At 39.1% G+C, this 72,089-nt stretch overlaps 1 protein-coding gene and 4 long non-coding RNA genes across 10 annotated transcripts; 3 read left to right on the forward strand and 2 right to left on the reverse strand.

The window, feature by feature from the left end:
- Positions 1–2,006: 2,006 nt before the first annotated feature.
- On the reverse strand, positions 2,007–8,117 carry LOC136794786 (uncharacterized). Its single transcript, XR_010841995.1, has 3 exons — positions 8,017–8,117; positions 7,814–7,908; positions 2,007–2,150 (listed from the first exon to the last, which is right to left on the reverse strand). It is a non-coding gene; the product is annotated as an uncharacterized lncRNA (long non-coding RNA).
- Positions 8,118–11,952: 3,835 nt separating this feature from the next.
- On the forward strand, positions 11,953–29,590 carry LOC136794849 (uncharacterized). Of its 2 annotated transcripts, XR_010842205.1 has the most exons (6): positions 11,953–12,057; positions 17,874–18,055; positions 24,378–24,601; positions 25,077–25,174; positions 27,199–28,101; positions 29,391–29,590. It is a non-coding gene; the product is annotated as an uncharacterized lncRNA (long non-coding RNA). The 2 variants fall into 2 exon arrangements; XR_010842206.1 differs by lacking the exon at positions 17,874–18,055.
- LOC136794850 (uncharacterized) lies at positions 20,907–30,035 on the reverse strand. 2 transcript variants are annotated; one of them, XR_010842208.1, is made up of 3 exons: positions 29,931–30,035; positions 26,902–26,938; positions 20,907–22,616 (listed from the first exon to the last, which is right to left on the reverse strand). It is a non-coding gene; the product is annotated as an uncharacterized lncRNA (long non-coding RNA). The 2 variants fall into 2 exon arrangements; XR_010842207.1 differs by lacking the exon at positions 29,931–30,035 and adding an exon at positions 29,297–29,419 and having other exon boundaries at positions 20,908–22,616.
- LOC136794851 (uncharacterized) lies at positions 22,405–23,080 on the forward strand. The gene is made up of 2 exons (XR_010842209.1): positions 22,405–22,633; positions 22,866–23,080. It is a non-coding gene; the product is annotated as an uncharacterized lncRNA (long non-coding RNA).
- A 72-nt stretch (positions 30,036–30,107) lies between the features above and the next one.
- Positions 30,108–32,926, forward strand: CYCS (cytochrome c, somatic). 4 transcript variants are annotated; one of them, XM_067042453.1, is made up of 4 exons: positions 30,108–30,229; positions 30,439–30,687; positions 31,600–31,776; positions 31,889–32,926. In XM_067042453.1, the coding sequence occupies exons 3-4, from the start codon at positions 31,608–31,610 to the stop codon at positions 32,035–32,037; spliced, it is 318 nt and encodes a 105-aa protein (XP_066898554.1). In that variant the 5' UTR covers positions 30,108–30,229; positions 30,439–30,687; positions 31,600–31,607; the 3' UTR covers positions 32,038–32,926. The 4 variants fall into 4 exon arrangements, with proteins under 4 accessions (XP_066898554.1, XP_066898556.1, XP_066898555.1 ...); XM_067042455.1 differs by lacking the exon at positions 30,439–30,687 and adding an exon at positions 31,054–31,112; XM_067042454.1 differs by lacking the exon at positions 30,439–30,687 and having other exon boundaries at positions 30,108–30,258.
- The last annotated feature ends 39,163 nt before the right edge of the window (positions 32,927–72,089 follow it).

Below are 72,089 nucleotides of genomic sequence, written 5' to 3' on the forward strand. Positions count from 1 at the left end.
ACTTTCCCCTGTAGAGGGAAAATTATTATTGTAGAACCAGTGTTCTACAATAATGTTATAAGCCCTGGCAAAGTACAGATTATGTAAACAACCAAAATGGGGAGATCAGGGAAAGGAAACAGAAGCGAGTGAAACTGGGTTTATCATCTTATCCTTCATGCCTGAGAGTCAATATTATCTAAAAAATGATAATGATTCCAAAATCCTAAATGTTTCAAAAAGTTTTTCTTAAATTTATAAAATATCTGTATAAAATTATATCTATGTAATAAAGAGATATTTTATCTATAGTTCAGGAATTCCTTCAGGTTTACCTTTTCATCTGTTAGATGCTAATAAAATTTAAAAGTTTTAGGGAATTCCCTGGTTGTCCAGTGGTTAGGACTCCATGCTGTCACTGCTGAGGGCCCAGGTTCAATCCCTGTTGGGGAACTAATATCTCGTAATCCGCATGGCACAGCCAGAAAACAAACAAAAAATAATAATTTTCTTTTAGAAAGTGCATGAACTTTGATCCAGTTCTTGAAACTTTAGTTCTGACTAGAGCTGTCCATCTCTCCATTCTTTACTTCTTTACATCTATTTTTTAGAGAGATATCTAGAATCATGTTCTACATGAGGTTACTTGTGCTTTTTTTGTACTTACTGCATGTTTATAATAAGGATGTGCCACTTCCATAAAAATAAGAAAATATCTTTTTTAAACAGCAGCATTAATCAAGAACTTTTATATACCACACATTGTGCTAAGTGTTTTATAGACGTTATCTCATTTAGACCAAATTACATTTGCTTTTTTTAAAGTTCATGTTTCTAATAAAACTACTTTTGTTCTTTTTTTAAAAATATTTTTTTCTGCCCCTTTCTCTCACTCCTCTCTTTTTTTTAATGAATTTTAAAATTTTATTTATTTATTTTTGGCTGCGTTGGGTGTTCATTGCTGCTCGTGGGCTTTCTCTAGAGGCGAGCGGGGGCTACTCCTTGTTGCGGTGCACAGGCTTCTCATTTTGGTGACTTCTCTTGTTGCAGAGCACGAGCTCTAGGCGTGCGGGCTTCAGTAGTTGTGGCACGTGGGCTCAGTAGTTGTGGCTCGCGGGCTCTAGAGTGCAGGCTCAGTAGTTGTGGCGCACAGGCTTGGTTGATCCGCGGCATGTGGGATCTTCCCAGACCAGGGCTCGAACCCGTGCCCCCTGCATTGGCAGGCAGATTCTTAACCACTGCACCACCAGGGAAGTCCCTTTTTTAAATTAAATTTTAATTGTACAACTTACTCATTTGTATGCATTAGGATTTTTAGTTGCAAATAACAGAATCCATTCTGGCTCATTTAACAAGAGGTTATTAGAGGATAATAGGTTAACTCACAAAACTGTAGGAGGGCTAGAGAAATAGGCTAATTGCTAAGCTTCCAGAAATAATAGCCAGACTCATTCCCAGGACTGGCCTCATCCAAGGAAGTGCCTCTGCTAAAAGTGGACACCTCTGATTCTACCTTATGAGCAATATGGATGCCCCACTTGAAGCCTGTGTTCTGAGGCTACTCACATTCAAATCAAAGTCTAGTGCAGATGTGGATGACAGCAGAACTTAGGGTATACATTTGCACCCTGGTTGCTAGGGAGGCTGGGAAGTGGATTTTCTGGATGCTACCTAGGGAAGTGGGGTGTTCAAAATGTGGGAAGCTAGCAAAATGTACAGAGGATATGGTAAAGATGTTAGATAGCCATCAGTGCCAGCTGACTGTCACTTTAAGCAATAGCAGCAACAACAGTAACATGCTTTTCTATTGAACAAGTGGTCCGTGGACCAGCAGCATTAGCATCACCTAGAAAATGGTGAATGCAAAATCTTGGACCCCACCCCAGATTTACTGAAACAGAATATGCATTTTAATAAAATCCCTCAGGTAATTCTAACATGCAGCAAAGTTTGAGAATTGCTGCTCCAGTGTAAGAAAATGCAACATTTTTCATACAAATGAAAATGCACTCACCTCCCCAAAAGGGGAGATCCAAAGTCTCATCAGTTCCTGCATCCAGCTCCAAGTCCGGGATCACTTGGTGATGGTCACTCCTCTCTATTTCAGTCATAATATTGTCCTGATAGTCCACATTTAGGCATTAAATAAAGTAAACCATCGCCAACACACCCTGTATGAAATAATAAGGAAAAGGGAGAGGAAATAAAGAAAAGTTTTATATATATATGTATGTATACAGGACATAGCAAGGAAGGAAATATGGGAAGTGACTGCAGTCTACAGCTGGTCATGAGGATATTATTGGTGTTACAATTTCCTTCCTCCACTACCCATTTCAAGTTCCCTTGCCCTTAGCTAGTAGGAATTCATTACCTTGTAGGGCAGCCCCAAATTTGTTCCTGAGAGATCTAAGCTCTTAGTGGTTCTGCCTGTGTGCAGTAATAGAATACTACAGTATTCTATTAATTTTATGCCACTGGAAGCTATGCTAGGAGGTGTCCAAAAGATGCTTTAGGTTCTAGAAATACTCCTTTCCCCCAGCATGGTATAGCAGCAATCCTCTTACCCTTGATATTTAGGATCAATCATCCCAGCCTACTTGGAATAATTCTTTCTTGGCTGTTTTCTCCAGAATCATAAGGAGCCCCAGATTACAACCTCATCAGTTCAGCTTCCAGTTCAATGGGACCATTGTTGTGTCGTCTGATGGAAGCATTTCTCCCTTAACCTCTAAACCAGCAAAACCCAAGGTGGCTGGGGAGGAAGTAAAGATTTCCTCAAGTGTAATAATAAGAGTGAGAGGCATCACGCCCACTTCCCCCCATTGCTTTTTAGACCATGCATTCTGGCTATGGGGGAAACTATTTATTGGTCACTGCTTCACAACATGTGCAACACTTCAGGATAACATTCAGCCATAGCTGAATTGTCAGTAGGCTATGCTACCATTCTGTAAATATGACAAGGCCAGTGAACCCTTAAATTCAACCAATGCCTTATTTTTTGTGTAATAAATTGACTACCTTAGTCAAGTGTAATATTGTTTAAGATGGCATGCAGTGAATAAGGCATTCAATTACATTCCACTGGTGATGTAACTGGCAGAAGTGAAATGAGAAGGAAAGGGAAATCCATAATTAGAAGTGTCCTGTGAGGATAAATCATCTTTCAAGATGGAAGGGGTTCAGTGTAATCAGCCTCCCACCAGTTGGCTGACCAGTACACCCAGAGAGACTTTTCTCTATGAACTACTTAGGGTTGGTAACTTCTGCTGGTAAACTCACATGTGGCCAGGTCAGTTTTGATGAGGTCATGTTGCTGAGTCCATAAATAAGAACTTCTGCCCCTGCCCCCATGATAATTTAGTTTATGAAGCCACTGAGCAAGCACCAGGGTGACTGGAGAAAGCCTGGCAGATGCCCACAGACTTGATCGTATTATCTACCTAATTACGAACATCCTCAGTGTGGGGTTCTGTTGGTGAGCGTTCTTGTGGGGGTATGAATAACCCTCATACTTTAGGGCCAATCTCAAAAGCTGAGAAAGCAAGTTTTTTGGAATCTACATTGGGCAGATGAGATACAGGGTGGCTGTTCAAAAGATATTGAGCAGCGAGGAATAGTTCAGCACTGCAATATATATTAAAACATCACAAGCGCCAAGAGTGAAGGCTAATGTAAACTATGGACTTCAGGTGATAAGGATGTGTCAGTGGAGGTTCATCAGTCCTAGCAAAGGTACCACTCTGGTGGGAGATGTTGATAATGGGGGAGGATAAGCATGTGCAGGGTAAAGGGTGCTCGGGAATCTCTCTACCTTCCTCTCAACTTTGTTGTGAACCTAAAACTACAATCTAAAGATTGTAAATACAATCTATCTCATTCTTTTTAATTTCTCACAGTGTTCCACAATATGGATGCATCAGATTATTTAGCCATTCTTGTATTTTCTTTTTCTTTTTTTCTTTTGTATTAACTGAATGTAATAAATATCTTTGTACAGGCCTCCTTGAGCTCAATACACAAATGAATGTTTCTCTAGGGAAAATCCTAAGTCGAAGTTATGGGTCACAATATATGAATATTTTTAATTTTAGTAGATATAGCCCAAATACTTTATATTCTCATGATAGTGTCTAAAAGTATCCATTTCACCATACTATTGGCCAATTGTATTATATTATCAAACTGTATAATTTTTGCCTATCTAATGAATAAAAATGTTATCATGGTTATCAGAATGCATTTCTCTGATTAGGTTAAGTACTTTTTTCTTACGTTTATGTTTTCTTATGTTATGACTGTTTATATTTCCTTTTCTGTTATTATTCTTTGCCCATTTTTATTGCTTGTCTTTTAGTTATAGATTCTTATTGGTTCTTTGTGTTCTGGATATTAAGCCCTTATGTATCTTTATTGTAAACATTTCTTCCAATCTTTGTTTTATTTGAGCTTTTTTATGCTGTCTTGTCTTCAGAAGTTTTTCACTTGATGTTATCAAACTTCCTTTTGATTTTTGACTTTTTAAAAATCCTATTTAAAATGTTTTCCCTACCACTAAGAAAAAAACATATTCTTGTATATTTTCTTTTAATATTTATATGCTTTTCCCTAATTCTTTAGATTTTTAATCCATCTGAAATTATCTCTGTGAGTAATATGAAATAAAAATCTTTTTTTCCAAATGGCTAGTGAATTTTTCCTGCATTGTTTATTGAAAAGTAAACTCTTTCCACTGATTTAAAATGCCACCTTTTCATATACTGAATTACCATATATACATCGTTGTATTAGTCTATTTTTATCTCTTACTATCTCACCATTACACTGTGTTATTAAAAAGATGTTCAATTTAATCTTTTCTTTCTTTTCAGAAAGCTTCCTCTTGAACAATTTTATTATTTGTCACAGAACAAAAAAAAGTGACGTCTATGGAAATGATTCTTTGTAAGTTTGAGGTTTCTTTTCCTTATATGAGATCAAATAACATTTTCAAGTGGAAATGAGTTATATGCAAAATAAAAATTTCCAAAGTGGGAACTTAAAGAAAAACAAGTGTTCCTTTTTTTTCAATAGAGATAATTGATTATAGAAACCAAGACCAAAACAACAAAATTAAAACAAATAGACTAAAATCCACTTACAGTTTGTTGCATTTAAACAAAGAAAAAAGTAGGAAATATGGAATAGTAATGTTTGAAAAGATTCATACAGATCATCTTGGCCCATTTCCCTGCCTTTGACCTAGTTATTCAATCTAATAAGAATCTGTTACGTTTCTTAAAAGGTTCATAGAAAATGCCCCAGTGCCCTCAACAAAATTTTTAATCAGAATTTTATGAGAGAGGTTAGTTATGACAATCTACAAATAACTCTTAATAAAATTACTCCCTATGTCTCTTTTTGGGATAAGGAATATTTAATTTACCCTTGGCTTAGAGGAATTATTTTCTACTATATTGTTTTTTGCTCTTTGAAATAGTTTGTTGTATATATTACAAAGGCATGCTTTTAAACTTTCAGATAAAAATAAAACACCAACAGCACTGAAGTAAAAACATTAATGAAAACATTAGTTTTTACCTTTGTTAGAATTGTTAGGAATCTGATTTATAGGTAAGAAGTTAATATAGAGTTCAGCCACAAGAGGGAGCCAAAAAGACATGAAATTTGTGGTTGCTGGGCCTTGTATAACCCTTTGGGATTAGTAAACTGAAAAGTATTAGAGTGGCAGTAAAATCATGGATAGATTCAGGTCAAGGAATTGCTGTCTCTGAGCATTTTTAATTTTCATTTTATCCTTTCAAACTTTGAATTTTTAAGAAAGCTTTTCTTTTTAAATTTTTATTATTATTTTTCCATTTTTAAAAATTATAGTTCATTTACAATGTTGTATTAGTTTCAAGTGTACAGCAAAGTGATTCAGTTATACATATATATGTGTATATATGTATAATTTTATACATGTTGAATCAAGTCAATTTTAGGCATGTACTTGTCATTATTAGCTAAATTTGTCACATGAGAAAAAATGCAGATGCTGATTTAATGTTTCATATGTAATAGCCAATCTGGTAACTCTAGATCTCATAGATTCTTATAGTCATTGCTTCCCATTCCCCTACTCAACCAGAAATATAACTGGAAAACATGCTTTTTTTTTTTTTTTTTTAGTTCCAACAAACTTAGAGTCCAAATAAAGAAAGATATAAACCTTTTAAGGTTCACATGAATTGTCTGTTTATAATACATTATGGACTAATAAAATTTCATGGCTTATGTACCGCTTTCTAAATAGAGAAACATATTAAAAAAGCAAACAGTATATTCAGTTTTACTGCCTTTACTATTAACTGTTAAGTCAGTTCATTTTTCATAACAAATATTTCAGAAATATTTGCATAGGCTGAAACTAATTGCTGAAATCCAATGAAAGCAGATGACAGTCCTTCTCTAGTGTAAACTTTGTCCCTGGGCTGCATTGTTATTTCTTTTTTGTTTGTTTGTTTGTTTTTTAACATCTTTATTTGAGTATAACTGTTTTACAATAGTGTGTTAGTTTCTCCTTTACAACAAAGTGAATCAGTTATACATATACATATGTTCCCATAACTCTTCCCTCTTGTGTCACCCTCCCTCCCACCCTCCCTATCCCACCCCTCTAGGTGGTCACAAAGCACAGAGGTGAACTCCCTGTGCTATACTGCAGCTTCCCACTAGCTATCTAATTTTGGTAGTGTGTATATGTCCCTGCCACTCTCTCACATCGTCACAGCTTACCCTTCCCCTCCCCATATCCTCAAGTCCATGCTCTAGTAGGTCTGTGTTTTATTCCCATCCTACCACCAATCTCTTCATGACATTTTTTTTTTTAGATTCCATATATATGTGTTAGCATACGGTATTTGTTTTTATCCTTCTGACTTACTTCACTCTGTATGACAGACTCCAGGTCTATCCACCTCATTACAAATAACTCAGTTTCATTTCTTTTTATGGCTGAGTAATATTCCACTGTATATATGTGCCACATCTTCCTTATCCATTCATCTGTTGATGGACACTTAGGTTGCTTCCATGTCCTGGCTATCGTAAATAGAGCTGCAATAAACATTTTGGTACATGACTCTTTTTGAATTATGGTTTTCTCAGGGTATATGCCCAGTAGTGGGATTGCTGGGTCATATGGTAGTTCTATTTGTAGTTTTTTAAGGAACCTCCATACTTGTGGCGAGCATTGCCCTCTGAGGAAGGCGCCATTAAGACCCTCATAAGCCTCAGGGCCCGATTGTACTCTCCTTGGTATGCATCCTGGACTTTATGGTATGAACGTAAAAAAGGAGATGGCCTTTAGCCAAATCGCTCCAGGGACCTGCTCAGTTACTGGGAGTCCCTGGTTGTTCCCTAAAGCTAGGAAAAGCAACCCTGGAGGGGAAATTGGTGCTTTTGAGGGAGAAGCCGAGAAGCCAATCAACCAGCTGATGCCAATAAGATGGTGACTAAGCAAATTCCCTGCTTTAGGGGTATATATACGGCTATGCTTTGTTATTAAACTTGCCTTGCAACCATCAGTTGCTTGTGCCCTTCTGATCCCATAACTTGGTGCGTTCAGTTCCCTACCCCCTCTCGTCGATCGTTGCTACACTTTGAGGACCCGCCGCGGCTGGCGGCAAGTGGTGCCCAAACAGGGACTTGACAAGAGGGACATCTGAATCTCGGTAGGTGAATCCCCGGGGTGAAGAGTGAAAGTGTGGCCACATAGTAAAGTTGATAGTAACTCGGGGCGATAGTCAGAAGTAAAAAAATATGGGACACAAAGTATCCAAGAACCGACCTGAGATCACTGATCAAGAGAAGGAGTTGTCCACCAGTGCTTTCCAGGCTTTCACAGCTGGAAATTATGATGTCTGTCTGCAACATCTTGCCTGCCTACAAGATATAAACAAAGACGATTATAAAATAATTTTGAATACGGCAGTAGCTGAGTTTTTCAAAAGTAACCAGATAACAACAGATAGTTTAAGACAGACACTTAACCAATTGAAGAATCAGGTGCACTCGGCTGTTGAAGAAATGGATGGACTAGATGATCTTGAAAACAGTATGTTGTATTACAATCAAGCAGTCATCCTGTATCATGTCCGACAGTATACAGAAGCCATATCTGTTGGTGAAAAACTTTATCAGTTCATAGAACCTTCTGAAGAAAAATTTGCCCAAGCAGTGTGTTTTTTGTTGGTAGACCTGTATATATTAACCTACCAAGCTGAGAAAGCTTTACATCTTCTTGCTGTTCTAGAAAAAATGATTTCACAGGGCAACAATAACAAAAATGGAAAGAATGAGACTGGTAATTACAGCAACAAAGATGGGTCTAATCATAAAGCTGAAAGTGGAGCTCTAATAGAAGCTGCAAAGTCAAAGATACTATTTTTGTTTTGAAGTATATGTAGGAGGACAAGGGACTTTACTGGCCGGCCATAGTTTAAAGGTAGTTAAAGCTGTTACAAGTTTGAAGTTTCCCTCATTTTTTCCTTTTGATTTTCCCCAATCTGATTTTGAATTCTCAAATCTGGTGCACCTTAAATTATAATAATGGTACCATTCTAATTTCTTCAGTTTCTGTTACTAATAATAGTTTGGTTTTTTATAAGCATTGGGATTTTTGGAAGTTTGCATTGTCTTAACCGGTTATTACTTGTGTTACACCCTCATATGCCTTGCTAATAGGAGATTTACAGATTGAGTTTACTTCTGGTTCCTTAGGATATAATATAACTTGTCAGAATTGTATTTTTAGTACTTGCATTCTGCCTATGAAAGGAACTTTTTCTGTTATGATGTTAAAACAACCTTCCTATGTAATGCTGCCTGTAAATATTTCTGAACCATGGTATCATAGTACTAGCATGCAAGCTTGGCTAGAATTATCTGAAGCTTTAAAAAGACCTAAACGATTCATTGGAATATTAATATGTAGCATATTAGCCTTAGCCGCTTTAACAGCCACAGCCACTACTGCCAGTTTAGCATTAAGTAAAACTGTACAACAAGCACATTATGTTAATCAATTGTCTAAAAATACCAGTATTGCATTAGCATTACAAAGTCATATTGATACTCGACTAAAAACTGAGGTTGATGAGTTAAAAAATGCTCTCATAGGTTTAGGAGACCAAATTATGGCATTAAAATTGAAAATGCGTTTGATTTGCCATGCTAAATATACTTGGATTTGTGTGACTCAACACGCTTATAATGAAACTGACTGGGATTGGAACAAAGTAAAAATGCACTTTTTAAGTGTATGGACTGATGGACACATTAGTTTGGACATACAAAAAAATTAATGCGGAAATACAAGCAATTCAAGAAGCTCATCTACAAGAAGACGGGCCCCAACAATTAATTCAAGGACTCTTGGATCAGCTTCAATGGTTAAACCCAATGCATTGGTTTCAAAATGGACTCACAGGATTGATTACCGTGGGGTCATGTGTATTGTTGATGTTAATTGCCTTACCTTGTTTATTACGCTTTATTGTTGGCCGTCTCGCTGCTCTTCGTCAGGAGGTGTATGGGTTGAAATTGCATTATCAAGCTTTAAAAAATAAAAGAGGGGGAAATGTGGCGAGCATTGCCCTCTGAGGAAGGCGCCATTAAGACCCTCATAAGCCTCAGGGTCCGATTGTACTCTCCTTGGTATGCATCCTGGACTTTATGGTATGAACGTAAAAAAGGAGATGGCCTTTAGCCAAATTGCTCCAGGGACCTGCTCAGTTACTGGGAGTCCCTGGTTGTTCCCTAAAGCTAGGAAAAGCAACCCTGGAGGGGAAATTGGTGCTTTTGGGGGAGAAGCCGAGAAGCCAATCAACCAGCTGATGCCGATAAGGCGTGACTAAGCCGAGAAGCCAATTAACCAGCTGATGCCGATAAGATGGTGACTAAGCAAATTCCCTGCTTTAGGGGTATATATACGGCTATGCTTTGTTATTAAACTTGCCTTGCAACCATCAGTTGCTTGTGCCCTTCTGATCCCATAACTTGGTGCGTTCAGTTCCCTACCCCCTCTCATCGATCGTTGCTACACTTTGAGGACCCGCCGCGGTTGGCGGCACATACTGTTCTCCATAGTGGCTGTATCATTTTACATTCCCACCAACAGTGCAAGAGGGTTCCCTTTTCTCCACACCCTCTCCAGCATTTATTGTTTCTAGAGTTTTTGATGATGGCCAATCTGACCGGTGTGAGATGATATCTCATTGTAGTTTTGATTTGCATTTCTCTAATGATTAATGAGGTTGAGCATTCTTTCATGTGTTTGTTAGCAATCTGTATATCTTCTTTGGAGAAATGTCTATTTAGTTCTTCTGCCCATTTTTGGATTGGGTTGTTTGTTTTTTTGTTATTGAGCTGCCTGAGTTGCTTATAAATTTTGGATATTAATCCTTTGTCAGTTGCTTCATTTGCAACTATTTTCTCCCATTCTGAGGGTTGTCTTTTGGTCTTGTTTATGGTATCCTTTGCTGTGCAAAAGCTTTTAAGTTTCATTAGATCCCATTTGTTTATTTTTGTTTTTATTTCCATTTCTCTAGGAGATGGGTCAAAAAGGATCTTGTGATGTATGTCATAGAGTGTTCTGCCTATGTTTTCCTCTAAGAGTTTGATAGTGTCTGGCCTTACATTTAGGTCTTTAACCCATTTTGAGTTTATTTTTGTGTATGGTGTTAGGGAGTGTTCTAATTTCATACTTCTACAGGTAGCTGTCCAGTTTTCCCAGCACCACTTATTGAAGAGGCTGTCTTTTCTCCACTGTGTTTCCTTCCCTCCTTTATCAAAGATAAGGTGACCATATGTGTGTGGGTTTATCTCTGGGCTTTCTATCCTGTTCCATTGATCTATATTTCTGTTTTTGTGCCAGTACCATACTGTCTTGATTACTGTGGCCTTGTAGTATAGTCTGAAGTCAGGGAGCCTGATTCCTCTAGCTCCATTTTTCGTTCTCAAGATTGCTTTAGCTATTCGGGGTCTTTTGTGTTTCCATACAAATTGTGAAATTCTTTGTTCTAGTTCTGTAAAAAATGCCAGTGGTAATTTGATAGGGATTGCATTGAATCTGTAGATTGCTTTGGGTAATAGAGTCATTTTCACAATGTTGATTCTTCCAATCCAAGAACATGGTATATTTCTCCACCTATTTGTATCATCTTTAATTTCTTTCATCAGTGTCTTATAGTTTTCTGCATACAAGTCTTTTGTCTCCTTAGGTAGGTTTATTCCTAGATATTTTATTCTTTTTGTTGCAATGGTAAATGGGAGTGTTTTCTTAATTTCCCTCTCAGATTTTTCATCATTCATATATAAGAATGCCAGAGATTTCTGTGCATTCATTTTGTATCCTGCTACTTTACCAAATTCATTGATTAGTTCTAGTAGTTTTCTGGTAGCATCCTTAGGATTCTCTATGTATAGTATCATGTCATCTGCAAACAGTGACAGCTTTACTTCTTCTTTTCCTATTTGGATTCCTTTTATTTCTTTATTTTCTCTGATTGCTGTGGCTAGAACTTCCAAAACTAGGTTGAATAAGAGTGGTGAGAGTGGGCAACCTTGTCTTGTTCCTGATCTTAGTGGAAATGGTTTCAGTTTTTCACCATTGAGAACAATGCTGGCTGTGCATTGTTATTTCTTGGCAAGTAGGGCTCAGAGTAATTAGTAAGTATACAACCTTCGAATGAAGTGATTCAGAAAAGGCATGCCTCTGGGAACTTGTTCAGTTTTGTCCTAGCCTCTCTGCAACTGGGCAACATTTACTATCATGAGAGATGAGCAATCCTGGGCAAAGGGACAAAGCACACACCGTACTTATATATTTTCTCCAACCAGGCCACACTGAGATCACTTAAGGTAATGTAATTGTACCCCATGCATGGTGTCAGGCTACCTCAGAACACTTTGGTGCTCTGCCTATGAGAGTGAACGTCAGTAAGAACCAGAGCTCTATTATCCTTAATATAAATTAGGGTTTGTTTCCTGTTTTTATTCTACGATGCCCACACCATCTAATTCAACAGTAGGGTAAGTAGACAACTATATTTTCCTTCCCTGTTATAATCAAGAAAAAAATATTAGCCATCTGTATATCTCAGACAGTGTGAGGACAAGTGAGACTTTTCACAGAAGTTTTTTTTTTGTTTTTTTTTTTAAAACAAGCAGAAGAGGCTGGTACAAGTCCAAAGTAACAGTATTACTGATTTCCGCCAATTATATTCCCTGCTAATCTTTTTTTTAATAAACTTTTAAAGTTAGTACTATTTTCGATTTACAAAATTACTGGGAAAATAGTACAGAGTTCCTATTTACCTCATATCCAGTTTCCCCTATTATTAACATCTTACATTAGTATGGCACCTTTGTCACATTAATGAGCCAATACTCATGCATCAGTATTATTCAGATTTCCTCAGGTTTTCCCTCATATCCTTTTTCTGTTCTGGGATCCCATCCAGGACACCACATTACATTTAGTAGTCATGTCTCCTTAGGCTCCTTTTGGCTGTGACAGTTTACCAGACTTTCCTTTCCTTTTTTTTTTTTTCTTAATGACCTCAATTGTCTGAGGATTATCTGTCAGATATTTTGTAGAATGTTCTCCAGTTAGGATTTGTCTGGTGTTTTTCTCATGATTAGATTGGAGTAGTGTGTTTTGGGGATGAAGACCGCACAAGTCAACTACCATTTTCATCACATCCTATCAAAAGTATACATGCTATCAACATAACACCACTGTTGACACTAACCTTGATTACCTAGCTGAGGTAGTGTTTACCAGTTTCCCCCAGTGTGCAGTTAACCGTTTTTTCTCCTTTTTCCATCCTGTACTCTTTAGAAGAAAGTCACTGTGTGCAGCCCACACTTAAAAGTCTGGAATTATACTCCACCTTCTTGAGGGCAGAGTGCCAACATAAATTATTTGGTATTCTTTTGTAAGGGAAATGTGTGTGTTCTCCCTCATTTATGTATTTAATCACTTATTTATATCAGTATGGACTCATGGATTTTATTTCGTACTTTGATACTTTAGTAGTAGTCCTGAACTACTTTGTTAATTTTGTCACCGAAATTGGCCATTGAGAGCTCTTTCATTTGGCTCCTATATCCACACCCCTATCATTGTGGGGTTTTCTGTATAAGGGATTTTTGGGGTTTTTTTATTTGTTTGTTTTTGAGTACTTCATCACTTATCACTGTGGGGTTTCTTTCTTTCTTTCTTTTTTTCCTTTTAGCACTTCCTTACTTTCTGGCACTACAAGATACTCCAGGGTCATCTTATATGTCCTGCCCCAGCCCTAGAACCAGCCATTTTTCCAAGGAGCACAGCTCCTTCCACTGGAGAATGGTATGAGAATCCACCATCTGAGTACTAGGTGTGCCTGATAATACTGGAGTCCCTGTCAATCTTAACCAGAAATAACTAAGCTGGCATTTAAAAACTGTGTTTCAGTTAAAGCAAAGATCTGCTCAAAAGGCTATTAAAATTACAGTCTAGGTTGTTTGGGGTTTTCTTTTTTAAAAAGCAACTATGTGAAGACCTTTGTTTTGGACTTTTCAAATTCTCTTTGTAGCGACATGAAAAGTAAAGCCCTTTTTGTTGTTGTTGTTGTTTTTCTCGGATCACCTTTCTGCTTGTAGCCTGATAAGTTCCAAAGTCTCTTCCTTTGACCTCAACTCCTCAAACATCCCCTTGGAAGAGCTGTGTAAGATTTTGATAGAAATTCTGGTAGACCTGCTCAACAGGGAAGATTGAGTTCAGAGACAGCCCATGCCTCTAACTGAATGATTCAAAGAGAAACTGAATTCCTTTCAAATGTGTATGTAGTCAAGTGAGTGTTTGATATTCTACCTTTTCCTTATTATTTCTTCTCTATTTAGGGACTCAAAATGAAAAGTAATATTTATAAATCATTTAATATAACAGGAATAGAATATAATTATTTTCTATACAGTCTTAATTTAAAGGAATATACATTCTGGTCCTTGTACTCAAAACTTGAATGGTTTACAACTTGAAAATTTAGTTGAAGGTATAATTTGCAATTTTTTTAACAAACAAAAATAACCTTTGCAATATATACAGGATATTAAATTAAATTTCATAATGTAATAGACACAAGACACACGGAGTCCATAGCTTTCAGGTCTTAAAAGTAAAAACCATTTTCCTAAATCATTACCAGCTATAACTTAATGCTGTTTGCTAGGAAATATACATTTCTAGAATCTGAGGGGAAGAAAATTTTGGCCTCAATCCCAAGTGATAAGAATTAATTGGGGCCTCTCCCTACCTTCCTAACTCCCACCTTTACCCGTTCTACACAAAGCGAAAATCCAGGACACAGACAAAACCAGAAGATCCCAAGAATTACCGATATACATTTTGCAGATTTACTTCCTATCAAGGAGACCAATCCCCAAAAAGAAATAGCTTATCGAATCCTCATGGTTCTTTTTTTTGTGATTTAACATGCTCTTTGCCTTTAGAACTTATTTTCTAAATTAACAAATTAATCTCTACTTTTTGGTGTCTCTGTAACAAAATCAAGATATAATGAAAACAAATGTAATGGCTTTTGTTCAGGAAGTTCTTACCAACATCAAATTAGTAAAACATGGGGTCACCTTGCCCTGGACTGTGGCCTGGGGCTAAATGCATATCAGCAGGTTATTCTCTGTAGGTAAAGCAGTTAGCACAGGGCCTGGCACATAAGTGCTTTATTAGCACCATAGTTACTGTTGTAGTTAACAACATTTAAAGGCAGTGTCCTCTGAGTATAATTCCTGCCCATGCAGCAGTTACAATGTCTGAGGACCTTCCCAGATTACCTACTGAGATATTTTCTAGGGACAGTGGGCAGACATGACCGTTTTGTGAAGTACTCATACCACATTTCCTTAAACCGCATCAAGTCCATGGGAAAAGGTATCAGAAGTTCAAAATTTAATCCCACTGATTCCACATAACTACTGATTCTTACACCTTAGCTCAACCTGGCACATACTGGGAAGAAGAATCAAAATGAATTTTCTGCCCAGAAAAAGTTAATTAGCACTAAGACAATCTATGCATTCGATTTACTCCATTAGCCATTCTTTCTAGTGTGTTTTATGACTCGGTATCTCCTGGCTATTGGACAATATTGGAAGCCCAGCCTTTCTCATTCATTTCTCACTGCCCCTAGGGTTTCCTTCTTCCCTGCTTCCTGACTGCTCTACCTGAAGGTGAATGAGGCAAGCCTCCGAGGCTTTGCATGTTCAAGACCTCCCTTAGAACATGGGTTTTACTAGACCACAGGAAACTCCATCCTTTCCTGAATCAAGTAGACTGGACACTCTCCATGAGCAGAGACATGTTCGTTCCTGCTCTATTCACACAAACAGTTTGCTCAAACTATTAAAATGCTCACTTATTTTCAGATTATTAAGAGGAAAGAATTTCCTCTCACAAAGGGGGGTTAGTTCACCATAGAATACATTGAATTGGACACTGGAAATATTTATTTAGAACAAATGAAAATCATTGTATAGCAAATAAAATGAAGTACAGCCAGTGTTGCTTCAATGAAAGAGCAGTCACTACACCAGTGTTTTCATGACTCCCAGGGACATCAGTCAGTTGGAATTCAGGAATGCCCTGATTCTGTGTTCTCTTGTCATCACAGAGTTGACAACCTTATATTCAATACCTTGTACGAAGCTGTCTAGTAGTTGATGTGGCACTTTTTAAGCAAAGTAAATGAACTGTAAAAGTGTTTAGTGACTAGCGGTAAAATAATGCTATACCCAATTCAAAAATGTGTTCAAGGTACAAGAGCAAGAATACCGAATCATTTTACACAAAAAGAGCTGACTGGCCTTAGAAATGACTCTTGCCTACAGCCCAGGCTTTTTCTCTAACAAATCAATCTTAACTTCTTGTGGCATCTGTAAGAGACCAGGAACTTGCTAAGAATCTTGAACTGCAAGGTATTTCAGAGAGCCCACCAAGATGCCAAGGCTGCTAAATTCAGTACAGATTTGCATCAGCGTCATGAGAACACATGGCCAAACCAACCAAAAATGACTGGGATTGAAAAATATCATATGATGGAAAAGCAATGAGACATTTAAAAATATGTTTCTTATAGAAATTATTCTCATTATTTCATAGTCACACCATCCATAGTGACTTGCAGAAGCTATTATATAAACTCTGCCCATACTTAGATGGGTAATAGTGAAAGACAAATTTCTGTAACAGGACACTATTATTCTCATTATTTCGTAGTCACACCATCCATAGTGACTTGCAGAAGCTATTATATAAACTCTGCCCATACTTAAGATGGGTAATAGTGAAAGACAAATTTCTGTAACAAGACACTAACATGAACATTTACGGCATAACCTGTACATTTATTTTGGCCTGGTAAATACAGATATTACACAGCTTTCCCATAGCTTCTGTGGGTTCTCATTGTGAGCATTAGGAATGCAGTTCATCTTTGAAACCCTTTCTCTAGCTCTTCTCCTTTAAGGGCCCAGAACGCCTGTACTCCTGGTGTGTGTTTCCTGTTCACTGCTTGCATGTGCTCTGTTGGACGTCTGAATTCTCTCTGGTTGTATTTGCTAGGGGAAAAAAAACAACACAGAAATTTACTGTCTCACAGTTCTGGAGACTAGAAATTCAAGATGAAGGTTTCAGCCAAGTTGGTTCGTTCTGAGAGCTGTGAGACACCCTGTTTCATGCCTCTCCCCTGACTTCTAGCAGTTTGCTGGTATTCTTGGGTGTTCCTTGGCTCACAGATGCATCACCCTGATCTACCTTCATCTTCACATGGCATCCTCCCTGTGTGCATGTCTGTGTCCAAATTTCTCTTTCTTATAAGGATACCAGTCATATTGGATTAGGGGTTCACCTTATTCCAGTATGACCTCATCCTAACTAATGACATCTGCCAATCACCCTCTTTCCACATAAGGTCACATTTTGAGGTACTGTATGTTACAACTTCAACATACACATTTTTTTAGTGGAGGTACATAATTCACCCACTAAAACTGGTCTTGGATTTTTTACTTTATTTTCTAATTATATGTAACATTTCTCTATTCTATGGACTTCCTAATCTTGATTCTCTTCTAATTTAGACAGCTCTCACACAGTTTTTTTTAAAACCTCTCCTAGTTCTTTTTGAGAACTCTGCTAGTTCTTCAAATGATAGGAAAATTGTATCCCCATGGCCTTTGAAAATTGTTGGTTTTTTTTTCCTTTCAGTATATAAGCTATTTTTGGCTTTTTGATTTCTAAACAGTACTTTGTACATAAACAGGTGGCATATTTTGTTGATTGAGTGCTTAAAGAAACAGATGGCCTGGTTGAAAGGTCAGTCTAAGATGGTAAGGGATCATTTTGCACATTGAAATTCAATGCCTAAAAGGATTCCATTAAATAAAGTACTGGGATCCTCTAAAAACAAAGGGCAGGAACGGAAAGCAATGAGAAATTCTTCCTGTAATGTTCCCAAAACTACAAAATTCATATATCTTCCACTTCATATTTTTATATCAGTTGCAAAAGTTATGTACTGATAAAGAATTCAGTATGATTTATTTAAAAAATAAAACTCATTTTTTATTTATCTAGAAAAATTAAGAAAATTTCATAAGTTTTATGGTATATATGCCACCAGAATGCTAATTCCATGAGTATAGGGACTTTGACTCACTGTCATATCCCAGGGATTAGAACAGTACCAGCCACAAAGAAAGGGTCCCAATAAATATTTGATGATTAAGTTGTTTCAATTGTACTTCTTTGTATTCTGTTTTGTTTTGTTGACTCAACTAAATCTCAGAGAAATCTGCTGCCCGTACCCACCTGAACACCTCTACCACACACACAGCTCTAGCAGAGCCACGTTCCCGATGTCTCCATCACCTGAGGGTCTCTACACTGGCGTTAAGGCCCAAAGCCAACAGCCACTTCCTCCCACTGTGCCAGCAAGGCCTTACGATGCAGCAGTTTTGAAGACAAGAGGTAAAATGTGATTTGAAATCAGAACAGCTTTAATTCTTTTTATATTTGGAGTTTATTCAATAATAAAATTAAAGAAAGGACCCCATCACAGACCAATGAAATCAGATTCTCTGCAGATGCCCTGTCCTTCTTTAGACAGAGCTTCCCATGATAGAACCAGAAACCAAATGTTGTAGAATTAGTTGTTTTTATTCTACTTGTATTTTCTTTTTTTTTTTTTTTTTTTTTTTTTTTGCTGTATGTGGGCCTCTCACTGTTGTGGCCTCTCCCGTTGCGGAGCACAGGCTCCGGACGCGCAGGCCCAGCGGCCATGGCTCACGGGCTTAGTTGCTCCGCGGCATGTGGGATCTTCCCGGACCAGGGCACGAACCCGTGTCTCCTGCATCGGCAGGCGGATTCTCAACCACTGCGCCACCAGGGAAGCCCAATCTACTTGTATTTTCAATTTTTATTTCCTTACCATTCTCTCTATGGTTTAGCTTTTAAAAATTCCATCCTAGCTCAAGTGATCAGCACAAAGGTCAATGTTTGGTTCAGAGCATCAGAGTCTACACATGGGTATAGCTGTTGTGATAAAAATGAAAAAATCATCATTGAACTAAGACTCAGGAAGTAATGAGAACAATTTGATCAATTCCTCTTAACACCTTGGAGTGTCTTTTCGTGGATGCGAACCTTGGGGTCTTCCCATATGTTTCATTAGAGAGGATGGTAAGCTCATACACTAGCCATCAATTCCATCCCACACTAGACACCTCAAAACAGAGAAGAAACCTATGGAGAAAGACAAGATACTAGAGGGAAGATAACTGAAGGTGACAGAAGAGGTACATGGTAGACAGAGATAAACATTTGTTGAATGAATTTAGGCTGTGAGGTAGGTAAGACACAAGAACTGTGCTATATAATGCAGCTCCTCTGTACATGAATATTTGGACCCAAATATAGGAACACAATACTGCCATCATCAATATCAACATCAGAATCCTATTAGGAGGCAATAACTTTTGAGAGATATTATGGTGGAGTGTTTAAGAGCATGGACTAGAGAGTCCAACTGCATGGGTAGCATTCTGGCTCTGCCACTTACTCACCATGGACCATGGGAAACTTCCTTAACTTCTCTGCCTCTACTTCCCAATCTGTAAAATGGGAATATTTGTACCTACTTCACAGATAACAGAGATTAAGTGTTAGCAGCTACTATTTTTATTATATACTCTGCTACCATATAATGATTCTGTATGTGTACAGCATGCTGAACCTTTCTATTGATAAAAGATAGTGAAAGTTGTATCAAATATATGTATATATAGATACATACATATATAGGTATGACACTAAATGATACATACATATATATACATGTATGTATATATGTATAGGATGTATACAAGATAGGATATCTAAGCAGTTGAAATTTTTATGATCTTATTAGGTATATCATCAAAGTAAACTAATATTTTTCAATCCCTAAATTAGATAATTCTGAAATTACATGAAGTTCATACAGTTAGGAAGAAATCACAGAAATATGTGTTGAGTTTATAAAAACACTTTTCAGTGCAGTTGTAGACCAGGGACTGAAGAAGTAAGTTACCACCTTAGTCTTCTGTTTCAGGCAACTACCTGTCCTTGACCAGTTAGTCACCTTCAGGGGATTTTAAAAAGATGAGTATATTCTAATAAGCCTTATAAAGGAGCTTTCCAGGAACTAGTACAACATTGAATTTTCTACTCTTCCACTTCTTTTAACTCTTTATTAGAAATAAGTAGCATACAGGTTAACAGTGCAGGCTCTAGAACCAGATTGCCTGAGTTTGAATTATTCCACTTATTAGTTGTGTGACCTTGGGTAAATTGCTTATTTTCTTTGTGCCTCAGTTTCCTCATTTGTTAAGTGGATATAATGTAGCTTCCTCATAGTAATGTTACAGAAAAATGCATGTGATGATATATATAAAGCACTTAGTACAATACTGGCTCATAGTAAATGTTCAATAAATGCCAGCCTTTATTCTTATTACATATGGGGATGGGTGTTCAGAGCATACTTTAATGTGGAACTTATCATGGCACCAGAGGAAGACAGGCTGTGTTTGGTAAAGTTTATCCAACTACTACCCAGCAGGAAACAGACCTCAGAGGATTTCACTGAGGGGAGTTTAGCGAAAGGACTCTTTACAAGATGTGGGCAGAGCTAAGGGAGCCTCCAATGAGGTGCCCAGGAACTAGCGATTGCAAGACCACTCCCATCCCTTCAGGAAAAGGGAAGGGCCCACTGTTACAGTGCCTCCCACTAGCCAAATCCAACCAGAAGTCAGAGAGCAAGGGGACCCAGGTGATGCAGTCCTTAGATAACAATGTCCTAAGGCAAAGAAGGGGGAAATGGATCTATAGAGGCAAAAAGAGGACAACCAGCACAGTGACTCCTGAGGGCTGAGAGGTACAGCTCCCTTCCCTGCTAGGCTACCAGAAAATTGACAGACATCAACTCTCCAGCAGAAAGAGTTCCCAGCTAAGGTTGAACAAGGCAATGCTCTCCCTGCTTGTCTCAGCTCTCATATTGTAAACGTGTCCTTTTTGAAGTCTACTTCATGCCACATTTTTCACATTTTGTGCCCTTTGTTGGTGGTTTTGCTGTGTAAAATGGCCCAAGATAGTGCATGCACACTGTTCCTAAGTGCAGGAAGTCTGTGATGTACCTTACCGAGAAAATATGTCTGTCTGTGCTTCATTCAGGCTTGAGTTTTAGACTTGACACAAAAAACATGATTGATAAAAGAAAAAACTGACAAATTGAACTTCATCAAAATTTAAAACTTTGGCTGGTGAAAGGATGAAAAGATATGCTATAGACTGGGAGAATATATTTTGCAAGCCATATATATAACAAAGGACTAATATCTGCAATTTATAAAGAACTCTAAACATTCAACAGTAAAATAACAAACAATTCCACTAGAAAATGGGCAAAAGACATAAAGAAACATTTCACCAAAGAGGATACAAATGGCAAATAATCATTTGAGAAGAGATTCAACATCATTCATTAACCATTAGAGAAATGCAAATTAAACCACAATGAGATATCATGACACATCTATCAAAATGGCTAAAATAAATAGTGAAAACACCAAGGGCTGGTGAGTATATGGAGAAACTGAATCATTCAAACATTGCTAGCAAGTGCTGGAAAATAGTTTGCCAATTTCTAAAAACTAAACATGCAACTTCCATATGATCCATAAATTGTACTGATGGACATTTATCCCAAAGAAATGAAGACTATGTTCACACCAAAACCTGTACATGAATATTCATAGTAGCTTGATTTGTAATAGTCCCAACTGGAAACAACCCAGATATCATTTAATGGATAAATGGATAAATAAATTGTGGTATATCAATACAATGGAATATTATTTGGCCATAAAAAGGAATGAAGTTCTAATATATGCTACCACATGAAGGAACCTTGAAAACATACTAAGTGAAAGAAGCCACAAAAGACCACATACTACATGATTCCATTGATACAAAAATCAAGGATTTAGTAAGCTTTAGAGACAGAAAATAGATTAATGCTTGCTTAGGGCTAGGGGATTGGGGTAATATGAATGGGGGGATAGAGGGGCAGAGGAGTAATAATTAAATATATGGGGTTTTCTCCTTGATGTGATAAAAATGTTCTGAAATTGACTGTTGTGGTGATTACTCATATCTCTGAGTATATTAAAAATCACTGAATTATAATATTTTAAATTGTATGGAATGTGAATTACAGCTCAATAAATTAAGGTTAAAAAATAAATCTGTGAAGGGATTACAAACTTCTTTGAAACACAATGAAGTATCTGTTAACTGAAGGGAGAATACTGAATTGAAATGGGTTCCCTGATTTTAAAGGGGATAATAGAATCCCTGGTTAGCAAAAGCCAAGCTTACCACTCACTTTCAGAGGCAAAATGGGAATGGTTACTGTAATAGGCAGCAGGATGGGAGGGTAATCAGAGCAGTTTGATACAGAAGGATGTTGGGCACTGGTCAATTGCTCTTGTTACTCAGGATTGAAACAGACACACACACACTAAGGTCTATGTGCTGTGTGTAACAAAAAAACATTAAAACTAAAAAGGATCCAACTTGAGTCACCAAAACAGAGTCATAATCCCTTGCCAAAACTCAGGTCAGAATTAGTTCACAATTCCTGAGCATGATTAATGAGGGTGAAACTGATTAATGAGGTAAGGAAAGACCCAGCAAATAACAAGTATCTATTCTAAATCTTCAACCTAACCTTTCACAAAGAAATCCAAGGGATAACTGTGCACTGCAAAAAAGGAAATACTTATTCATTTCAAGATTATTAAGCAATGGCTCTTATTAATCCCTTTAGACCCAGAGACCACTGTGAGCCACCAGTCAGAGGAGGGAGGCCGAGTTTACTTCCTGATGGAGCTGATAAGAACCAAACTGTAGTTATTTCCCCAGTTCTTGCGTGTGTCTTTGGAAGAGATAAACTCAGCAGCTGGCAGAATCCCTTCTTTGGCTCTCTAATCTATAAAGAAAGAAAAGGTCAGTGGAAGTATCACTGTAATAAGGAAGAACAAATCTGACTCCATATTGGATCTGTTTCTTTTACTTTAAGCTTTGAATTCTATTGCCATTGCTACAAGTTAATCACAAAAGGGATGTTGCCTATAAGCTTAAATTATACATGATGGCATACCTCTGAGAATCCTGCCTCCCATGTAATAAGCCTTAAGCTAAAATTTGTTAGTTTAACAACAAATTGTTTTGCTCACAGGAAACATCCTGACCAGGCCTATCTGTGAATGGCTGCAGGCAGGAAGAAATTAACACATCCCCTCCGAGTCTGACCAGAACCAGGACTTTACCCCCTGCCCTATTAGTATAAAAGAAGCCTGAATTCTAACTAAGGGAAGATGGTTCTTTGGGATACTAGTCCACCATTTTCTCTGTCTGCTGACTTTCCAAATAAAGTCGCTATTTCTTGCCTCAGCGACTCGTCTCATGATTTATTGGCCTATCATGCAGTGAGCAGTATGAACTTGGACTCAGAAACATATTGAGCACCCTCTCTCCCCAAAATAAAGTTAATGTCAAATCTTGCAGAAGGGGGTGAGGAAGGCACACTAGTATCAGGGCCACAATCCAAGACTTTCATTCTTAAGAGAAATGTTTGCCAGATAAAGAATTTAACTTGACAAGTTATTTTCTTTCAGTACGTTGAAGCTATCCATATACTGTCTTCTGGCTTCTATTGTTGCTGTAGAAAACTTAACTGTCTAAAAGGTCTTCAAATGTGTTTTTCTCATTTTGCTTTAAGTTATTATCTTTGTCTTTGGTTTTTTACAGATTTGGGAATCACAGGGTTTCTTGAATCTCTGGACTTATATCTTTCAAATATTGCTTCTACCCCATTCTCTCTTCTCTCCTTCTGGGACCCCACGAAAAGTACATTATACATTATCCCTGTATCCTCTTCAAATTTTTTTCTTTTTTTTTGTATTATTTTTTTAATCTTGTATTCTCTTTTGTTTTTTATCAGTTCCAAAATTTCTATTTGATTCTTTTTCACATTTGTTATGTCATATAATATACTTTCCAGTTCCCTTCTAAAATTTTCAAGCCTGGCTTTTATCTCTAGAACATAATAAACAAATGTTTTATAGTCTGTCTGATAATTCCAAAATCTGGAGTCCTTGCTTCTGCTGGTTCTAACTCATATTGTGTATCTAGTTATCTTTCTTTCTTTGCTGAGCACTTTATCTTAAAACTTTATTATAGAAATAATTTGATATCTAGTCTGATTTTATCTTCTTCCAGAGAATTTTCATTTGGTTTTTGCCACGTGGCTGAAGGCAACAGAATTCCTTATTCCATATTCAAAATTTTAGGTTTCCCTTGGCCAACCAGAAAAGAAGTCAGGCTACAGACCTCTTAAGAACTGTTTTCCTTCCAGTTCACCCTCACACCCAGGGTGTGGCCCTTTGAAATGCTAACCTAATGCAAGAGTTGTTTACCAGGTACCAGGTTCCACAACCTCTGCAAGAGCTGAACTGATATTATAGAGATATAGGTAGATATCTAGATATCTATAGATAAATAAGCATGTGGCTATTATCACCCAGTGTGCCCAGTGATCTCTGTATCATAGTATTTACACACTTGGGAAGGCCCCTCCTGCATTGTACCAGCGTTAGTCTCTGTGACCAATGGTAGAAGTGATGGTATATCATAAGATTATAAAAGGTTATGAAAGACTGGCCACTGTCTTGGGTTCTCTATCTCTCAGTCTGGGGGAAGCAAGCTTCTACAGTGTAACCAGTCCCATCCAGAGGCCTTCAGCCAAGAGCCAACAAGGAACTGAAGCCTGACAACCATACAAATGAGCTTGGAATTGGATTCTCCAGTCCTATTTGAGCTCTGTTCAACAATTTGTGACTACAAACTCCTGAGACCCTGAGCCAGAATCACAACACAGCTGAGCTGCTTCCAGATTCCTGACCCACAGAAATTGTAAGATGATAAATATGTTTGTGTTTTAAGCTGCTGAGTTTTAGGGTGACTTGTTATGCAGTAGATAACTAAAACACCCAGCTTTTCTTCTTCAGCAAAGAGTTCATTTGCATTAACTACTCTGTTGTTCCTGGAAGCAGAACTTTTGACATTCTGTTTTTCTCCTTCCCTAACATCTTCAGGATTGGGTAAATTTTTAAATTTCATTTTACTTTTAAGTGTTTCAGAAGTTATACACTCTATTCCTATCCATTTAGTGGTTATGCTTAAAGTTTTAACATGACTACTTCAAGAACAATATACTGAACTTAAAACTAAACTCTGATCATACTCTCCCATCTTAAATGTTATAGTGAATATTTTAACTACTTTGGCTTTTACTTTCCAAATTAGACATTTTTATTTTTTATACAGTTAATGTTTTCATTAGATTTATCCATGTATTTACTTTTTTACCCTTCCTTTTGAATTTCAGGCTTCCTTTGGGATAATTTTCTACCTTTTCTGAAGTATATTCTTTAGAGGTTTTTCTAGTAAGAATCTGTTGGTGAAAAACTCTCACTTTGCTTTTCTGTAAGTATTTTTTGCCTTCATTCTTGAATAAAAGTTTAGCTAGATACATAATTCTGGCTTTACACCTATTTTTTCAATCAGTTGAGATGTTAAGGACTTCTATTTTTTACTCTACTGTTTTACTTTACTGTTCAGCTACTCTACTGACTTCTGGTTTTCATTGTTGCTATTGAGAAACCTGTTATACATTTATTTGCGATTTTTTAAGTAGATAATATTTTACATCTGATTTTTTTTTTTAATTTTTTGGTCGTACCACGTGTGGGATCTTAATTCCCTGACCAGGGATCAAACCTGTGCCCCCTGCTGTGTAAGCACAGAGTCTTAACCATTGGACCTCCAGGGAAGTCTCTATACCTGATTATTTTAAACACTTCTCTTTGTCTTGAGGGTTCTGATGTTCCACCATCATGTGTCTTAATGTTGATTTTGTTTATCTGGCTTGCATTCATGTGCTTCCTGAATCTGAGACTCATGTCTTACATCAGTTTTGGAAAATTCTCAGACACTATATTGTCAAACATAGGCCTCTCCCCAATTTTTGCCATTTTATTGTTCTGGAACTCTAAATAGACCTCCTTTTTCTATCTTTCCTATGTCTTAACTTCTCTAATTTCTCTATTCTATAGTCTACCATTTGTTTTCTATATTACCTTTAGTAATTTCTTTATATCTACCTTCCAGTTCATTATTTCTTTCATTTGTGTCTTTTTTTAAACTGTTTTAAAATGTGCTTTGTGGCTCATTCTTTTGAGTTTTTAATGTGGGATGGGTGGCCATATTTATTTATTTTATATTTTTTAAAAACCAATTAATCTATAATCCAATCACTCAAATATTATCAAAAACCTCTATCTACCTATATGCTCCTCCTCATTCCATTCCCTGGCCTGCCCTCTCAGAATTACAGTACGTATTTGTGTTTATCATTTCCTTTAGTTGTAGCTATGGCTTAGATTTGCTTGTCCTTGAATTTTCTATAAAGCTTATCATACTATATTAAGTTTATTTCAATGATTATAACTTTCATTTATCGAAATTAACTTTGGCTCTTTTTAAAATCTGCCACATTATTTTTTATTTTATTTTTTTGTGTGGTGCGCGGGCATCTCACTGTTGTGGCCTCTCCCGTTGCGGAGCACATGCTCCGGACGCGCAGGCTCAGCGGCCATGGCTCACGGGCCCAGCCGCTCCACGGCATGTGGGATCTTCCCGGACCGGGGCACGAACCCGTGTCCCCTGCATCGGCAGGCGGATTCTCAACCACTGCGCCACCAGGGAAGCCCTGCCACATTATTTTTGATAGTACCTTGTTTGTTGCACGTTTTTGTTTCCTTCTTTTGTTTATCTAAATGTTTTCAATGTCTTTCATTGTAAAGATAAATAAAAATTATTTTTTCTGTTTATAAAGGAAAAAGAAACCATTTCCGCTCTCTCCCTCCTTCTAAGAGTGTTTCCTAGGAAAATCTAAAGAGCCTAAATTCTCACTCTAACCTTTTGGAATGTAAAAAAGTCTCTCTGAAGGCCTGGGCTTCAACTGTTTTGAAATGTAAACACCTAGGAAGATACAGCTTCACCTTGGGAGCTTAATGTAGGTGGTAACCATTTGTTTCTCAGGAAGATAAACGTTTTATTTTTCTTTTGGATGAGGACAACTAATTAAACAATGGCTACCACAAATCCCAAGTGAACTTAGGGTGAAGGAATGTGAAAAAATAAAAACTTACCTAAGAAGGATCTGGCCACAAACTGTGATGTCAAATCCTATGGAAAACAAGTTACTATTAATCCAAATAATAAGTGATAGTCGTGCTGCCAAATGGAAAATAGGGTACCACTGATCCCAAAGCCTCATGTTATAAGCTAGCTAAAAAATAGCGTGAGAGAAAAGGATTATAATTAGTTTAGCTGTATAAATTGTGTGAGGTCTTATTCTGATTTGGTAGTTTCTTGTGGATTACCTATATACAGCTATTTTATAATGTGCTTATTCAACAATAAATGTGTTTGCTTTCTTTCCACAGTGATGTGACGAGGTCTCTGTTGGTAAGGTTTTTACTTCCCCAACAATATCTAATAATTCCAACACCTATGGACTGTAATTTTTCTCTTTGTTGTTTCTCATCATCATCTCATGCTTGGCATTTCTTAAGAGTGTGGGAATTCAAGGGGCCTGAGTTGAGACATTCCTCTGGAAATTGGAGCTTGTTTTTGCCAGACACCAGAATACACTGCCCATACACAACTACTTTGCTCATTTTTCTGCTAGAGGTTCCTCAGACCATGCAGGTAAAATAAAATCAAACCCTAAACCTGCATGAGGGCAGACCTGCGGTTATGAATTATCAGGGGATACTTTTTCCTCCCACCCAGTACCTAAGGCCAAGCCAGACAAGACTAACTTGGTTCTTCCCTTTGCCAGTAAGCAGAATATATTTTATCCTTTAGATTCAAGTGTTCCAGCGTTATGCAGGGGTCTCAGCCAACCTTCCCCTCCCCTCTCCCCCACTCCTCCCTTGTATAAGCTTTATTTCTATTCCACAGAGCTGCTCTTAAAGCCTAAGGCTATTTCATTTCAGCAAACGTCCATAAGGTGGCTCTAGAAATCAGCTTATGCTTATCAGTTTTCAGTTCTTATTCCCTGCCTCACCCCTGCCCCCAACCAGATTTCCCTCACTTTCCTGCAACCTCATTATATTTTCATTTGAGGGGGTGGTATTTTACTCGATTTTTTTCATCACGAAGGTTTTAAAAATATGTCACCCATTGTGTTGCTGGAAGGAGAAATCTAAGGCATTTGTTTTATAATGGTTATACCTCTTACCGGCCACTACTCTAGGAAAAGATGGAGATGAGAGAACAGATATATGAACATGAAACAGAGCAACCTGCAGAATATTACTGTTCTCCTCAACTAATTCTCTCAGGTATCTTGAATACACTGTAAGCACTATGAATCTCTTTAGAACCTGAATACACGCATATTAAGCACAAATTTTATGGTATCTGCTTTACTACAGGAATGTGCCAAGTGTTCATTTTTGCTCTTGTTTTCTTTCTCCTCATTTTCCCATTACTTTCAATAACAAGACTCTTAATCCACAACTTCCTTAGTTAAAAGTATTAAGAACTTCTGGTTTTCTATTCTCCCCCTCATAGGAATAAACTTGAAATGTCAATCTATTCACTAGGCCAGTTGATTTATTGCTACTTCTACATGGCCTGCAGTACCAGCACTATGCTGTTATTCCCCATCAGTCCATTGAACAAAGACTAGTAACTTCTGATACCACAAACACAGAAGATTTTAATAGGACAATTATTTAAGGACCAAGTATTCCTTGAAGGGATATGGGCGGCAATATCAGGACTTGGCTTCAGAAGTATAGGTTGAATCTGCAAAGTGTTGCTAAGCTTGGTCTTTCAAAAACTTGGGTACCTAGCCAAATGAGCCTACTTCAGTAGTACACTTAAACACTATCTTGGTCCCCTCCAAAAGGCACAAAATGTCTTGAATATTCAAGTTGTGATTTCTGCTCTGTTTTATAGCACATTTCTGTGGCAACAGTGTGTGAAATTAAGAGAGAGGGAAATGGGAAATCGGGACACAGTTAGAAAACAATAAAAATAATCTAGTCATATGGGGAAATAAATGGTCTGGAGCAAAAATTATAGGAACGGTGTTTTAAGAGGGATCTGAGGCAATGTAGGTTAACCTCCTAGTATCTATTGCTTAATCTGGAGGCGAGAGGAAGATGGTAGAATGTTAGCTCCACCAGGGAAGAAGTCCCCACTGATTTACTCCACGTTTCTAGAGTGCCTGGCACATAATATGCATTCAATACACACTTGACTGAATTAATACGGCAGCGTTAGATGTAATATGGGAAAGGAGGAAAAATGCATTCGAACTCGGGGGCTTAATTTGAGGGAGAAGGGAGTCGAGAAATTTCCCACTGACAAAACGGGGCATGTCAGGAAGGGGAGCTAGTTCTGGAGGAAAAGTATGATTACTGGAAGTTGTAAGAATCAAAACTGCATTTCTAATATTAGAATTAGAATTTCTAATATTAGTTACTCAACCAGGGATTATTTATCTAAAGGCCAACCACATTAGCTTACTTGAACATGACCTTCGCCTAGGTTAGCTGGGATGCAAATTCTCTCTAGATTTCCAAGAATTCTCTAACCACGTTAAAAATCTTTCTTCCTGGAGGCTGTTCGCACACACTCCTCGCTCTTTCTGCACACAAACGAGAGGATCAGGTGTTGGCAGAAAAGAAGCCTGCAGCTTAAGGACCAGAGCTATAATCCAGTCTCTGCCTCAACTGCCCCACCTGCCCCAGTCTTCTGGGCTCCATCAAGGGAAGATTTGGAAGAAAATGACTTAAAGACACAGGGTGGAAGCAAAACAAGAACAAGGTCAGGAGCTCGTGTCCAACTCTTTAACTCCTGGTTCCGGGTTATTTTTCTGGGGTGCAGCTAGCGCCAGCGACCGAGTCTGGGTAAAGGTCGCCAGGTGAAGGGATGATAGCCAGGAGACCTCTAGGTTTGTCAAAGTTGACCGTCTCCCTCTAAGTAGGCAAAACGTGCGGCTCAAACAGCATTACATCAACCAGCAGGAGACCCATTACCTTACAGGCTGATGCCCTCGATCCACCCCTCGACTCCGCCCCACCCTCTCCTTCGGCACGCGCATGCACCCTAAGGCCCGAGGTTGATGTCGGCCCCTCCCGGAACAACCTCGGTGTCGTACCTCTAATGGCCTGTCGTAACTGCCGGGAGAGGAAGGGCATTCACGCAGTTCCCCTCAGAGTACTAGCCGGCATGCGCGCGCGCAGGGTCCTAACTCAGCCCGGAGACCCTAGCCAATGGGGCGCGGCGACGTCACTACGTATCAGTTCGCCGGGCCGCACGTCAGGAGGGCAGAGGGCGGAGCCAGTTTGGTTGCATTATCACCCTTACATAGACGCGAACCGGCGTGTCCTTGGGATTAGAGAGCGGGACGTTCTGCTTCTGAGCGGGAACGGCTTAGTCGTACACGGAGAAAGAACGGTGGGCGCGGGGCGCGGAGGCCACGGCAGGCGAGAAAACGAGCCATGAGGGCGCGCGCCTGCGTGGGGGGCACGCGGGTGGACTGAGGCCCGTGAGCGGGGCCGGGTGGGGGACAGGAAGTGAGGGGTCCCGGACTGGGCCCAGCCCGGCGGGCTACGGCGTGAGGTGGGGCGGGACCCTAACTAGGTCGTGGCTTGGTCTCGGTCAAGGTCCTGAAAGCTCGGAGGCGGCTTGTTCGCGGTTTCTTCCGAGACGCGGGCTCTCCGTTGTCGGGATTGCGGGGCTATGGCAATGATAGACAAGATTTTCTCCGAAGTGGGGGCGGGAGTCGGAGGACGATGCGCAGCGCTTCACGTCCTCTTTCCAAGAGAGCAAAAGCTGCTGCTCTTCCAATAAGTCATTATTTTTCTTGGCCACCTGTCGCTTCCCCCCTTAATCTGCTCAGGCACCTCGGAGAGGTAGGTTTCATCACAGTCTCCTTGAAACTGGCTTGCATGGATTACCTCGTGGTCTCCCCCTGGGATCCCAGAGCTGGAGAATGGGCATTCCCGGGGAAATTTCAAACGCCTGCTGCTGGCCTCCCACCCACAACTGGGCATTTTAGAGGGACCTGAGCAAGCTGAATCAACCATTATCTCCCTTTTTGTAAAAATGTATTTTGCCTTATTTTCAGAGAGAGGTGGCTTTAAATTGTAGTATGAATAATTAGACCGCCTTAAAAGTTGGAATTTTGGTGGTTTGGGTTTAATATATTCACAGTTCAGCTTTATCAGATTTGTGACTTTGTGACCTTGATGTCATCTTTTGAAATGGTTTTGAAGTAGGTTCCTAATTTGCTTTCATCACTTATGTCAACTGGAAAAAAATGCACGACGTAAAAGTTGTAAGTTCTATTTGGGGCAAAATGGGGACTAGAGACTGGGAGACAGCATTTCCTTTTTTTTTTTTTCTCGGCCCCAGCATGTGCTTGTGGGATCCTGGTTCCCCAACCAGGGGTTATTTATCTAAAGGTCTGTTTTGCCAGTTTTTCCCAGACCACAGAGTGCCTTATTTCTGATCTCTACCCTGAACTTTTCAGGATGTGTTGAAGGTCAGCAGGTGCAGTGGCTTGTGCCTTAATGCTTGTAGAGGCAGATGTCAAGTGCCAATTTTTAGTTGACACACACACAGAGACGTGTTACATGTTTTTAAGGAAGTTCTTCCAGATAGTGTTTTTTGTATTAAAGAATCTTTTGCAAGTGAACTACGTAAAACAAAATTTAACCTGGTATATAATGTCATAAATTTGCAGTGACTTAGTGGCTGGAGTTGATCATTGGTTTACACTTTTTTTACTTAGAGAAAAAATTAATTGAATCTTTCATTTTTAGATTTAAAAATGGGTGATGTTGAGAAGGGCAAGAAGATTTTTGTTCAGAAGTGTGCCCAGTGCCATACTGTGGAAAAGGGAGGCAAGCACAAGACTGGGCCAAATCTCCATGGTCTGTTTGGGCGAAAGACAGGTCAGGCTGTTGGATTCTCTTACACAGATGCCAACAAGAACAAAGGTAAGAGAGGGGCCATTGTTAACTAACACAGCACAAATTGCATGAATGTAACCTTTGGTAAACACTTTTTCAGGAGTGTGACGTACTTAACAATACATCCCTCCTTGTTTAGGCATCACCTGGGGAGAGGAGACGCTGATGGAGTATTTGGAGAATCCCAAGAAGTACATCCCTGGAACAAAAATGATCTTCGCTGGCATTAAGAAGAAGGGAGAAAGGGCAGACTTGATAGCTTATCTCAAAAAAGCGACTAATGAGTAATAGTTGGCCACTGCCTTATTTATTGTGAAACAAATGTCTCATGACTTTTTATGTGTACCATATTTAAATTGATCTCATACACTAGAATTCAGGTCATGAATAGCTGATGTAATATTTCTGCCCTGATTTAAATAAGATTGGCTTGTGGCTAAATGAATATGGTCAGCTTTTTGAATTTTGATAGTAATTCTGGTTCAGCAAGTACTATCACTGTTTTCCCCTTCTAAAGAGATGATTAAACTTGAATAAGGAATGTTAAACTTTTCAGGGATGTGGTGAATGCCTTCTCAAACCCTATAGGAGATTGGTTTGTTTTATATTTAGATTTCTATAACTGGTTATATTAATATATTTAAATATTGAGAAGCGCCCTTCACTGTCTTATAGACCAGCAAGATTCACCTGTGTTTCAAGTTGTGTTCGTTCACCTGTTAAGGCAAGGGCTGAAGATACACTGACAATGTCCACTTTATCTTTTTGGTCTTAAATATGCCAATTTAATTAAAATTCTCCATCTAAAATACTGCGTTTTACTTAATGAAGGGCATTCTAGTGTGGTTTATGTATAGCATCAGATAAATAATATTTAGTACTTCTCACATTTTATAGATGATCTTTAAGATCAGATGCTTTTAAAATTCACTGTGACATGATAGGTTGGGAAACTTGCTTATGAATTCTTTACAAAGTCAGACTAAGTTATAATTCAGGATTGTCTTTTAAACAGGTATTCAGAAACAACTATAGAGCTACTGTAGATGTGTGATTGGTAATGATGGCTTTTGCCAACTCAGAAGGGTTAATAAGGGAGAGGAGCTATATCATTAGCACAGATTTGTAAATTATCTGATCATAAGGCTTGAGAATTAAAAACAAAGTCACAGATCAAGATTTTTCTAATGTGCTTGATTTAATGACATACCAAGATAGTTAAAAAATATAATACCTCAAAATACGCAGTATTGTTACTAGTCATAGTACTAGATTGTGTTTACTTGGTCTTCTAGGACAGCCTGCCCTAGAACACTTCAGTAATCCACCTGGTGTCTTTGGCCAGAATGAGCACTGCAGCATTTATGCCAAATGTAGAAAGAAGAATGTGTTTCTGGCTATAGTTTTGTGGTATGTACAGTACATGGTTGTAGTATATGTACTAAATTATTTCATACACAGTTTGTGCTGTACATGTTTAGAGTAGTCCCTAGAAATTTTATGGAATGCTGAGCTTGAACTAAGCCGTAAAGAATGCTGAGAGAAATTCTCGGTGGGGTAAGTAAGTCTATGCCAGTGGTGAGAGCCATCTCTTTGTGTGACAGTGAGGAAACCAAGAAGAAGCCTTATCAACAGTGATGGGGATAAGTAGGTAGGCCTGTAAGGCCTGACAAAGCACTTTGTAACTTGTGAATCTTATTTTCAGTCATTGGAGAAATGTGAGAAAGCAGTCAGTCTGGAAACGTGCAGAAACAGTTTGGGGAAGCAAAAGAAAGCCTGCTATAATTCAGGTGGTATCCAGAGACGGTGTAGCAATTAGCTTCTGAGAGAGTTCTGTACCAATATGGGAAGACATGGAGACCAGGGAACTGATTTATTTCTGTGTTTCGCAAGTCAACTAAGGCCTATGCTGGCAGAGAATTGCTGAGTCCCTGCTGCTTTCTAGGCCAGTTGTACTCAATAAGTGCCTCTAGTGATTTATAAGTTCCTAAGTTAATTCAAAAGAAGGGACATTCCTAGCTGTAAGGAGTGTGTGCTCTCTTAGAAATAAAGAAACTCAAAAAAGCTAGCACTGTATAACCCACATGTCTTCATTCCTAGTGTCTCTTCATAGGTGGTTTGGTGAGTAATATCAAAAGTGAGAGCCAGGTGTATTTAAGAAGTGTTTCTTCCAGGTGCCCCCTATATTCTGGATTTTGTCTAGAATAGCACTATCCAATACCACTTTCTGTGATGACAGACTGAATATGTGCTGTCCAGTTAGCCACCAACCAGGTGTAGTTAATGGAATTTGGGTAGTGTGGTTACAGAACTGAATTTTTAATTTTATTCAACTTTAATGAGTTTAGGTTTGTGTAGCCACAGATGGTGAGAGTGTTAACAGCACAGGTCTAGAACTAGAACCATGTGTGGTCTATAACAAAAGTGCTTCCTCTGAACTCTTTGTTTTCCTAATCTAGGATTCTTAGAAGTACACTAAGTGCCCTTGAACACTGATTCCAATTCCTGTCTCTAAATCTGATATGCTCACCTTTATAATTTTACCATACATTCTACATATTCCATTCATAAGTTGGCAATTTATTTTAGTTAGGTGTTATTCTCATGGTATGTAAGGATATACCTTTTTGTCATCCTTTTCCTCAAGCTTTTCAGTTTCTTTTTTAATTTTTTTTAAAATTAATTTATTTTTGCTTGCTCTGTGTTTTCATTGCTGTGCCCGGGCATTCTCTAGTTGTGGTGAGCGGGGGCTACTCTTCATTGCGGTGCGTGGGCTTCTCATTGTGGTGGGTTCTCTTCTTATGGAGCACGGGCTTCAGTAGTTGTGGCTCGTGGGCTCTAGAGCTCAGGCTCAGTAGTTGTGGTGCATGGGCTTAGTTACTCCGTGGCATGTGGGATCTTCTCAGACCAAGGTTCAAACCCATGTCCCCTGCATTGGCACGCAGATTCTTAACCACTGTGCCACCAGGGAAGTCCCTCTTCAGTTTCTTTATAGACATTATATTGTACATTTTCGCTTTAACCCCTAAAGATTGTTGTAAATTGGAAAGGGTGTGATGAAATTCACATGCTGTCTATGAAGAAGCCTTACCAGTGGCTCGCCCTCCCCAGTTGACTAAGCTAAAGCTATTTCATATCAGTCAAGGTCACACAAGAGTAAACCAAAATCAACTTAGCTACAACTTAACTTCATTTCTAGTGATGAGGTCTTTTGGCGCTTCATATTAGAGTACTTTGAGATACCAAGTAAGATTGCTGATCACAGAGTAAGAGTGGCTATTAAGGTACAGTTCATACAGGCAAGGCTGATGGCCTATATGAACTAAAATTGTCTATTTTAGTCACTAGAGGTCTCAGTATTGGAACTGGGAGAGATCTTAGAGATTCTTAGAATCCAGCTGCACTGTTACACAGATGAGAGGTGAAATTAACCTTATTTAGACTCAGGGAACTATGGGAACTACTACTCAGTTAAGCTGGACCACTAACAGGACCTGGTAGTCCAACCTAGCAAATCACAGAGCAGGGGAACTGAGGCATATGGCAGATACCTGGGTTTGGAGAGGGATAGGGTTAGTAACACCTATTAGTAACTCAGTCCTGAAACACCCCTACAGTGAGCTGTGACGCCTTCCTCTTGAGGGGCTGAGGTATGCTGTGGGTAGGAGGCAAGTAGCCTGGGACATAGCCCATACCCTTTCCAGAGTGTTGCTCCTTTCCCACATGTGAGGAGCCTTCCAGCCTGGGAGCTTACTTGAGGGGTTCTGGACCCAAAGTGGCCATAATCAGGTGCTCTTGCTCCAGTGACCTGGTTACAAAGTCCTCGGGAGGGGAACATGCCCTGCCTCCTTTTCCATCCCTCTGGATTTGTTACCATTTTTCTTGCACTCAACATCTGCCAATAAAGATTGTCTACACTAATGGGGAGATAGCTAATGGGAAGCAGCCGCATAGCACAGGGAGACCAGCTTGGTGCTTTGTGACCACCTAGAGGGGTGGGATAGGGAGGGTGGGAGGGAGACGCAAGAGGGAGGGGATATGGGGATATATGTATATAGCTGATACACTTTGTTATACAGCAGAAACTAACACAACAATGTAAAGCAATTATACTCCAATAAAGATATTTTTAAAATGTATACTAAGAAAGATTAAAGAAGTTAAAAAAAAAAAACATTGTTTACACTGGAAAAAACTAGCTGAGTGACATAGCTGAAACCACCACCAAGATACTTTGACCACAGTTTGGTCTTAGTCTAACCCCGTTTTACCAGACATAGTAATGGGCTGCTTCCTTTTTGCTCTTTCTTTATTCATTAGAAATGTGCCTGTGTTCACAATGGTGCCATTAAATATGTGTCTATAGCTGGAAGTGTCCTTTGAAAAACAACCATTGGACTAGTTAATTTTATTTGTGGTGTAACAAAGAATGCTGGGTTTTGGGATTCGAAAATACGTGTTTAGAGTAGGGGTTAGTAAGCAGCCCATTGTCCCAAAGTTCTTGTAAATAAAACTTTATTGGAACATGGCCACATTTATTCATTTATGTCTTATCTAGGGCTGCTTTTGTGCTACAGCATCAGAATTGAGTAGTTGCAACAGAGACTGTATGGCCCACAAAGCCTAAAATAGTGACTGGTGCTCACAGAAGTTCTCGGCCCCTGGTTTAGAGCTTTGCAGTTACTTTTTTTTCTGCAATCTGGAGAATAGGAATAACCTGTACCTCATAAGACTGCTGTTGAGCGTTCACTGAGTGGCATCTGAAAGCTCTTAAACTGGTAAGCACTAAAATAATTTGTTTATTTTATATCCTCATCAAATTTCTTGAAAGTCACATAGTGGAAAATTAGGTTAGCAGTTACCTAATAATTGTTGTGTCTAGCTTTCTTTTCTCAAATGGCTCTGATGACTGTAGGACATTTGACACCCTAGACTGCTCTTAATTTTTATTACCTCCCTCATTTAAATTAATTTCACATACTCATGGAATAAAATACATAGGCATCATAAAACCTTTATACACGTATAGCTGTAACTGTCTGTTAGTAATCCAAATCAGCATGACATTTTACCCAAATTCTAGTCCCATCACTAAACTGCTTTATAGTTATAAGGTATATTCACATTTCATTTCATCCTCACTAACTCATAAGGTATATGGAACAAGAATTGTCCTTGTTTTATAGCTAAGTAAATAGGCTCAGGTTGTTACTGCCAAAGGTCATACAGGTACATTACCTTGGCAGTATCACATGTACTGACACTGCCTTTTCATGGTTACGAAACTTCATATTAAGTGAGTCATCTCTATTAGCCTCTTTTTAAAAAAAAATTTATTTATTTTTGGCTACATTGGGTCTTCATTTGCTGCCCTCAGGCTTTCTCTAGTTGTGGTGAGTGGGACTACTTTTCATTGCGATAGGCGGGCTTTTCATTGCGGTGGCTTCACTTGTTGCGGAGCCCGGGCTCTAGGCACACAGACTTCAGTAGTTGTGGCTTGTGAGGTCAGTAGTTGTGGCTTGCGGGCTCTAGAGCGTAGGCTCAGTAGTTGTGGCGCACGGGCTTAGTTGCTCCGCGGCATGTGGGATCTTCCCGGACCAGGGCTCGAGCCTGTGTCGCCTCATTGGCAGGCAGATTCTTAGCCACTGCGCCACCAGGGAAGTCCCTATTAGCCTCTTTATATAACTGCCACACCTCCTTTTGTTGCTAAAGGCAGGGCTTTCTCCAGGCCTCTGCACTAATGCAGCCCTCACAAGTGGAGCCTGCATGTTCTTCACACTGTCCACAGCAGAGACTTTGTGGTCTTGGTATCTTCCAGATCTGCATTCTCCATTTCCACACCTGATCTGGGTACTGTTTGGGAAAATCACACACTTCTATTGATTGCACCCCTGTAAACTTATCTTAGATTCAACTGAATCAGCAGAAACCCTGTGCAATTGTCCTTTTATATATTTATTCTCTCCCTGTTTTCCTCGTGATTAATTTAGAAGGTCAACATGCTCCTCAAGTTTATGTCACTGGTCTCCCCTGCTCTCACAGCAGATGGCCTTGCCTCCCATTTCAGATAGGAATTTTCTACTTCCTGAATACAAGGAAGGTTTTTGTCAAAACCTTTGAACTTAACAGAACTTCTTTCTGTGAAGTTCTAGGCATCATAAAACCTTTTGTCCCTACCTTCAACAATGTTGTTCTTAATTCAGATATGATTCAGAATGTTCAATTACATCGAAACGTAGCTCAAGATGTTACGGACGCCCCAGCATGATCAATCTAATACCCATTCCCAACCCACTTGTCCTCTGCCTCTCTCTCCCATAGAAAATGAAAGAGATAAATGCTTGCTTTCATTTCAGTGCAGGAACTTTGCATTGGGAGCTACACTCCAACAGAACAAGTTCACTGCCTAAGTTCTGGAAATTATGGCTTTTCTTACTCAGTTTATAAGTTTAATGAAATTCAGGATACCTACCTGAATCAGGCAGGGGTAATACGTCTGGATCAAGAGATGACAAATCTTTCCAGTTTGGGATGATAGGGGAAATCTATAGATTTCTGAGTCACCTGCCTATGGTATAAGTTGGGACATACCGTATTGTCTGTAAGACAAGAATTTCTTGTTCTTTTTACTGGTTAATGTTGGAAGAAGACAGCCTAAGGGTCTGACTTCTCTGCTGATGCTACTTAACAGAAGCTTAGACACAGTAGCTCTTCTGTGCCTTAAGTTTCCTCATCTGCAAACTGACCTTAATTATATTAGTCCTTAGGGTTATTGTGAGGCATACACAGGTGAAATGTGCTTGGCGTGTTGCCTTGCACTCAGTAAATCCTTAAATGTTAGCTAATTTTGAACTGGTTGGACAGGGCAATTTGTCAAATTAGCAGTTGGGCAGATTGCATGGAAGGGAGAGGACGCTTACTGGGATGACTTTTTTAACTGAAGTGATTTAGTGGGAGAGAAGTGCCTGGGATTAGAGATTTATATCCATGACTCAGGTCCATAATTCTAATAACTCACTCATTAGGTGATGTCTCATTCTCTATTAGTAACCAGGACCAAGAATCAATGAAGTACAACCTTCACTGCCATTTACTTTGAGAGCTTTTTTGAGACATTTGGTCAAAAGGTTAAATGGGCACCTAATTTTCATAGACTCATAGTCTAAATATGTCTAACTTTTCCAGTAACCTAACAAAGACAGTTTTTTTAATACTGTATTTACTAGGATTATGTCAGCCCTAGCCAACTTGTCCTGAACCTTTGAGGGTAATCTCAAGAAAGGAGACATATCAATATGGAAATACATGCAGTGGAGGCAGTTTAGAGTAGGAAATGTTTAGGAGGCTGGCTCCAGCCCACCACTATTCCCTGTCCCAGAAAAATTTATCTGTAGTCTTAATCCAGGTGAAGCAGAGTCCACCTGTAAGCTTCTTACCTCACAATGGTTGCTAACTTGTCTTGAGCAATATTCAGTAGTTATAGGGCTAAAGGATGTTGGTTCTGGAAACCAGCACCTCATATAATTCTTGGGTGGGGCATGTGTGATATAAGAAAATATCACTATGGTAGTCAAACAAACACTGTATGCTGTGTATGCAGGTTAGAGACTGGGAAGAGATCTATGAGAAAGATTTTTAACTTAGGAGCCTCCTGAATCAGACTAGGTTAGGAGACTTAATTTTTTGGTATGCACGTAATAATGTTAAAGGGAAAAAAGATATTTAAAGAACCAATGCTTACAAATAAATAACCTAAATTTACATCTAAAAGAACCAGAAAAAGGAGAACAAACAAAACCCAAAGTTAGTAGAAGGAAAGAAGTAATAAAGATCAGAGTAGATATAATGAAATGGAGACAGACAGAAAGAGAGGAAGAAAGAAAGAAACTAAGAGTTGGTTCTTTGAAAAGATAAACAAAACTGATAAACCTTTAGCCAGACTCATCCAGTAAAAAAGAGAGAGGGCCCAAGTAAAATCAAGAATGAACGAGAAGCCTCTTTCAACTGACACCACAGAAATATAAAGGGTCATAAGAGATTACCATGAACAACTATACACCAATAAAATGGACAACTGAGAAGAAATGGATAAATTCCTAGAAATATACAAACTCCCAAGACCAAGTCAGGAGGAAGTAGAAAATATGAACAGACCAATTACCAGTAATGAAACTGAATCAGTAATTTAAAAAAGAAAAACAAAAAAACTCCTAATGACCAGAAGTCCAGGACCAGATGGCTTTACAGGTGACTAATACCAAACACTTAAAGAAGAGTTAATTCATCCTTCTCAAACTATTCTGGAAAATTGAAGAGGAAGAAATGCTTCCAAACTCATTCAATGAGACCAGCATCACCATGATACCAAAACCAGACAAAGCTGTTAAAAAAAAAAAAAAAAAAAAATTACAGGTCAATATCATGGATGAACATAGATGCAAAACTCCTCAACAAAATATTAGCACACTGAATTCAACAATACACTAAAATGATCATATACAATGATCAAGTGGGACTTATTACAGGGATGCGAGGTTAGTTCAATATATGCAAATAAATCAATGGGATACACCACATTAACAAAATGGAGAATAAAAATCACATGATCCTCTCAATAGATGTCAAAATTAAACATCCATTCATGATAAAAACTCATCTAAGTGGGTATAGAGGGAACATACCTCAACAAAATAAAGGCCATTTATGACAGACCCACACCTAACATCACAATACTGAAAAGCTAAAAGCCTATCCTCTAAATTCAGGAACAAGACAAGGATGCCCGCTTTCACCATTTCTATTTAATAGTATTGGAAGTCCTAGCCACAACACTCAAGATAAGTAAAAGAAATAAAAGGCATCCAAATTGTAAGGAAAGAAGTAAAACTATTTGCAGATGATACTATATCTAGAAAATCCTAAAGATTTCACCAAAAAACTGTTAGAATTAATAAATGAATTAAGTAAAGTTGCAGGATACAAAATTAATATACAGAAATCTGTTGCGTTGCTATACACTAACAATGAACTGGTAGAAGGAAAAAATAAGAAAACAGTCCTACTTACAATTGCATCAAAAAGAATAAAATACCTAGGAATAAATCTGACCAAGGAGGTAAAAGATCTGTACTTGGAAAACTGTAAGACATTGATGAAAAAAATTGAAGACAACACAAATATATACTGTGCTCATGGATTGGAAGAATAAATATTGTTAACATGACCATACTACCCAAGGCAATCTAGAGAGTCAATACAATCCCTATCAAAATACCAATGGCATTTTTCACAGAACTAGAACAAATTCTAAAATTTGTATGAAAACCTAAAAGACCCCAAGTTGTTTTGTCTTTCTCAAAACAACCTTGAGAAAGAACAAAGCTGGAGGTATCACACTCCCTGGTTTCAATATTACAGAGCTACAGTCATTGAAACAGTATGGTCCTGGCACAAAAACAGACCCATTGATCAATGGAACAGAATAGAGAGTCCAGAAATGAACCCACACTTATATGGGCAATTAATCTAAAACAAAGGAGGCAAGAATTTGCAATGGGGAAAAGACAGCCTCTTCAATAAGTGGCATTGGGAAAACTGGACAACTACATGTAAAAGAACCAAATTGGATTACTTTCTCACACTATACACAAAAATAAACTCAAAGTGGATTAAAGACTTAAATGTAAGACCTGAAACCATAAAACTCCTAGAAGAAAACCTAAGCAGTATGCTCTTTGACATCAGTTTTAACAATATTCTTTTGGAACTGTATCTTAAGGCAAAGGCAACAAAAACAAAAGTAAGCAAGTGGGACAACATCAAACTAAAAAGCTTTTGCACAGCAAAGGAGACTGTTAACAAAACGAAAAGTTTACCTACTGAATGGGAGAAGGTATTTGCAAAGGATATATCTGATAAGATGTTAATATCCAAAATATACAAATAACTTATACAACTCAACATAAAAAAACCCCCAAAAAACCCAACTTGATTGAAAAATGGGCAAAGGACTTGAATAAGCATGTTTCCAAAGAAGACTTACAGATGGGCAACAGGTGCATAAAAAGATGCTCAACATCACTAATCATCACATAAATGCAAATCAAAACCACAATGAGATAACACCTCACACCTGTCAGAATGGCTATTATCAAAAAGACAAGAAATAACAAGTGTTGGGGAAGGATGTGGAGAAAAGGGAACGTGTGTGTTGTTAGTGGGAGTGTAAGCTGGTGCAGCCCCTATGAAAAACAGTATGGAGTTTCCTCAAAATATTATAAAATGGAACTACCATATGACCCAGCAATTCCACTTCTGGATATTTTTCTGAAGAAAACAGAAATGCTAATTTGAAAAAATATATGCACCCCTATATTCACTGAAGCATTATTTACAGTAGCCAACATATGGAAGCAACCTAAGTGTCCATAAGTAGATGAATGGATAGAGACGATGTGCTATAGCTACACAATGGACTGTTACTCAGCCATAAAAAAGGTGAAATCTTGCTATTTGTGACAATATGAATAGGCCTAGAGGGTATTATGCTAAGTGAAATGTCAGAGGAAGACACATACCATATGATTTAACTTATATGTGAAGTCTAAAAAACAAAACAAATGGACAAACATAGTAAAACAGAAACATCATAAATACAGAGAACAGGTGGTTGTCAGAAGTGGGGTGTGGGATGAGTGAAATAAGTGAGGGAGATTAAGAGGTACAGACTTCCAACTACAAAATAAATGAGCCACAGGGAAATGAACAGCATGGGGATATAGTCAGTATAATGTAATATCTTTGTATGGTGGCAGATGGTAACTAGACTTATCATGGTGATCATTTAGTAATGTATAGAAATAATCAAATCACTATGTTGTGCACCTGGAACTAACACAGTGTTGTAGGTCAATTATACTTCAAAAAAATTTTTTAATCTGCATACAGTAAGATTTAAGAATTACTAATAGATTTTGCTGTCCATACTCCTCTTTTCCTTATCACCACAGAGAGATGATGAGCTAACTGCTTTTTCAATGCGAGTGGGACTATGGAGACTCTATTAAGGATAAGTAGTGGAATGTGAGAGAAAAACAACACCAAAAGCTGTTTCTTAACTCCAGAATATGGAATAAAAATATTTTGCTTTCAAAAAAAAAGAAGAATCAATGCTTAGTGGGAAAAGACAGGAAAGGCCCACCGTTTTCACCACTTCTCAACCTATCTCTCAAGATAGGTAATGAAGAAGGGCCTTTTGTATCATAAATCAAGGTCTTGAGTACTCTTTTTTTAGCATAATAAAATAAAATGTAGGCTGTAATATATGCCAGATTCTTTTTGTAGCTATCATGCCTGAAGATTTTGATAGCTTTCTTCTATTTTCCACCCTAAAGTTAATCAAGCAGGTCACAACTAAGCCCTATATTAGTAAATATGAAAAATTCAGGAAAGGTATGTGATTTTTAAAAAAAATTATTTATTTATTTTATTTTTGGCTACGTTAAGTCTTCGTTGCTGCTCACAGGCTTTCTCTAGTTGTGGCGAGTGGGGGCTACTCTGTTGAGGTGCACGGGCTTCTCATTGCAGTGGCTTCTCTTGTTGCAGAGCACAGGCTCTAGGCACGCGGGCTCAGCAGTTGTGGCTCGCAGGATCTAGAGCACAGGCTCAGTAGTTGTGGCTCATGGGCTTAGTTGCTCTGCAGCATGTGGGCTCTTCCCGGACCAGGGCTCGAACCCACGTCCCCTGCATTGGCAGGCAGATTATCAACCACTGTGCCAGCAGGGAAGCCCAGTATGTGATTTTCTAATGGATCCTCTCAGGGGGAGCAGTTGCCCCCTCTACCCAAGCAGGTTCTCTAGCAGAATACCTTGAAAGTGGAAATGCTTTTCTTTGGCCTTCGTCACAGCAGGTGCCATATCTAAATCCACCTTCTTTTTGAATTCATTGGAAGACCGGGAACTGCCCTTCAGGACAAAGCCACAAGCTCCCTACTTTTGGTTCCTCTCCTATTTCACTGAACATTCCTTCTTAACCTCATTTGTAGGTTTCTTTTTGTCCACTCTGGAAGAGACTTTTTGCCTCCTTAATATCCACTTTCCTCTTCACTTCTAGTAACAGAACCTTGGTTATTTTTATTTTTATTTTTTTAGGGTGGTAATGGACCTATAAAAGACTACACTGTCCAACTTCCCTAGGTGTGATCAGTGAGTCAAGTGAAAGTGAGTCATGTGGGACTTCTGGGAAGAGCAGACTCAGCTAGGAAAACTGCCCTTTCGTCCCTTTTCTTCCTGCCTAGAACCTGGATGGGGTTGCAAAACTCCTCTGGCAGTCATATTGGCTTGCACCATTGAGGATGGAGCTATGCACCTGAGAATGGCAGAGCAGAAAGATAGGTGGAACTGGTGTATAGGTGATCTGGTGAAGCTGCCATACTAGCCCAGATTTCTTTAACAATTTAATAAACGTCTTTCCCCCCCCCCCAAACGTCTTTCTTATTTAAGCCATTGTCGTTTGTTTCTGTTCCATGCAGCTGATTCTAATCCTAGCTGATACACCCACTCCTTATGTTATCAAACCAGGTTCATTTGCCCAACTCGCAGCAAGCCAAATGCTGAGACGCCAAGGTTTGCAGCAGAGAAACGATTTATACACACGGCAGCCAAGCGAGGAGACGGGAGAACAAATCTTAAATCCACTTTCATGAAGGTGAGGGGCTCAGGCGACTTACAGCATAAGGAAGCAGGGTGGTCTGAGGTGTGCGGAAAGATGATTAAAGGTAAGAAAAATGTACAGTAATTAGGGTTCTGTACAGGCATATCTGAGTTACATGCTTCTTCATGGGATGCATGTTCAGAAAATGGTGGCATTTACATGATCTGAGGGTGAAGTGTTTGGCCTTCTGATGTCACCCAGTGCATGGTCTCAACTGGTTTGATCTGGGCAAGACAAACTCCGTGTTCCTGAAAAACAATGTGAGCAGCTGTTACTATAGTGACTTATATATCAGAGGTGTTATCTCTAGGAGGTGATTTAAGGAGTCTTGTGATATATTGTCTGAGCTACATGAAGCTTGAAGGTATGCAATCTGCAAGAACAATTGAGGCAAGCTTGATTGAAGACAGGTTACAAGTTATTATTTATCAAGCAAGTTATGATTTAAGGGATCTGATGACCTCCCTCAGTTTCACTTATATACTATTAGTGTTCCCCAAAGTTATGCCTTTCTTTACATTTTGTCCCCTTGGCAATATCCAAGTCACCCATGACTTTAGCACACACATGCCAGTGACTTCATAGCTATATCTGTAGTCCAAATACCCTTGAGCTCAAAAGCCTTATACTCAACTGCCTTTTAGACATCTTTACTTGGGTCCCCCCAACACCCCACCCAGACATTGTGGTTGGCTGAATAAGGGCCTCCTCCAGATAGGTCCATGCCTTAATCCCTGGAACCTATCATAAAAGTGACTTTACAACTGTGATGAAGTTAAGGATGTTGATATGGAGAGTTTATACTGGATTATTCAGGTGGGCTTGATGAGTCAGAGAAGAAGGCAATGTAGCAATGGAAGCAGAGACTGGAGTGATGTGGGCACAGCCAAGAATTCTGGCAGCCTCTTGAAGCTAGAAGAGACAAGGAATGGATTACCCTTTTGAATCTCAGAAGGAACTATCCCTTCCAGCACCTTGATTTTCGCCCACTGAGACCCATTTCAGACTTCTGACCCCCAGACCTGCAAGATAATAAAGTTTGTGGTAATTCGCAACGGGATTGGGAAACTAACACAGGCACCTCAAACCTAACATATCCAAAAGTATATATAGCCTTCCAGGGTTCCAGCAGAATCTGGGGAGTTGACTGGGCTCATCCCAAGGTGAGTCTTGATTTCTCCCCTTGTCTCCTCAGTAGTACAAGACTGACACAAACTTGATTCTGTTCTTCAGAGCCCTTCTGCTTGGCTTCCTAGCTTCCTGCCTTGTTCAATTTGAAAATTTGGCAAATGTCTTAAGGGCTGGGTGTTGGACACATACTTCCTTCTTACTGAGACCTTCACCTTTCAAGCCTCTGCGTTTCATTTCTTCCTCCCTGAGAAGTTTCTCTGCCTTTTATTAGAGGCCCTCTGCCCAAGCCCTTCTCTTGCCTTCTTAGATTTTTGCTCCACACTCAGAATGGTTAACTGCTCTGAGGGAAAATGCAGCGGCAGACTGTTATCTTACCTCTCCCTGCAGTTCTCTCTTTTTCCAAGATTTTACGTTATGAAGTCCTGGTTGCTTCTACATTATCTTCAAACAGCAGCTGCAAGCGACTTCATTTTAGCTCTGCACACAAGAGAGAGGTGGATACCAGGTCTCCTGAACTGCTCCCCTCTCCCTCCCTACCCTGGACCTTCAGGTAAAGAACTTTCCTGGTATCTGAGCTCTGCTTTAATAACAGAGGGATGACATTCCCTCTTTCCCCACAATCTAACAGCATCTCGGTCCTGTTTATGTCCCAACCCCCAAGCTAGCCTCATTCTGCATCCCAGGCCAGAGTGTATAGTACTTGGGCTTTCTTAGTTTTCCTGAAAATCAGGATTGCCTGCTTTCTAAATCCTGTGATTTTATTTTGTGGTTCTCTTAACTCCTTTCTCCTTGTTGATAATTCTGGACTAAGTGCTGTGCCAGCTCCAAATCAGTTGTTAAAGAAGGCTCATTTTGACATTCCCAGATATACTGCATTCTGTTTTTCAATTTAGTCCTCAAATAAAAGCCTTGATAGCAAGCACTCTTGTAGGTTGCTTTCTTTCCTCTGAATTGTAAATGAGTGATTTGTGGCAATTTTGGTAAGCCGGGTCAAAGATCCTTACTAAAGAAAATAATGGGGGCTTTCCTGGTGGTGCAGTGGTTAAGAATCTGCCTGCCAATGCAAGGGACACGGGTTCGAGCCCTGGTCCGGGAAGATCCCACATGCCACGGAGCAACTAAGCCCGTGCACCACAACTACTGAGCCTGCGCTCTAGAGCCCACAAGCCACAAGTACTGAGCCCACGTGCCACAACTACTGAAAACCACACACCTAGAGCCCATGCTTCACAACAAGAGAAGTCACAACAATGAGAAGCCCGCACACCACAACGAAGAGTAACCCCCGCTCACCACAGCTAGAGAAAGCCCACTCACAGCAGTGATGACCCAACACAGCCAAAAATAAAAACTAATTAATTAATTAAAAAACAATAATGGTAGCTTTTTATAGCTCTGAAACTTTGTGCTTCACTGGCATGAATATCATGTGTTTTCTATGCCTGGTCTCATTTAATTAACACAACAATCCTGTGCAATGGAGCGCAGGGGTTGGAGGGCTGGAGGGTAGAGTGGTAATTATTCTTTTTTTTTTTTTTTTTTTTTTTTTTTGCGGTATGCGGGCCTCTCACTGCTGTGGCCCCTCCCATCGCGGAGCACAGGCTCCGGACGCGCAGGCCTAGCGGCCATGGCTCACGGGCCCAGCCGCTCCGCGGCATGTGGGATCTTCCCGGACCAGGGCACGAACCCGTGTCCCCTGCATCGGCAGGCGGACTCTCAACCACTGCGCCACCAGGGAAGTCCTAGAGTGGTAATTATTGACTGCACTTTGCTTGTTAGGAAAGAAGCTGAGAGACGTTAAATTCCTCATCAGTGAGTGGTAGAACTAAGTAAGATTCAGAGAGTTCTCTCTGACTCCAAAGCCCTTACTCTTTCTAATACAGTTCTACCTCCTGACCTGTAATTCTCAGTGTCTGATGCCACAAACAATTTCTAACCTCATTGTAAGCACCTGTGGGCCCCTGATTAGCGTGTGGATGATTCTGAATAGCCCATCACCTTGACTGAACAGTTAAAATGCAATGACACACAGAACATTTTTAGAGGCCAATAATAAAATTTAAGAATATTATGTCTAAGAACTAGTTAGTGACTGAGAATACACAAAGAAGATTAGAGGCTCTTATGTACCTTGTGGTCTCCAAAAAGAAAAATACAGGAAACCCTTGAACAAAGTAGAGGTTAGGGGTGCTGACCCTCCAAGCAGTTGAAAATCTGCATGTAACTTATAGTTGGCTCTCTTGGCCACGGTTCCTCCATAACTGCAGTTTTGCAATCTGAATTCAACCTACCATGGATCGAGTGGTACTGTAGTATTGACTACCGAAAAAAATCCACATATAAGCGGACCCACGTAGTTCAAACCCATAATGTTCAAGGGTCAACTGTATACAGATTCTTGGTACAACCATTAGTGACTTGCTGTTGGAGTCTAAGGGAACTATTGGCCTTACCTGGATTATGAAAATCTGAGGAGCAAAAGGTGTGGGTGAGGAAGTGAAATTGTGGCCCACGCAAATACTATTAGGAAGATCCTGGGCTCAGTTCTGGGTATGTCTGCTTGTGCTGTTAGTTCTTAACCCTAATTAACTTTTATGTCATTCCTGTAGTTACAATTGCCTTTTTTCCCAGAATGATTTTTCTTTATGGAGGTATAGTACAATCAATAACAAAACATGATATTAATTTCAGGTGTATAACATAATGATTCAATACTTGTGTATATTGTAAAATGATCACTACAATATCTACTTAATATTCACCATCATACATAGTTGCAAAAAATTTTTTTTGTGCTAAGAACTTTTAAGACCTACTATCTTAGCAACTTTCAAATATGCAACACAATATTATTAATTATAGTTACTATGTTATACATTACATCCCCCTGACTTTTAAAAAAAAAATTTTATTTATTTTTTGGGGCTGCGCTGGGTCTTCCTTGCTGCACATGGGCTTTCTTTTTTTCTTTTTTTTTTGCAGAGAGTGGGGCTACTCTTTGTTGAGGTGCGCAGACTTCTCATTGCAGTGGCTCCTCTTGTTTCGGAGCACAGGCTCTAGGCACGTGGGCTTCAGTAGTTGTGGCTTATGGGCTCTAGAACACAGGGTCAGTAGTTGTGGCACATGGGCTTAGTTGCTCTGCAGCATGTGGGATCTTCCTGGACCGGGGATCAAACCCGAGTCACCTGCCTTGGCAGGAGGATTCTTAACCACTGCGCCACCAGGGAAGTCCCCGAGTCTGTTTCTGTTTTGTACGTAAGTTCATCTGTATCCTTTTTAAGATTCCACAAATAAGTGATGTCATATTTGTCTTTGTCTGTCTTACTTCAGTTAGTATGATAATCTCTAGATCCATCCACGTTGCTGCAAATAGCATTATTTCATTGTTTTCTTATGACTGAGTAATATTCCATTGTATATGTGTATACCACGTCTTCTTTATTCATTCACCTGTCAATGGACATTTAGGTTGTTTCCATATCTTGGCTATTGTAAATAGTGCTGCAGTCTTTTCAAATTATAGTTTTGTCTGAATATATGCTCAGGAGTGGGACTGCTAGATCATATGGCAACTCTATTTTTAGTTTTTTGAGGAACCTCCATACTGTTTTCCATATTGGCTGCACCAATTTACATTCCTACCGACAGTGCAAGATGGTTCCCTTTTCTCCACACCCTCTCCAGCATTTATTTTTTGTAGACTTTTTGTTGATAGCCATTCTGACCTGTGTGAGATGATACCTCATTGTGGTTTGATTTGCATTTCTCTGATGCAATTGAGCTCTCTTTGGTTTTGTCTTTCCATCTAAACAACATATTTTGATGACTAATGTATCAAAATATTTCTTGGAAGCATAAAAATTACACAAATTTAAATTTAGATTTTTTAATAGTAAGTTACAGGATCAAATATGATCTAGGAGCTCTGGAGGGACTAAAATGGGGGAAAGGAAAGTGTTGGAGTGAATAAGGATCTAATGAAAGAAAAAAGAAAAGGAATGAAAAGAAAGAGAAAGTAAGTTATCTAAAGAATTTTACGTTCTCGGTTTTTCCTAGAGTTGGCTCTGTGTACATATGATTCTCAGGGTGCCAAATCCTTTTAAAAACTGGAAGCCAAATTCAGACACTTCCCGTAAAGATGCAGTTAAAAATACTTTTGGTAGATCATGGAGAGCCCTCTGTGCTTGACTTTGTAGTGAACACAAGAGGGCGCTAAGCTCCATAGTGATGCACAGGCCACTCAGGCCCACATCTAGCATCACAGTATATGCACAAATAGTTGTTTTCAAGTAATATTTCTTAAAGGTCATACCAAGTGTTAAGCAGAGACATAGCTACTCTCCTAGGTAGGTCTAATTCTAGATAGATAGAGATACCCATCTCATTTAATTTTGTGACTTTATGTGCCTGTAAGATAGTCTGCCACCAGTTTGAAGATATTAATATTTCTAGGGAAATCAAAAGAATGTTGTCAGGCAGAGAGGTATAGAAAGAAAGGTTGGTAGGGACCACCTAAGCTTTCTCAGGGGAAAGGGAGCCTTAGCGAAGACTTCAGGTGTTGTAATCCCATGAGAAGGCGCACACACCACAGCATCTTAGCAGGAGATGTTAACTCTTCAAACCGTGTGACCCCTGTGCTCTAGTTCTATGCTCACAAGCAACCTCTGATGATTATTTGGTTTCTCACGGGGGTCTGTGTCCATGGATGGACACTCAGGGGCAAAACAAACTTTAAAAAATCTCATTTATTATAGCAAATGTAAAAATATTATAGTTATTTGGTGGCAGTTATATTTCTTATTTTAGGAGGGTCATAGGACAAGGAAGAGTTTAAAATAGCTGCCAGAGTTTGAATCTGAGTGGACTATTCACAGAAAAAGCCAGTAATGAAAGTGTTGGGAGACAATGGGAATAGAAGTTTTGCCATGAATTTGAGGTGTAGGGTGTTTGTACAGGTGGCAGCTCTCAACGAGCAGCTGGAAATGATGTCCTGTATTGGTACCAGGAGAGATAAGGGAGAGAAATAAATCTTTAGGAGCCCTTGGAACGGGGGATTATTGCCTGGAGGGGATACTGAGGAAGAATGTGTGGAGAAAGAAGAAATGAGGCCCGAGGACAGGCTTAGGGCATTAGGAAGGAAGACAAAGAGGGCAGTGGAAGAGGATTCTTCGGTGCAATCACAGGGAAAGATGGAAGCCTTTTGGAAAAGAAAGGAGTAAAGTGTGCAAAGAAGACAAAAATGATAAGTACTGGATTTTCCTGTTTAAAATCATTGGTTACAGTGAAGAGAACAAGAGAAGTTGAGATAGCAGCCAAATTCTATGAGTTTACCAGTAGGTGGGCCCGTGGCATCTTGTCATACTAGAAAGCAAGAAAATTCAAGGAGTTGGAAGCCAGTTTGCAAAGGATAACACTGCCCAAGGATGGATCAGTATGGGCATCCGGAAGGATAGCAACCCTCTGTGTTAACCCTCTGATGTTGCTGTAACAAATTACCACAATTTATCAGCTTAAAAACAACAGAGTTGCAGTTCTGTAGGTTAAAAGCCCACACAGGTCTCACTGACCTCAAACCAAGGCATCAGCAGGACTGCATTCCTTTCTGGAAGCTTTAGGGAAAAAATCAGTTTCCTTGCCTTTCCAGCTTTGCCTGCCTTCCTTGGCTCCCAACCCCCTTCCTCTGTCTCAGAGCCAGCAGTGGTAGAGTCCTCACATCCCATCACCTCCTCTTTTTGCCTCCCTCCTCCACTTGTAAGGCCCCTGGTGAGTACTTGGAGCCACCCAAGTAATCCAGGATATCTCCCTATTTTAAAGTCGACTGTTGGCTAACTTGATTCCATTTGCTACCTTAATTCCTCTTTGCCATGTAATGTAACATATTCACAGATTTCCTGGCATTAGGACCTGAGCATATTTGGGGAGCATTATTCTGCCTACCACAGTAACTAGAACAGATTGAAACATCAAATATGTTTAAATCATGAGTTCAAGATGATATTAAGACAAACAATCAAAACGATACTAAGACAACAAACAAACAATATTCACTGCTAAGAAAGTGACACAGCATTTTGAAAAGTGGTACATAAAGGGAAATTACCAAGTATTCATCCTGCCTTTCCTGTATACACTGTACCTTGATAACCAAAAAACTGATGAAGGAAAATTTTTCGTTGTTAAAACAGTCCAGCTAATACATGAAGAGGGAATGTCATCATTTCCCAATCCTCGGTGAATTAATGGACCTGGGTGATAATTATCAATGATGGTTAACATCACAAAAAATGCAACATAGACACTTGGCTATTGTGTGCTTCCTAACGGGAGTACAGAGCACCACCTATGACTTTTTCTTGCCAAAACAGCAGATCCTGAAACTGGCAAAGACTCCAGATCCAACCGCTTTACAGGAAATACAGGGGACAAAGGAACATTCTGAAGGAGGCAATGGGCAAAACCTGAACTGTGCAGAACTCCACAGAACAAATGACATACATCATTTAAAAAATACAAAACAACAACAAAACAACCTCTGAGAACAAGAACAACAAAAGATGGAGGGGGAACTTCTTGTTGGAAGGCTTAGAAACATCAACCAATTTCAGTTTGTAAGTTTTTTGTTTTGTTTTGTTTGCGGTACGCGGGCCTCTCACTGCTGTGGCCTCTCCCGCTGCGGAGCACAGGCTCCGGACGCGCAGGCTCAGCGGCCATGGCTCACGGGCCCAGCCGCTCCGCGGCACGTGGGATCCTCCCGGACCGGGGCACGAACCCGCGTCCCCTGCATCGGCGGGCGGATTCTCAACCACTGTGCCACCAGGGAAGCCCTAGTGTGTAAGTTTTATTTGGGTCCTAATTCAAACAAACTTAAAAATTTGTAAGGCAGTTGGGGAAATGTGAACAGTAACAGAATGCTTGATGATATTAAGAAATCGTTAGATTTTTTTAAAGTGTTAAAATTTTTAAAAAATTATTCTTTTTTTTAAAAAAATTATTCTTTTAGAGCTATAAATTGAAATATTTACAGATTAAATGACATGATGTCTGAAATTTACACCAAAATATCCTAGAGGCAGGGCAGGGAATAGGTAGGGGAACAGATGAAACAAGGTTGGCCAGAAGCAGATAATTGAAACAGGGTGATCAGTGTGGAGGTTCTTTATACTGTTCTCTCTTTCTTTTTAAAAATATGGGCAAAGAACCTAGGTTCTGTAGTCAGATTGCCTGGGTTCAAGTCCATCTATTAGTTGTATAACACATCTTATAGAATTGAAGATTTGAATGAGAATAGGTTTTTGTGGTAAAATATACATAATATAAAATTTACTATTGATACTTTAGCCATTTTTAAATGTACAACTGTGTGGCTTTAAGTACATTCACAATATTGTGCAGTCATCACTACCATCCATTTCCAAAGTTTTTAAATCATTCCAAAAAGAAACTCTCCTCATTAAACAATAACTCCCCATTTTCCCCTTCCCCTGGCCCTGGCCACCTTGCTATTCTACTTTCTGTCTCTATGAATTTGCCTATTCTAGGTACCTCATATAATGGAATCATTCAATATTTGTATTATTGTGTCAGTTTGTTTCACTTAGCATAATGTTTTCAGGGTTCATCTAGTTGTAGCATATGTCAGAATTTCTTTCCTTATTGAGTCTGAATAATATTCCATTGTATTAGTATATACCACATTTTAGTTATTCATTCATCTGTTGAAAGAACATTTTTAAAGAATTTAGAAAAGAGTTTAGCATATGAGCTTGCTAAGCAGCACCTAGTAATTATTATTGTTGTTATAGGAGAAATGTTAGAAGAAAAATTTAATCAATTTTTAAGCAATATTTTAACCATATTTGGTTTTGGGTAGAGGGATTCTGTTTTCTTTTTTTACTATATGCTTTGCATTTCTTGGTGATGTGGTTTGATAATGGAAAAAGCATTTTAAATACACATACACACATTTTAGCTACACCTTTCTCTCTTTATATTTTTACCAAACTATTTTAAAAAGGTGTATACATGCTGTCTCAACTACCTTTAATTTTTTGAATTTTTGAATTTTATTTTACTTATTTTTTATACAGCAGGTTCTTATTAGTCATCAGTTTTATACACATCAGTGTATACATGTCAATCCCAATCACCCAATTCATCACACCACCACCACCACCCCCCCGCCGCATTCCCCCTTTGGTGTCCATCCATGTGTTAGTTCTCTACATCTGTATCTCTATTTCTGCCTTGCAAACCAGTTCATCTGTATCAATTCCTAGATTCCACATGTATGTGTTAATATACGATATTTGTTTTTCTCTTTCTGACTTACTTCACTCACTTTAACAGTCTCTAGATCCATCCATGTCTCTACAAATGACCCAATTTCGTTCCTTTTTATGGCTGAGTAATATTCCATTGTATATATGTACCACTTCTTCTTTATCCATTTGTCTGTCGATGGGCATTTAGGTTGCTTCCATGACCTGGCTATTGTAAATAGTGCTGCAATGAACATTGCAGTGCATGTGTCTTTCTGAATTATGGTTTTCTCTGGGTATATGTCCACTAGTGGGATTGCTGGATCATATGGTAATTCTATTTTTAGTTGTTGTTTTTTTTTTTTGTGGTACGTGGGCCTCTCACTGTTGTGGCCTCTCCCGTTGCGGAGCACAGGCTCCGGACGCACAGGCTCAGTGGCCATGGCTCACGGGCCCAGCCGCTTTGCGGCATGTGGGATCTTCCCAGACCAGGACACGAACCCGTGTCCCCTGCATCAGCAGGCGGACTCTCAACCACTGTGCCACCAGGGAAGCCCATCTATTTTTAGTTTTTTAAGGAACCTCCATACTGTTCTCCATAGCGGCTGTATCAATTTACATTCCCACCAACAGTGTAAGACGGTTCCCTTTTCTCCACACCCTCTCCAGCATTTGTTGTTTGTAGATTTTCTGATGATGGCCATTCTAACTGATGTGAGGTGATACCTCATTGTAGTTTTGATTTGCATTTCTCTAATAATTAGTGATGCTGAGCAGCTTTTCATGTGCTTCTTGACCATCTGTATGTCCTCTTTGGAGAAATGTCTATTTAGGTCTTCTGCCCATTTTTGGATTGAGTTGTCTGGTTTTTTAATATTGAGCTGCATGAGCTGTTTATATATTTTGGAGATTAATCCTTTGTCCGTTGATTTGTTTGCAAATATTTTCTCCCATCCTGAGGGTTGTCTTTTCATCTTGTTTATGGTTTCCTTTGCTGTGCAAAAGCTTTGAAGTTTCATTAGGTCCCATTTGTTTATTTTTGTTTTTATTTCCATTACTCTAGGAAGTGGATCAAAAAAGATCTTGCTGTGATTTATGTCAAAGAGTGTTCTTCCTAAGTTTTCCTCTAAGAGTTTGATAGTGTCCGGCCTTACATTTAGGTCTCTAATCCATTTTGAGTTTATTTTTGTATGTGCTGTTAGGGAGTATTCTAATTTCATTCTTTTACATGTAGCTGTCCAGTTTTCCCAGCACCACTTATTGAAGAGACTGTCTTTTCTCCATTGTATATCCTTGCCTCCTTTGTCATAGATTAGTTGACCATATGTGTGTGGGTTTCTCTCTGGGCTTTCTATCTTTTTCCATTGATCTATGTTTCTGTTTTTGTGCCAGTACCATATTGTCTTGATTACCATGGCTTTGTAGTATAGTCTGAAGTCAGGGAGTCTGATTCCTCCAGCTCTGTTTTTTTTCCCTCAAGACTGCTTTCACTATTTGGTGTCTTTTGTGTCTCCATACAAATTTTAAGATTTTTTTATTCCAGTTCTGTAAAGAATGCCATTGATAATTTGATAGGGATTGCTTTGGGTAGTATAGTCATTTTCACAATATTGGTTCTTCCAATCCAAGAACATGGTATATCTCTCCATCTGTTGGTATCATCTTGCATTTCTTTCATCAGTGTCTTATAGTTTTCTGCATACAGGTCTTTTGTCTCCCTAGGTAGGTTTATTCCTAGATATTTTATTCTTTTTGTTGCAATGGTAAATGAGAGTGTTTCCTTAATTTCTCTTTCAGATTTTTCATCATTAGTGTATAGGAATGCAAGAGATTTCTGTGCATTAATTTTGTATCCTGCAACTTTACAGAATTCATTGATTAGCTCTAGTAGTTTTCTGGTGGCCTCTTTAAGATCCTCTATGTATAGTATCATGTCACCTGCAAAAAGAGACAGTTTTATTTCTTCTTTTCCAATATGTATTCTTTTTATTTTTTTTTCTTCTCTGATTGCCGTGGCTAGGACTTCCAAAATTATTTTGAATAAAAGTTGTGAGAGTGGACATCATTGTCTTGTTCCTGATCTTAGAGGAAATGCTTTCAGTTTTTCACCATTGAGAATGATGTTTGCTGTGGGTTTGTCATATATGGCCTTTATTATGTTGAGGTAGTTTCCCTCTATGCCCACTTTCTGGAGAGTTTTTAATCATAAATGTGTGTTGAATTTTGTCATAATCTTTTTCTGCATCTATAGAGATGATCATATGGTTTTTATTCTTCAATTTGTTTATGTGGTGTATCACATTGATTGATTTGCATATATTGAAGAATGCTTGTATCCCTGAGATAAATCCCACTTGATCATGGTGTATGATCCTTTTAATGTGTTGTTGGATTCTGTTTGCTAGTAGTTTGTTGAGCATTTTTGCATCTATATTCATCAGTGATATTGGTCTGTAATTTTCGTTTTTTATAGTATCTTTGTCTGATTTTAGTATCAGGGTGATGATGGTGGCCTCATAGAATGAGTTTGGGAGTTTTCTTTCCTCTGCAATATTTTGGAAGAGTTTGAGGAGGACGGATGTTAACTCTTCTCTAAATGTTTGATAGAATTCACCTGTGAAACTATCTGGTCCTGGACTTTTGTTTGTTGGAAGATTTTTAATCACAGTTTCAATTTCATTACTTTTGATTGGTCTGTTCATATTTTCTATTTCTTCCTGGTTCAGTCTTGGAAGGTTATACCTTTCTAAGAATTTGTCCATTTCTTCCGGGTTGTTCATTTTATTGGCATACTGTTGCTTGTAGTAGTCTCTTGGGATGCTTTGTATTTCTGCGGTGTCTGTTGTAACTTCTCCTTTTTAATTTCTAATTTTATTGATTTGAGTCCTCTCTCTCTTTTTTTTGATGAGTCTGGCTAGTGGTTTATCAATTTTGTTTATCCTCTCAAAGAATCAGATTTTAGTTTTATTGATCTTTACTATTGTTTTCTTTGTTTCCATTTCATTTATTTCTGCTCTGATCTTTATGATTTCTTTGCTTCTGCTAACTTTGGGTTTTGTTTGTTCTTCTTTCTCTAGTTCCCTTAGGTGTAAGGTTAGATTGTTTGTTTGAGATTTTTCTTGTTTCCTGAGGTAGGCTTGTATAGCTATAAACTTCTCTCTTAGAGCTGCTTTTGCTGCATCCCATAGGTGTTGGATTGTCGTGTTTTCATTGTCATTTGTCTCTAGGTATTTTTTAATTTCCTCTTTGATTTCTTCAGTGATCTCTTGGTTATTTAGTAACGTATTGTTTAGCCTCCATGTGTTTGTGTTTTTTACGGTTTTTTCCCTGTAATTCATTTCTAATCTCATAGCGTAGTGGTCAGAAAAGAAGCTTGATATGATTTCAATGTTCTTAAATTTACTGAGGCTTGGTGTGTGACGCAAGATGTGATCTATCCTGGAGAATGTTCCGTGCACACTTGATAGGAAAGTGTAATCTGCTGTTTTGGGATGGAATGTCCTATAAATATCAATTAAATCTATCTGGTCTATTGTGTCATTTAAAGCTTCTGTTTCCTTATTTATTTTCATTTTGGATGATCTGTCCATTGGTGTAAGTGAGGTGTTAAAGTCCCCCACTATTATTGTGTCACTGTTGATTTCCTCTTTTAGAGCTGTTAACAGTTGCCTTATATATTGAGGTGCTCCTATGTTGGGTGCATATATATTTATAATTGTTATAGCTTCTTCATGGATTGATCACTTGATCATTATGTAGTGTCCTTCCTTGTCTCTTGTAACATTCTTTTTTTTTTTTTTTTTTTTTTTTTTTCGGTATGCGGGCCTCTCACTGTTGTGGCCTCTCCCGTTGCGGAGCACAGGCTCCGGACGCACAGGCTCAGCGGCCATGGCTCACGGGCTTAGTTGCTCCGCAGCATGTGGGATCTTCCCGGACCAGGGCACGAACCCGTGTCTCCTGCATTGGCAGGCGGATTCTCAACCACTGCGCCACCAGGGAAGCCCACATTCTTTATTTTAAAGTCTCTTTTATCTGATATGAGAATTTCTACTCCAGCTTTCTTTTGATTTCCATTTACATGGAATATCTTTTTCCATTCCCTCACTTTCAGTCTGTATGTGTCCCTAGGTCTGAAGTGGGTCTCTTGTAGACAGCATATATATGGATCTTGTTTCTGTATCCATTCAGCAATCCTGTGTCTTTTGGTTGGAGCATTTAATCCATTCACATTTAAAGTAATTATTGATATGTATGTTCCTATGACCATTTTCTTAAAAGTTTTGGGTTTGTTTTTGTAGGTCCTTTTCTTCTCCTGTGTTTCCCACTTAGAGAAGTTCCTTTAGTATTTGTTGTAGAGCTGGTTTTTTGGTGCTGAATTCTCTTAGGTTTTGCTTGTTTGTAAAGCTTTTGATTTCTCCATCGAATCTGAATGAGATCCTTTCCAAGTAGAGTAATCTTGGTTGTAGGGTCTTCCCTTTCATCACTTTAAGTATATCATGCCACTGCCTTCTGGCTTGTAGAGTTTCTGCTGAGAATTCAGCTGTTAACCTTATGGGAGTTCCCTTTTATGTTATTTGTCTTTTTTCCCTTGCTGCTTTCAATAATATTTCTTTGTCTTTAATTTTTACCAAATTGATTACTATGTGTCTCGGCGTGTTTCTTCTTGGGTTTATTCTATAGGGACTCTGCCCTTCCTGGATTTGGGTGGCTATTTCCTTTCCCATGTTAGGGAAATTTTCGACTATAATCTCTTCAAATATTTTCTCTGGTCCTTTCTCTCTCTCTTCTCCTTCTGGGACCCCTATAATTTGAATGTTGTTGCGTGTAATGTTGTCCCAGGGGTCTCTTAGGCTGTCTTCATTTCTTTTCATTCTTTTTTCTTTAATCTGTTCTGCAGCAGTGAATTCCACCATTCTGTCTTCCAGGTCACTTATCCGTTCTTCTGCCTCAGTTATTCTGCTATTGATTCCTTCTAGTGTAGTTTTCATTTCGGTTATTGTATTGTTCATCTCTGTTTGTTCGTTTTTTAATTCTAGGTCTTTGTTAAGCATTTCTTGCATCTTCTTGATCTTGGCCTCTATCCTTTTTCCGAGGTCCTGGATTATCTTCACTATCATTATTCTGAATTCTTTTTCTGGAAGGTTGCCTATGTCCACTTCATTTCATTGTTTTTCTGGGGTTTTATCTTGTTCCTTCATCTGGTACATAGCCCTCTGCCTTTTCATCTTGTCTATCTTTCTGTGAATGTGGTTTTTGTTCCACAGGCTGCAGGATTGTAGTTCTTCATGCTTCTGCTGTCAGTCCTCTGGTTCATGAGGCTATCTAAGAGGCTTGTGCAATTTTCCTGATGGGAGGGGCTGGTGGTGGGTAGAGCTGACTGTTGCTCTGGTGGACAGAGCTCAGTAAAACTTTAATCTGGTTGACTGCTGATGGGTGGGGCTGGGTTCCCTCCCTGTTGGTTGTTTGCCTCAGGCAACCCAACACTGGAACCTGCCTGGGCTCATTTGTGGGGCTAATGGCAGACGCTGGAAGGGCTCATGCCAAGGAGTACTTCCCAGAACTTATGTTGCCAGTGTCCTTGTCCCCATGGTGAGACACAGCCACCCCCCCCCACCTCTGCAGGAGACCCTCCAACACTAGCAGGTAGGTCTGGTTCAGCCTCCTGTGGGGTCACTGCTCCTTCCCCTGGGTCCTGATGTGCACACTACTTTGTGTGTGCCCTCCAAGAGTGGAGTCTCTGTTTCCCCCAGTCCTGTCGAAGTCCTGCAATCAATTCCCACTAGGCTTCAAAGTTTGATTCTCTGGGAATTCTTCCTCCCATTGCCAGACTGCCAGGTCGGGAAGCCTGACGTGGGGCTCAGAACCTTCACTCCAGTGGGTGGACTTCTGTGGTATAAGTGTTCTCCAGTCTGTGAGTCACCCACCCAGCAATTATGGGATTTGATTTTACTGTGATTGGGCCCCTCCTACTGTTTCATTGTGGCTTCTCCTTTGTCTTTGGATGTGGGTTATCTTTTTTGGTGCGTTCCAGAGTCTTCCTGTTGATGATTGTCCAGCAGCTAGTTGTGATTCTGGTGTTCTCCCAAGAAGGAGTGAGAGCACGTCCTTCTACTCTGCCATCTTGGTTCCAATTCTCAACTACCTGTTTTTAATGGCCTTTTAAAAAATTATAAACTATTGCCCAGTTTGTTCTAAGTAAAGAGCTGCATTACATTCTGTGCCCAGTTGGTGGCAGTATCAACATTTGATCCAGCCTACCACATAAATCCTCAAACCAGAGCCCTAGTTAACACACACTCCAGTTTAATATAGTCTTAAAAGTGTAGGCAGTAGCTGTCTACTTTTTACAGACAGTATTATATACCGCCACTATCAAAGACACCAGTTCCAGATTACATCTGTGAAGCTCCACCTGTCCTGGTTCTCATCAGTTGCATCCCCAGTCCTCAACCCTGTGAACCATGGAGTTTCCAGAGCCATCCTGGTGTCTGGGAAGGAGGAGCAGCAGGTACAGGCAAGGAAAGAGAAGCTGATCTTCCCTTCTTTCCTCAGTTTGGGGTAGAGGAAAGGCTTTAACATGAAATAAAGTTTAACATTTTTAATAACATACAACATAAAACTTTAATCAATGACTTGGCACTAGACATCACCAGAGGAATTTTTTTTTATTACCTAAGAATAAGGCTGATCCCTATAATACATAAGCACTACTTCTACACCAACTGGTAAATGCCCCAGCCTGAGCCCTCTCTCTCTCTCTCTCTCTCACACGCACGTGCGCACGCACACACACACACACACACACACACACACACACACACACACACACACACACACACACACACACACACACACCCCTGCCATGACCCTCCTCCTGGGCTCAATAGGCTCCAAGAAACAGAAATTAAAGAGGTAACACGTAGCCCAGCAGGGGGCCTCCTGGAGCCTGCTCCAGCACTTGGGCCAGAGTAAGGTCTGATAGATTTGGGCCCAGACAGAACAGTTGTTAAGGAATTTTAATAACACACCCACCTAAGACTGACCAGAGAAATCATGAGAACTGCCATGAGATTTTGTCCAGAGGCAGGGAAAGAAGGAGTGCAGTTTGACAAGTAATGGGGAGAAAAAATAAAGTTATTTTCTGATTGTACTTGCTTTGGGCTAATATACCTGTTACACCATTATTCCTATATCCAGGGAAGTCAACAAATAAAACAACTAAATGAAGGAAGTTGAAAAGCTAGAGTTGCAGAATATAAGAGAAATCCACACAAATCAATTGCATTGGTGCACCAAGTTAAACTTTATAATGACTAAAAATTCCACTCATAACAGAAAAAAAAAGCATTAATAAGACAGGAGATTTTGTCAAGAAAGTAATTTTAAAATCCTGGTGGAGATAAAAAAAATAAGAGCAAGTCACATCAATATGCATGGAAAGTTTGTGTCATGTTTAAAAAGACTAAACACAGAAAGATGGTAATAGTCTATAGGTCTCTGGTTCTCAAAGTGTGTTCCTCAGACCAGCTATTTTATTAGGAACTTGAATATGGTGTCACTCTTTTTTTTTTTTTTTTGGCTGCACCCTGAGGCATGTGGGATCTTCCCTGACCAGGGAACGAACCCGCAGCCTCTGCAGTGGAAGCACAGAGTCTTAACCATTGGACTGCCAGGGAAGTCCCTGTGTTGTGTCTTTCACTGTTCATAGCTGGGTATCATCACCCATACTTACCAATGAGGAATGGAGGTTAGGGGAGTAAAGTACTCAGCTCCTGAGGTCCCAGAGTTGCTGAGTAGAAGCACCAGAGTTAAAATACAGCTCTGCTTTACTCCAAAGCTATGTGTTGCCCACCAAACGAGCCTGCCTCCCAATTAATATGTTGTTGGTAAAAGTATTGGGTTGGCCAAAAAGTTCGGGTTTTTCCATAACATCTTGCAGAAAAACCTGAACAAACTTTTTGGCCAGCCCAATAATTTCATACATGTACTGCTGCAGCAAGCACAAAAAAATAATGTTGTAAATTGGGTGATACAATGAAAACCTAATTATTAAGTATGGCCTGACTTATTCCTCTGCTCCTTAATGCGAGGAAGCCCTAAAAGCTTCCACATGTCCTATGTATCTTGCTTTCTTACATATTCTATTAATACAACCTTAGATGACAGTATTTTTAGAGCTGATTTTCCTGCATTTGACCAGTAAATGCAGAATGAGTACCTTGTGGCCAAATGGGTGGGTCTCACTGCAAAAGGGAAAACCGAATTGCATCACTGGATGTGCTGGAGCTAGAGGAGGAAAACAAGTCTAGTCAGAGGAGGTTTCTGTGAGGTCATGAGCTGGCTCCTCTCCAGCAAACCCCTTCCATGCACAGCTCCAGCCCCTGCTCTTCCAGTACTCTTATTGAGCCCTCTCTGCCCCTGGCAAAGCACAGAGACAGTAGAAGTTTCTCCTTGGCAGCTACATCAGGTGACAGTAAGAACTGAATCCCCTGAGGGAAATGGTCCAGACTAATGTAGCCACTTGACTGACAACATTGAATATCTCACCCTTGAATTTCTTCCACTGATTAATCAGCATGCTAAACACCAGTGACATGTGTGGCTCTGGCAGTTTCCAGAGAAAAAGGGCATTCCTACAAAAAATATTTCTGTTTTCTTTTTTAAAGGACTTTACCCTTATAATATTTGTTTTTAAAATTACCTTAAATAGGACCATATGGGGACTTCCCTGGTGATGCAGTGGTTAAGAATCCACCTGCCAATGCAGGGGACACTGGTTCGATCCCTGGTCCAGGAAGATCCCACATGCCATGGAGCAACTGAGCCCATGTGCCACAACTACTGAGCCTGTGCCCTAGTGCCTGTGTGTCACAACTACTGAGCCTGTGCGCCACAACTACTGAGCCCACGCACCACAACTACTGAAGCCTGTGTGTCTAGAGCCTGTGCTCCACAACAAGAGAAGCCACCACAGTGAGAAGCCCACGCACCACAACAAAAAGTGGCCCCTGCTCGCCACAACTAGAGAAAGCCCGCAGGCAGCAATGAAGACCCATTGCAGCCAAAAATTAAATTAATTAATTAATTTTTTAAAAAACATATGAGTTTATTAACTAATAAATGACATGCTGTATTTCAACTTTTAAAAATCCCATGTCTTCCCTTTTGCAAAATGTATCAAGATTTGCCACTCTTGCCTTTGTTCAGGATATTCCCCAAAGCTCCTGGTTTCACTAACACTAATTATAAGTGGATTTTTGATGGTTCAACTATTCCCCGTGGCATGAAGACAGAAAGGAGTTCCAGGGAAACAGCACATTTTCTCAGATTTTTTGTTCATTTATCCTTTTCCTTCTCTCACAGGTGTTTTTTGCCTGGCCTCTCAAGAGTTAGAAAGTCACAATCCATAGAAAAAGTAGCACCCACGAGCAGATTAACAATTAATTCAGATTCCATATATGTGCATTAGCATACAGTATTATCAGCTCGATGCTTTTTGACGAACTAGAGGGGTGGGATAGAGAGGGTGGGAGGGAGACGCAAGAGGGAAGGGATATGGGGATATGTGTATGCATATAGCTGATTCACTTTGTTATACAGCAGAAGCCAACACAACATTGTAAAGCAATTATACTCCAATAAAGATATTTTTTTTAATGAAAAAACAATTCAGAACTGCCCACTGAGTGAATCATAGGATTTCTAGCAATGCACAAAATTCTCAATGGGACTTCAGCTCTGGCTTCAGCTAATAGCTGTTAGGAAGTCCAGGAACCGAATTAAGAAACAAAGGAAGTTTTCCTAGGACTGTCAAGCAAGAACAATGCAACCTTAAAATTGCGTGTATAAAATGATTAATATTTAGAGAGGAAAAACATCTGTGGTTCTTCCTCCCTTTATAATTCTGAGATTTTCAGTCTACTCTCTTTATTCTTCTCCTTTTGGATCTGTGAAAAAACACATTCATCCAGAGAAGACTGAGAGATGGGTCAAAGTCTTGTGGCCTGCTTCAGGGATATTAAACATCAGCCCAAAGTCAGATATGTCATCAGCAGTTGCAGCTTAAGCTGGAGATAGAGGGGCATCTTCTAAATCAGGACTTCCCTGGAGCACATAAGAAAGGGTAAAGGTGGTCCATTTATTATCGAATGAATCAGGTCAGGCTGCTCACCACTTACAAAATCAGTACTCACAGATGTTGACAGAAAGGAAAGGTGTCTTTAATCAGAATGCCAGCAATCTAGGGAGATGGTGGACTCAACGTTCCCCAGAAACCACCTCCCAAGATTCTGCTCGGCCATGAAAGTTTTAAAGGGAAGAAGGGAAGTAATCTCAGTTAATCACTGAGATGGGGGCTCAGAGTCATCGCCATCCTCCACTGTGTGCAGGCGTATTCGTCGACTTCTTGTGATCTTGCTCTAGATGCTATCTTAGTCACACAGTTTGGTCGCACAGTTTGTTCACGAGATTACTGAAGGGGAAGCTAGGGAAGAGATCTGGTCATCCGTTAATTACTTATTCTTCATTTCTACTTCTTCGGTCTATGGAAAGAACCGACAAGTTAGACAAGGGTATTGTGTGATTAAAGATTTGAAAGGTGTGCTTGGGCTGGAGATGAGTAGAGCATGGGGGCACCTGGTTAAAAGTTCGTTACAATATAGCTTTGCTAAAGTGGCAAGAAAAGGGGCTTCCTGCTAAGAGTGGTTTCCTGCAAAGAGCTGCTTTCACGTTTTTCAGGGCCTCTTTCTGAACATATTAGGAATGTTTAAAACAGGGACAAAAATATTTAAATCTGATGCCATTAGATGTAAAGCCCAAGTGTCATCTCTGGTCTCAAGAAGACCCTTAAAAATAGGCCATTAGTGGAAAGCACTTGCAAGGCTCCAGAGAAAAAGGCACTCTGAGTAAAAAGGATTATGATCTTTTATAGGCACATTTTGCACATTACAAGAGGTTGAGGGTGAGGCAAGAAGCATTGCTAAGTGCATCAGTGTGCATATATTATGGCATATAAAGCTCGTCATTATAGTCTGGTTTTGGTTGGCAAAGCCTGAATTACACCCACATGCATTAACCATTGAAAATGTTTGGAGTCTCTCTTTTGTTGTTGTGGTACGCGGGCCTCTCACTGTTGTGGCCTCTCCCGTTGCGGAGCACAGGCTCCGGACGCACAGGCTCAGCGGCCATGGCTCACGGGCCCAGCCGCTCCGCGGCACGTGGGATCCTCCCGGACCAAGGCACGAACCCACGTCCCCTGCATCGGCAGGCGGACTCTCAACCACTGCGCCACCAGGGAAGTGCTGGAGTCTCTTAACAGAAAATAAAGCGCTGCTGTGCTTATAAATGTTGGGAAACAGTGATGGGTGAAATCAAATCGGTTGAAGCCTGGTAGCTGATGGGTGGGAGGGTCCTTAAACACAGGGTTAGATACAGCTAGGCTGCAGGTGACATACTCGGGAGGAAGCAAACACTGATATACATGGGAATTTGCTTTGCTAAAACCTTTGGGGAAACACTCAGGCAATATTTATTAAATTTGGAGTTAAAAATATTTGGATTTCAAGCTAGCTTTCTGTTATTGGTTTCTAGTTTAGTTCCATTATAGTCAGAGAGCATACTCCAATTCTTTTAAATGTGTTAAGGTTTGTTTGAGGGCACAGAAAATGTTTTACCTTGGTGAATGTTTCATGTGCACTTGGAAAGAGTATGTGTCCTGCTAGGGTTGTGGGAGAGTTCTATAAATGACAATTAGACCCAGCTGGTTGACAAGAGTCTTTCAGGTCTTCTATTTTCTTATCAGTTTCTGTCTACTTATTCTAACAATTACTGAGAGGAGTGTTGAAGGTGATTATAATTGTGGATGTGTCTCTGTGGAATTTGCAATTCCATCAATTTTTGCTTCACACAGTTTGTAGTTCTGTTATTAGGTACAACACAATTATAATTCTGTTGTCTTAGTCAATTAAGCTTTCATGATTATGTGATATCACTCCTATCCGTGGTAGTATCCCTTGTTCTGAAATCTACTTTGTTTGATATAAATATTAGTACCCAAGCTTTCTTTTTCTTTTGTGTGGGTTTTTTGTTTTTTTTTTTTTTTTTGCGGTACGTGGGCCTCTCACCGCTGCGGCCTCTCCTGCCGCGGAGCACAGGCTCCGGACGCGCAGGCCCAGTGGCCATGGCTCACGGGCCCAACTGCTCCGCGGCATGTGGGATCCTCCCAGACCGGGGCATGAACCCGTGTTCACCGCATCAGCAGGCGGACCCCCAACCACTGTGCCACCAGGGAAGCCCCAAGCTTTCTTTTGATTAGTACTTTTCATGGTATATCTTCATCCATCCTTTACTTTTAACCTGTGTATGTATTCATATTTAAAATGGGTTTCTCATAAATAGCACATAGTTGGGTCTTTTTTTTTTTTTCCCCTCTTCTTTTTGCAGTATGCGGGCCTCTCCATTGTTGTGGCCTCTCCCGTTGCGGAGCACAGGCTCTGGACGCGCAGGCTCAGCGGCCATAGATCATGGGCCCAGCCGCTCCGCGGCATGTGGGATCCTCCTGGACCGGGGCACGAACCCGTGTCCCCTGCATCGGCAGGCGTATTCTCAACCACTGCGCCACCAGGGAAGCCCCCAGGTCTTGTTTTTATTCAACTTGACAATATCCATCTTTTCATTGTTATTTTCAGACCATTTCTATTTAATGTAGTTATTGGTATGGTTGCATTTGTCTGCCATTTTATTATTTTGTTATCTGTTCCCTCTGTTTTTTGTTTCTCTGTTCCCGTTTTCTGCCTTCTTTTGGATTATAGGAAAAATTTTTTGTATTACATTTTCATTTATCTATTGGCTTTTTGACTATATCTCTTTGTAGTTTTTTTCCCTGTAGTGATTACTCTAGGATTACATTCACATTTCTAAACTTTCGATTTATTTAGTGTTTTAAAGAACTCAAGAGAAAAAAATCCATATTTATATATATTTTATATTTATATTAACAGATAGTTACTATCTTTGTGGATTTTCTTCACTCTAAAGATACAGATTTCTTTCTGGTATTCTTTCCCTTCAGCCTGAGGACTTCTTTTGACATTTCTTTTAGAATAGGTCTGCAGGAGACAAATTCCATTAGTTTTTTTCCTCTGAGAATGTCTTTTATTTCACCTTCATTCTGGAAGTTTGTTTTTTTTTTTTTTTCTTCAAGAAACAAAATTTTAGGTTGACAATTCTTTTCTTTCATCACTTTAAATATATTGTTCCATTGTCTATGTTTTTTTTTCATTAAAAATTTTTTTTAAATTTAATTTTATTTATTTTTTATACTGCAGGTTCTTATTAGTCATCATTTTTATACACATCAGTGTATACATGTCAATCCCAATCGCCCAATTCAGCACACCACCATCCCCACCCCACTGTGGTTTTCCCCCTTTGGTAACCATATGTTTGTTCTCTACATCTGTCTCTCAATTTCTACCCTGCCCGGTTCATTTGTACCATTTTTCTAGGTTCCTTCCACATATATGTGTTAATATACTATATTTGTTTTTCTCTTTCTGACTTACTTCACTCTGTATGACAGTCTCTAAATCCATCCATGTCTCAACAAATGACCAAATTTTGTTCCTTTTTATGGCTGAGTAATATTCCATTGTATATGTATACCACATCTTCTATATCCATTTGTGTCTTGATGGGCATTTAGGTTACTTCCATGACCTGGCTATTGTAAATAGTGCTGCAATGAACATTGCGATGCATGTGTCTTTCTGAATTATGGTTTTCTCTTGGTATATGCCCAGTAGTGGGATTGCTGGATCATATGGTAATTCTATTTTTAGTTTTTTAAGGAACCTCCATACTGTTCTCCATAGTGGCTGTATCCATTTACTTTCCCACCAACAGTGCAAGAGGGTTCCCTTTTCTCCACACCCTCTCCAGTATTTGTTGTTTGTAGATTTTCTGATGATGGCCATTCTAACTGGTGTGAGGTGATACCTCAATGTAGTTTTGATTTGCATTTCTCTAATAATTAGTGATGCTGAGCAGCTTTTCATGTGCTTCTTGACCATCTGTATGTCCTCTTTGGAGAAATGTCTATTTAGGTCTTCTGCCCATTTTTGGATTGAGTTGTCTGGTTTTTTAATATTGAGCTGCATGAGCTGTTTATATATTTTGGAGATTAATCTTTGTCCATTGATTCGCTTGCAAATATTTTCTCCTATCCTGAGGGTTGTCTTTTTGTCTTGTTTATGTTTTCCTTTGCTGTGCAAAAGCTTTGAAGTTCCATTAGGTCCCATTTGTTTATTTTTGTTTTTATTTCCATTACTCTAGGAGGTGGATCAAAAAAGATCATGCTGTGATTTATGTCAAAGAGTGTTCTTCCTAATGTTTTCATCTAAGAGTTTGATAGTGTCTGGCCTTACATTTAGGTCTCTAATCCATTTTGAGTTTATTTTTGTGTATGGTGTTAGGGAGTGTTCTAGTTTCATTCTTTTACATGTAGCTGTCCAGTTTTCCCAGCACCACTTATTGAAGAGACTGTCTTTACTCCATTGTATATCCTTGCATCCCTTTGTCATAGATTAGTTGACCATAGGTGCGTGGGTTTCTCTCTGGGCTTTCTATCTTTTTCCATTGATCTATGTTTCTGTTTTTGTGCCAGTACCATATTGTCTTGATTACTGTAGCTTTGTAATACAGTCTGAAGTCAGGGAGTCTGATTCCTCCAGCTGTTTTTTTTCCCTCAAGACTGCTTTCACTATTCAGAGTCTTTTGTGTCTCCATACAAATTTTAAGATTTTTTGTTCTGGTTCTGTAAAAAATGCTATTGGTAATTTGATCGGAATTGCATTGAATCTGTAGATTGCTTTGGGTAGTATCGTCATTTTCACAATATTCATTCTTCCAATCCAAGAACATGGTATATCTCTCCATCTGTTGGTATCAACTTTCATTTCTTTCATCAGTGTCTTATAGTTTTCTGCATACAGGTCTTTTGTCTCCCTAGGTAGGTTTATTCCTAGGTATTTTATTCTTTTTGTTGCAATGGTAAATGAGAGTGTTTCCTTAATTTCTCTTTCAGATTTTTCATCATTAGTGTATAGGAATGCAAGAGATTTCTGTGCATTAATTTTGTATCCTGCAACTTTACCAGATTCATTGATTAGCTCTAGTAGTTTTTTGGTGGCCTCTTTAAGATCCTCTATGTATAGTATCATGTCATCTGCAAACAGTGACAGTTTTACTTCTTCTTTTCCAATATGTATTCCTTTTATTTCTTTTTCTTCTCTGATTGCCGTGGCTAGGACTTCCAAAACTTCCAAAACTATTGAATAATAGTTGTGAGAGTGGACATCCTTGTCTTGTTCCAGATCTTAAAGGAATTGCTTTCAGTTTTTCACCATTGAGAATGATGCTTCCTGTGGGTTTGTTGTATATGGCCTTTATTATGTTGAGGTAGTTTCCCTCTATGCCCACTTTCTGGAGAGTTTTTAATCATAAACGGGTGTTGAATTTTGTCAAAAGCTTTTTCTGCATCTATTGAGATGATCATATGGTTTTTATTCTTCAATTTGTTTATGTGGTGTATCACATTGATTGATTTGCATATATTGAAGAATGCTTGCATCCTTGAGATAAATCCCACTTGATCATGGTGTATGATCCTTTTAATGTGTTGTTGGATTCTGTTTGCTAGTAGTTTGTTGAGCATTTTTTCATACATATTCATCAGTGATATTGGTCTGTAATTTTCTTTTTTTGTAGTATCCTTGTCTGGTTTTGGTATCAGGGTGATAGTGGCCTCATTGAATGAGTTTGGGAGTTTTCCTTCCTTTGCAATTTTTTGGAAGAGTTTGAGAAGGACGGATGTTAACTCTTCTCTAAATGTTTGATAGAATTCACCTGTGAAACTATCTGGTTCTGGACTTTTGTTTGTTGGAAGATTTTTAATCACAGTTTCAATTTCATTACTTTTGATTGGTCTGTTCATATTTTCTATTTCTTCCTGGTTCAGTCTTGGAAGGTTATACCTTTCTAAGAATTTGTCCATTTCTTCCGGGTTGTTCATTTTATTGGCATACTGTTGCTTGTAGTAGTCTCTTGGGATGCTTTGTATTTCTGCGGTGTCTGTTGTAACTTCTCCTTTTTAATTTCTAACTTTATTGATTTGAGTCCTCTCTCTCTTTTTTTTGATGAGTCTGGCTAGTGGTTTATCAATTTTGTTTATCCTCTCAAAGAATCAGATTTTAGTTTTATTGATCTTTACTATTGTTTTCTTTGTTTCCATTTCATTTATTTCTGCTCTGATCTTTATGATTTCTTTGCTTCTGCTAACTTTGGGTTTTGTTTGTTCTTCTTTCTCTAGTTCCCTTAGGTGTAAGGTTAGATTGTTTGTTTGAGATTTTTCTTGTTTCCTGAGGTAGGCTTGTATAGCTATAAACTTCTCTCTTAGAGCTGCTTTTGCTGCATCCCATAGGTGTTGGATTGTCGTGTTTTCATTGTCATTTGTCTCTAGGTATTTTTTAATTTCCTCTTTGATTTCTTCAGTGATCTCTTGGTTATTTAGTAACGTATTGTTTAGCCTCCATGTGTCTGTGTTTTTTACGGTTTTTTCCCTGTAATTCATTTCTAATCTCATAGCGTAGTGGTCAGAAAAGATGCTAGGTATGATTTCAATTTTCTTAAATTTACTGAGGCTTGGTGTGTGACCCAAGATGTGATCTATCCTGGAGAATGTTCCGTGCGCACTTGATAGGAAAGTGTAATCTGCTGTTTTGGGATGGAATGTCCTATAAATATCAATTAAATCTGTCTGGTCTATTGTGTCATTTAAAGCTTCTGTTTCCTTATTTATTTTCATTTTGGATGATCTGTCCATTGGTGTAAGTGAGGTGTTAAAGTCCCCCACTATTATTGTGTCACTGTTGATTTCCTCTTTTAGAGCTGTTAACAGTTGCCTTATATATTGAGGTGCTCCTATGTTGGGTGCATATATATTTATAATTGTTATATCTTCTTCATGGATTGATCACTTGATCATTATGTAGTGTCCTTCCTTGTCTCTTGTAACATTCTTTATTTTAAAGTCTCTTTTATGTGATATGAGAATTTCTACTCCAGCTTTCTTTTGATTTCCATTTACATGGAATATCTTTTTCCATTCCCTCACTTTCAGTCTGTATGTGTCCCTAGGTCTGAAGTGGGTCTCTTGTAGACAGCATATATATGGGTCTTGTTTCTGTATCCATTCAGCAAGCCGGTGTCTTTTGGTTGGAGCATTTAATCCATTCACATTTAAGGTAATTGTCGATATGTATGTTCCTATGACCATTTTCTTAAAAGTTTTGGGTTTGTTTTTGTAGGTCCTTTTCTTCTCTTGTGTTTCCCACTTAGAGAAGTTCCTTTAGTATTTGTTGTAGAGCTGGTTTTTTGGTGCTGAATTCTCTTAGGTTTTGCTTGTTTGTAAAGCTTTTGATTTCTCCATCGAATCTGAATGAGATCCTTGCTGGGTAGAGTAATCTTGGATGTAGGTTCTTCCCTTTCATCACTTTAAGTATATCATGCCACTGCCTTCTGGCTTTTAGAGTTTCTGCTGAGAATTCAGCTGTTAACCTTATGGGAGTTCCGTTTTATGTTATTTGTCATTTTTCCCTTGCTGCTTTCAATAATTTTTCTTTGTCTTTAATTTTTGCCAACTTGATTACTATGTGTCTCGGCGTGTTTCTTCTTGGGTTTATTCTATAGGGACTCTCCGCGCTTCCTGGATTTGGGTGGCTGTTTCCTTTCCCATGTTAAGGAATTTTTTGACTATAATCTCTTCAAATATTTTCTCTTGTCCTTTCTCTCTCTCTTCTCCTTCTGGGACCCCTATAATTTGAATGTTGTTGTGTGTAATGTTGTCCCAGGGGTCTGTTAGGCTGTCTTCATTTCTTTTCATTCTTTTTTCTTTAATCTGTTCTGCAGCAGTGAATTCCACCATTCTGTCTTCCAGGTCACTTATCCATTCTTCTGCCTCAGTTATTCTGCTATTGATTCCTTCTAGTGTAGTTTTCATTTCAGTTATTGTATTGTTCATCTCTGTTTGTTCGTTTTTTAATTCTAGGTCTTTGTTAAACATTTCTTGCATCTTCTTGATCTTGGCCTCTATTCTTTTTCCGAGGTCCTGGATTATCTTCACTATCATTATTCTGAATTCTTTTTCTGAAAGGTTGCCTATGTCCACTTCATTTCATTGTTTTT

The sequence above is a fragment of the Kogia breviceps genome, chromosome 9 (genome assembly GCF_026419965.1).
Source record: "Kogia breviceps isolate mKogBre1 chromosome 9, mKogBre1 haplotype 1, whole genome shotgun sequence".
Taxonomy (NCBI): domain Eukaryota; kingdom Metazoa; phylum Chordata; class Mammalia; order Artiodactyla; family Physeteridae; genus Kogia; species Kogia breviceps.

Bases quoted from the DNA above. Each gene is read 5' to 3' on its own strand.
- CYCS (XM_067042454.1), top strand. From the start codon at position 31,608: ATGGGTGATGTTGAGAAGGGCAAGAAGATTTTTGTTCAGAAGTGTGCC. The intron at 31,777-31,888 runs GTAAGAGAGGGG...CTCCTTGTTTAG, and splicing joins AGATGCCAACAAGAACAAAG to GCATCACCTGGGGAGAGGAG.